At 42.0% G+C, this 72,089-nt stretch overlaps 1 protein-coding gene across 5 annotated transcripts; it reads right to left on the bottom strand.

Moving 5' to 3' along the window:
* Positions 1–11,541: 11,541 nt before the first annotated feature.
* On the bottom strand, positions 11,542–71,130 carry LOC101164988 (phospholipid-transporting ATPase ID). Of its 5 annotated transcripts, XR_002874275.1 has the most exons (30): positions 70,899–71,130; positions 62,943–63,022; positions 62,711–62,769; positions 61,571–61,684; positions 61,384–61,482; positions 61,240–61,301; positions 61,053–61,125; positions 52,873–52,974; positions 52,014–52,084; positions 49,522–49,604; positions 48,728–48,886; positions 44,030–44,118; positions 43,631–43,824; positions 43,336–43,544; positions 43,187–43,230; positions 42,930–43,095; positions 35,180–35,368; positions 34,664–34,779; positions 34,412–34,576; positions 27,761–27,872; positions 22,341–22,446; positions 21,867–22,038; positions 21,571–21,754; positions 21,235–21,458; positions 16,909–16,992; positions 16,725–16,786; positions 16,541–16,626; positions 15,358–15,496; positions 12,870–13,000; positions 11,542–12,792 (listed from the first exon to the last, which is right to left on the bottom strand). XR_002874275.1 is itself a non-coding variant. In XM_023960687.1 (29 exons), the coding sequence occupies exons 2-29, from the start codon at positions 62,989–62,991 to the stop codon at positions 12,532–12,534; spliced, it is 3,702 nt and encodes a 1,233-aa protein (XP_023816455.1). In that variant the 5' UTR covers positions 62,992–63,022; positions 70,899–71,130; the 3' UTR covers positions 11,542–12,531. The 5 variants fall into 5 exon arrangements, 4 of the variants coding, with proteins under 4 accessions (XP_023816455.1, XP_023816456.1, XP_023816457.1 ...); XM_023960687.1 differs by having other exon boundaries at positions 16,541–16,786; XM_023960688.1 differs by having other exon boundaries at positions 16,541–16,786; positions 21,867–22,017.
* Between the last annotated feature and the right edge of the window lie 959 nt (positions 71,131–72,089).

Genomic DNA, 72,089 nt, shown 5'->3' with positions numbered 1-72,089 from the left:
TTACCTCTGAGTCATAGTGACTCGGCGGGCTGCACGTAAATATGTGGGAATAACATCAGCCTTTATTTTGTCGGGACACGACTGGAAACACAAATTGACGTGGTCGTTTTAACTGTTTCTAAGGACTGAGCGGAATTTTGCTTTGAAAAGCTCACAGCCTCCGTGTGAGCTGGAGACATCTTCTCCTGCTGCTCTTATAGAGCTGCGGGGCCGATAGCAGTCTGATGGCTCCCACATGTAACAACGCATCCGCCCCTCATACACAAAACGTACAGTATTAAGTCCGATTGCTCTGCACAGAAACGATTTGCTCCTTCCACCGGCACAATGGGGACGAAGTGCTCCTCCTTGAAGCCGCCCTGGCCAGAGGTGTCGGAGTAGATAGGAAGGGGAGACAAGGAGCGCGCGGGGCGAGCGCGGAGCGCAGAGGCGTCCGCGGAGCAACAGTGTTTGTTGTGAAAGAAAACTTCTGATGCGCGCGTATCGCGCTGAGGCGTGCGCTTTTCAGTCGCCACTGCTTTATTTTACCGGTGTGTTTTTTAACCAGCCCTGTTACTCCCATAACGCTGCCGCGACACAAGCGGAAGGAGAGCTTTTCCCGTTCACCCCTCCATGCACTGCTGATACTTGCTCATTCTTAAACACACACACCATACTGTTGAGCACACAACAGTATGGCGAGCCGGGCGTTGGCCCCGCCTTTAGCCCCTAGGACTCATGGGGAATTGCGGATGTAAATTTCCTCATCATGACTGAGGGATGTAATGTTGATTATATGGTCACTGTTTGTAATTTTATGTATGATAGCTAGATTGTCAATAAGTAAAAAAAAAAAAATGATATAAAAACACCATAACTAAGGAACTTGTGAACAGAATAGAGGTCCATGCTGTTGGGCAGTTGTTGATATACTCAAATGCATGAGCCTGAGGCAAAGCTGACTCCACCCATAGTGTGCTAATGAATCGCACTCACTCTGGGATTCAGGACGTGATCTGTCAGGATAACAATGTCGCCTAACAAATGCGCGGCTTGTACTCTGATGCGGCTTGTGTATGTTTAAAAGTAGTTAAACACGTGAAAATGGGTGGGTGCGGCTTGTAATCGGGTGCGCTTAGTAGTCCGGAATTTACGGTAGTTACATTTATTTTTCATTACATTTAGTTACATATATAAGTTACATGTGGCCCTTTGAGGACAGACACTATGCTGATGTTGCCCTCAGAGAAAATGAGTTTGACACCCCTGGTCTAGTGGGTCTAGATGATCCAACTCCCAATGTTAAAGTGACCAGGATAGCACAAGGGTTACAGTCAAACTTAGAGCCCCCATGTGTTCTCTCTCTGACCGAGTTTGAAGCTTGCTGTCTTGCATTAATCATAGAGGGTAAAGATTTGATCAGATTTGTCTTCATTTATCATTAAATGGTTAATCGTTGTCATATTGGGGTAAAGGTTTTTGTTGAAAGCGTCAGAAGAGAGGAGGAAAGAGCAAAAAGGGAGGAAGAGCGACAGGAGAATCTGATAAGCCTACTTGAGTTGAAAATATTGTTCAAAAAATGTAACGTAGTCGTTTTTGCAATTTGTTTAATAATTGCATGTACAAAAACGAATTATTTACATGTATTATTTAAATCTGAGCCATTTTTAACATTCTCAAAAGAAGTTTCATTTAAATTTCAAATGTACATATTTACAATTTCGTTATATATGTTGACATTTAGTATTATAGATGTTAACAATAATAGTGGTCTTCTAGAGTCAGTTGTGTCACAGTTGGAGCTGAAACGAAACCAAAAATTTGTCCTCGCAGACGGATGCCACTTTGCTCGTCCTGCTGGTTCCTGGTGTCGTCCTGCTGTGGCTCAGGGATACCCTGAGATGTGCCACACACCAGCCAGAAAAGGAACACCAGGGCATCAGTCTCCTGTGCTGCTCCACCTGATGCCCGATGGTCCTGCGGCTCAACCGAAAATCCAGTCCTTATGTCGGACTGTCCGTCAGCGTAAAGGGCCAGGACAGACACCTTTATGTTGGGATAGCAGTAGAGACGCGGAAGACCCTGTAAAATGGAACATTAATTGTTTAATATAGGAAATTAGATCTAACTTTTTGAATGTTTCTATTTATTCTGATGTCTTACATTTTAGTTTATCAAGTATTTTTGAATGCTGGAAAATCTCATGTTTTTTTTTCATTCATTTCATTTTTCATTGGGTTTTTGGATTTTCATATTCATTCAAAAAAATGAAAGTATTTTTGTTTAAAACAATTGATATGGGTTGACTGAATAAAAAATACAAAACTTTGAACTCGCAAGTGTTTCATGTAATTAGACTGTACAACTCATAACCCAGTGTTGAAAAAGAATGTTAAACTCTTACCCAGATTGTGTAACCTTGAGCACAATTAGTAACAATTGCTTAAGTTTAACTAAAAAAACAACAACTTTAAGTTTAACTCACAAGTTGTTCATGTCTGGTCAGGGCATCCAGAGGAAATTTTCTGAGACATCTGCTTCTCCATGCCGCCCCGTGATGATGCATATCTGCTCGTTTTCGGTTTGATCTCACGAAAAACGGTTGAATTATTGCCAACAGGAACATGGACAGATTCATATTCAGCCATTTTCAGTAAGGTGGAAGAGAAAACTACAGAAAAAATGCCTCCTCCGTAAAAGTAAAAAAGTAAAAAATAAACATTGCCATGGACTAATAACTTGGCGGTTTATTTCTGAACAAATACATTAAATCTAAACCAATGTGTTTGTGATTTTATTATTCATGAATCAGCCACGTTTTCCATGATCAGAACCCAGCAGACTTATAAATAGTCTTCGTAAAATGTTCATATTTATTAGGTTTCTATTTTGGAAAATGTGTGTCATAATCCGCGTTAAATAGAAGTAGTTCGCCTTCGGACCAGGTGGTGGCAGTAATATTGGCACTATATTGGGTTTATAGTTAGGGATTAGGGTAGGAATTCGGACACAGCCGCAGTGTTCAATTTCTCCCTTGTAGCGATCAGGGTTCCAAGGTTCTTTTACGGTTGTTCGTGTTCAGACTCCAGTTGGGTGGCTCACCATCACCATACTTCCGTTCTCTGCTGTGTGTGGGAACTTGACACTCGCGACTGTGGTAAATCACACAAAGAAAAAAACCTGACCTGTCATGCAAGTGCAATACAAAATAAAAAATATAAATATATACATACAGTTCAGTCACAGCCCTTAAATTTGGTCACGCTAACACATACTGCACATTGTGGAATGCGGCTAGTTCACACGAGGGTTAGCTTGCTAACGGCACCTCGTGGCTCATAAGCTCAGTTCATAGTCACTCAAGAAACTAAAGTCAAAATGTCATTTTTACTGCAATTATCTTACAAATAAAAAACAGTATCAAAATAATATAATAATAATAAATCACAATTTCATAATGAACAAAATGAAAAGAAAATATCGATTATATAATAATCAATTATCTGACTCACCAAATCATTTGTCAATTTAAACAAATATTTTGTTGTCTAGGTAAAAAGATAACCGTTTTGTCCAAGGAAACAGATAAAAGAACGGGGACAACTCGCTCACGCTCTCTTTCAGCAGTCTCTGAGGTCCAGATCACACAACTCACGTATCCCTCTGCGCAAGTTCTGGCTTCCCAACCTACAGCGCCCTCTGCCCTCTGAAAAAACTTCTCTTTCTAACAAGTTCTAGTAACCTGGGTTACGCATGTATTTCTAAAATTAAGTGAGAATAGTGACTTTCTTTACACCATTTCTTTTTTTTGCTGTGCAAGTGAATTCAACAATCTGCACGTGCTAGCATAAAATCATTCATGAGCCACAGCCAGTGCTGCTTACTGGTGCAATACAGCCTAAATTATATTGTAATTAAAAGAATTTTCTATGGGCTTCTCAAAGTCCTCAAGAGACTGTCATTTGTCAGGCCCTTGTGTCAAACTCTTCACTTATGCAAGACACAATGTTAGTGTCTGCTTGTTTTGGGTGTGTGTATGTGCTCATGTTATAGCTCCTGCAGAAGTCCAGGGGGGTATTCCGGGAAGCATGTTTAAACTAGCCTGACTTTAAGCCTGAACTCCGGCTGAAATCCGCCTGAACTTGCTTATTCGGGGTATGTCGGTTCCAAAAGACCGGATATGAGTTGGCGTAATTACGCTCAACTTGATAACCCTGGGTTAATGCACGTGCAAGGCATTTACATAAAGACATTCTCAATGGATCGCCGATTTCCGGAGTCACCATGGAAACGCGTGGTGAAAAGGAGCGCTATACTTTAGTGAGATGGAGTTGGACATTTTAATGACGGCGTATGAAGATTATAGGACCATCAAAAAAGTAACACTGCTGCATCAGCAAAAAGAGTTTCTGCGGGTAGAAAAAGAACAGACGAATTAAACGCACGAGTTTCTGATCTTATTTCCATTTTCCTTGTGACTCATATATATGTATATATATATATATATATATATATATATATATATATATATATATATATATATATATATATATATATATTTCCTACGTCTATAAAACTCAATAATTGTTTATACAACTCAAATTCACATATTTATCTAACTAAATGTCATATTTCCATCTTAATTAATTATAATTCTTGAACTCTCATATGTTTAAGTTTGAGCCGGCAGATATACTCATTTGTGTAACAATAAAAAGAACAAAACGACATGTATAGATTACATAATTTGAAATAGGAATTTTTCAACATTGTCATCACATTGTGGACTAGTAGAGGTACTATATAAACTCATCATCCTCTCCCTCCCTCTCACTCATGGTGCAGAGGCTTTAGCATAGTAGGACAAAATAACACGGCAAAACACAGTAAAACAGCTAAACAACTAAACTCATTTGGTCAAAAACCCACACTTACACCCAAACCCGTCCAGACAGGCAAAGGGAATGGTATCCCAGAATCCCTTGCGGTGCCGCGCTAACAGCAGCACCAAAGTTACACCTACTTAATTGAATTAATTTGAATGAAAAGAAAACAGTTGTCTGAAAACTACGTGTTATTTTTAAGCTGACTCAAAAAATTATTTATCTTAGCTGAAGCAAATAATTAAGTTAGATCAAAGTAAAAAGTTTATTTTTCCAACATCCTATAGAAAATGTATGTTTTTAGATCTTATTCTTTATTATATTGCAGTTTTGTCTTTAGTGTAAAGTGAACTCCTTTTGAACTCATCAGGACTTATTCTCCAGTGACCTTCAGTTATGCTTTATAGTTGTAGCAGCAACTAGGACTTCTTTGTGCAAATCTAGGAGTTTCCAGAGACGCAATAAATATGTCATGGACTACATTTCTACTATCTGGGTTGAACATCTTATCCTTGGGAAAGTGTTCAGATTCGTGTTCTCATGTGGAGGATGAAGCTGACCTCTGATCTCGTGCCGGTGATGGAGTATTCGTTTGGCTGGTATGATTTATTTTGGACCAGATGAGGACTCTTTTGATCGTTGGATTGTGTGCGCCGGAGAAATGCCCCCACCCCTGGAAAGGCGGAGCGGATCTGGAGTTGGCAACCTTCATCTGTTGGCCGGTGGAAGCACGAGGGATACCGGCTGACGAATCAGAGTGTTCCGGGGCGGAGATCCAGCGGCCATGATGTTTCCAGAAGGAGGAGTGTCAACACATGTTTAAAAGACTGTTTTGGACGGACTTTACAGTTCTCAGGAAAACCTGCAAGTAATTTGCATGTAACTTATGCGTCTGTAGGTCTTTTGACTTTGTGTATTTTTAATCCGGTTGAATCCTTGGTTTGCTTTACCACTCTCGACTCCAGAACACGCACGGATGGAAAGATCTAAAAGCGGAAGATTTCTTTATATAATATATAATATATTTAAAATATATATAATCTTTTTAATCCATATGTGGTCTTATCACCCTCTCACGGTGGAAAAAGTATTATCTGAGCTACTTCATCCACTAAATCATTTTCAAATGGACACGCCATGCTGCTTCACCTCTCTGAAAACAAACTAACTTTCAACTAAACCTGCTCCGGACCAGGTTATGTTCAGAGCATGAGTTTCCATGGCAACTTGACATACCCCAAAACATCCCTCCATTTCTGGAACCGAAAGCTGAGGTTATCAACTTCCTTAGCCTCAAACTTACCGTGGGAGCTAGCATAACCTGCTTTGTGGTATACTCCCCAGCTCCTACACAGCTGCTGACTCCGCCCCCTCTGCAGTGGATTGAGGCTGCTTCCAATCGCCTGGCTTGGAGGGAAGCTTTAAAAGCTCCCAGGATCCTCTGCTCCAGTGGCGGCTGGATTCCTGAGTGGGAATTCGTTCTTCAGCCTGCCCCTGCCTGGCCTTTGCTTGTGAAAGTCTCTGGTTTTTCCCCTTAGTTGATTCTGGTTTTGTCCTTTTGTTGTATTTACTCTTGTGGTCTTTTTATTTGCATTTTAAATAATTTGGGGTCTTGTATTTCTGTCTTGGTTGTCTTGCTATAAAGTCTGAGAATCTAAGTTATACCGTTGTTTATTCCCCTCTTTGGTGTCTTGCCGATTATTTTCCTTTAGTCCCATTTGATTTTTATGTGTCACAGAATAAACGGCTGTGTGGCCAACCTTAACCCTGCCTGGTTATCTTAATTTTCTTTATGTTGCACATTTCTCCCTCCTCTCTGAAGAGGGACGTAACATACAACTATCATCATCAGAAAGGGGGGAACAAGGGCGGAGGTACTCAGCTCAGCACCAACGGCCACGCTCATGTAGAAGAGATTTTGGAAACAGTGACTTCAGATAAACATGAAATATGGCTTTTTAAGACACTCAGGTTGTGAAATTTTGGTTAAAAGCTTTATCATAATTAAAACCCCACTAGGAACTTTTTGTTTTTAATTGTCATGGGGGGACTTTAAACCGTTGATCTATATTTTCACGTTTATTGTTTTGTTGGTGTGATTTGCACTTCTAGGCCACCAAATAAACTTCCAAGACCTGGTATAAAAAAATCAAATGCTTAACCTTTTAACCAGTTTACTAATCTTGTCTACAGACCTTTAGGCAATACTGGAACTTCACATTTCAACCCCCACTTCAGTCTGACACCAAAGCTGGTCCCCCATATCAGAATCTTGTTGCCTGGCAGAGGCAGCAGCATGTTATCTGTCCAAGCTGGACTGTCTTGAATGAGATTCTCCTCTTGAAGTTTAGCTGGTTGTGTCCTGTTACATAGGTCAGTCAGTGAAACCAGGCTATTCCTTTTCACCTGAAATCCGGCCTTGTGGGGGTTATGTAATCCTATCAGGAGCTCCCAGTTGCTGCTGCCGTGTTTGTCAGTATTTAGGATTTCCTTTCTATTAGTTTCTGACTTTTTTTATTGCTTTTTTTTCTTTTTGTCATCTTTTAGTCTCTTCCTGTGACATTACGCAAACATGGATTTAGAGACCATAACATTTCCTAGATTTCTTAACCTTAACCCTTGTGCTATCTTAGATGGCCCCACCCTTACTTTGACGTGTTATTCCTGCCATGACAAAGGTGGATAAAGGTGGAAAGATTTCATGTAATCCATGGACACCAGTCATTGAAGAAAAAAGGTTCAGAGCACTGTCTAGTGGGTCCAGATGCCTCAACTCCCAATGTTAAAGTGCCTAGGATAGCACAAGGGTTACAAAGATGTAAATGTGGGACATCTTGTTTTTAAGATAGTTTTAAGAGGAAAAATGGTGAGACCGCTATACATACATTATCATTAGCCTATGTTACTCATGGAGGCTATTTATACAACAGGACAGTCCCCGTTCCTGTTTCATACTGTGGGATCATGGCTGACCTTTACAAACAACTCAAGAGCGCTGATATTGCTCTCGTGTGAAAAAGGCAGTGAGTAATGTGGGGTAGGAGCTTAGTTTGACTTTTGAGATCAGATCCTGTGATAAATCTTGGTGTCAAAATCGATTCTACCCTAACATTTGATCATCATGTACGTCACCTCTCCAAAGTCTCTTTTTTCCATCTGAAAAACATTGCAAAGCTCCGCCCCTCATGCAGTCTGATGCAGAAAAACTAATCCATGCTTTTATCTCCTCCAGACTAGATTACTGCAATGCTCTCCTTGTTGGGATTCCTGGCAGGAGCCTGGAAAAGCTCCAGCACATCCAAAACTGCGCTGCTAGGGTCCTGACAAGGAGACGCAAATTTTACCACATCACTCCTGTCCTTCAGTCACTTCACTGGTTACCCATTCGTTCCAGAATTCAATACAAACTCTGTCTCCTCCCCTACCAATGTGTCCATGGAACTGCCCCTGCCTACCTCAGTGAGCTCCTTTTCCCGCAAGCCACCTCACGACTCCTCCGTTCCAATTTCACATACTGCCTTCATCAGCCAAGGACCAGGCTAACCACTATGGGAGACAGAGCCTTTCAGGCTGCTGCCCCTCGACTCTGGAACAATCTTCCACAATCCCTCAGAGCCCCACAAAGCCTTGGCACATTTAAAAAAGGCTTAAAAGGCTTCCTTTTTAATAATGCTTTTTAGTACTTTCATTGTTGTTTTATTTTTGTCTTACTTTGTTCTTATTGTAAACCACTTTTTTTTTTTTTTTTTTTTTTTTTTACTTGTCCTGTCCAACAGCTAGGCAGGCAGATGAGAGCTGAGGGCCTCTTGTGTTGGACATATTTTACTTTAACAAGAGGGGTTATTAATCTTCAGACAAACCAAAGGTGTGACTAAAAACCCCTTTTGTAATTGAGGCCAAACTTTATTCATTTCAACCATGATTGAAAATCTTTGGTGTTGGACCGGACGGAAAAGGAAAGAAGGGAAGAAGAGGGAGGGATGTCAGAAGGGGGGGGGGGGGGGTGATAGTGAGATGGGGGGGGTGGGGTAAGACCATGAAGCAGCATAGAGCAGACAGGTTTACTGGTTGTTTATCATTACGGTACAGTTCAAATGTAGTACAAAAAGGGCGGGGCCTGTTCACACACACTCGAATATTATCAACACACCTGCTAGCTGCAAAAGATGTTCACATATCAACATGTACACAAAACAGATAGTGTTCACAAACGCATACCTATGCCTTTAAACCAACTAGTGTGAAATCTTTCATTCATTCAATCATGCAAACTATAAGTGCAAAGGTGAGCTAACACCTGTGCTCAGGTGAGTGTTTATGTTCTTCTAAAATGGATGGTGGAATGTGAAAAGAAGGAGGAGGAGCGCCCAGCCACCCCCACACCCAGACCCCCGCCGCAGCAGCAGCGGCAGCCGGAATTCCCCCAAATCCACACGGGAACAGGCAGGGAACAACCGCCCCCCGGGCGACCAAGACCGCCACCCAGGCCAGGGCCAGCAGGACCGCCGCGAGGCCCCCAGAGCCAGAGAGCAGGGAGGCGCGGAGGGAAAGAGAGCGCCGCCCCAGCCCAGCCAGGAAAGCAGCCCCCCCGCCGCGCCGGAAGAGCCCAACGCAGGGCCCCACCGGAGAAGGACGCCCACAGCCCCAGACGAGCACCCCACCACCACCCAGGAGTTCCGGGCATCCCCCCGCCCCAACCCCAGGTACGAGCCAGGACCCCCCAAGGGAGTCACGCTCCGCACTCCAGGCCACCACCCACCCGGCCCACGGTTGGTCCAGGGAGGAGCAAGGCAGGGGCCCGCCGCCCCCGCCCAGGAGGGGGGAACCCCGGGGAAAAAAGGGTGGCCCACAAGGGGTGTTATAAATATGGCCCGACCAGGCTCGGCCATGTTGGAAGTTTGGCAGGGCCCAGCGCTCAGGGGCAAGGACCAGGACCCACCCCCCAGGGACACGAACACCCCCGGCTCAGGTGTAATATGAACCCCCCCACCGTGCAGAGAGAGCACCGCAGGGCCCAGGGAGCCGGCACCCAAGGGACACGGCCGCCATCGCCAAGGGGCCCGCACCCCCCACCAGGGAAGGGGTAGGGGACAGATGGATCCAGGTCCCACCTTCCTTGCAAAATGTGTGTGCGTGTATGTGTGTTTGAGAGGGTGTGTGTGTGCATGTGTGTGTGTTTATGTTGGAATGTATATATTGAAAGGGGAGGGGTGTGTGTACTACGGGGGGTGCAGTTAAAATTGGCGAGTAGGGCACTAAGGGGACATCTCCTTATTACTCACAGTGATGTCCCCTCACCCTCCCCACCAAGGGGCCCTAAATGTCTAAGGTGCGGTTAAAATTGGCGGGTAGGGTGCCAGGAGGACATCTGCTGCTTGCTTGCAGTGATGTCCAAGCACCCCCCCTACCAAGGACCCTACATGTCTAAGGTGCAAATAAAACCGAAAGAGGGGGGGCCCACTCCATACGGCAACCATAAGAGGAGGGCCACTGCCAAGTAGCCCCCCCCCCAAGGTGCATCGCAGGCTAGACCCCCCACCCCCTCACCCTAATATGAGGTTATATGAGGAAGGGAGTAAGTTGGGGACAGCTGGTAGACTATCCCCCGGTGGTCAAACAGCTGTCCCCCAGCCCCCCCCCCCCCCAGCAAAGGGGCCAGGGCCACCCAGCCCAGGGGCCCCACCCCCGGAGGCGCCGACACCCCAGGCCCAGCACCACCCACCCCACACAGAGAGAGAGGAGCCAGAAAGCGTCGCCCCCCCCCCCGGAGCAAGCCCAGGCCCCCCACCCCCAGACGCCGGCCCCAGAGGCCACTTTTATTTCTGCCTCCATTGTAGTGCTTTGAGATTTTATCTAAAATGTAAAGCGCATTCTAAATAAAATTTATTATTATTATTATCATTAAATCAGTAAAATCACAGACACGTTTTGGTGTTAAAATACAAATCAGCACTTCTTTACTTTTATACTTGGCTCAACTCTAAGTCCTAGTGGAGCCGCAAAGACAGAAGTGACAGATAAGAACCCTCGGGTTACAAGCAAACGGGTACGATAGAATACAGAGGGGATTTTGTAGCCATGATTTTTTCTTGCAACTCTAACAGAAATTTGTTAATGTTAATATAAAAAAAACTTTAAAAAAAAAGGGGCATTAGGGCTTTTTTTAGTACTGGGCAAAAATAGGCAGATGCTCAAGCACCCCTAGGGCCTATGTGTGCACGTGCCTGGTAGCAGAAATACACCTGCCTGGAAATGCCTTCAGTCAGTGTCCTTGTACAAGGCTGGGTACGGACCTATGCATGAGCAGGGATGCTGCTAGCTTTCCTGGGGCCAATTAACAAACACTTACAGGGGTCCCAATGTTCAGCATTTTGTCTAATAAAAACATATAACATGCCATAGATGGCTCAGGCCAAACAAGATCTGCATCAGATGCTGGGGAACCAGAGCACCCTGATGGAAAGTGAGCTACTGGAACAAGACGGAAATGAACTAGATGTAAGAACAAGGTTGTGTTACAAAGCATGAAAAAAACTGTTTTTTCATGACTTTTTATGTTTAACATTAAAGGGCTTTTAAGTTTTGCAATAATCTGATGCACTCACATCAGATTTACGAAAGTCCATGGCTCTGAGACTTTCGTAAATACTGTAAATGTTAACAAAAAAGACAAAACAAATTACAACTTTGATTACTTTATTTTTTATAAAAGGCTCTCATTTGAATAAACTTAGAAAGCTATATTTTTTACCATAAAGATTAAGTTTTCAAACGAACAAAACTCTCCAATTCTATACACAAACATTTTTTTCTAAATTTTCCAGCTGAACTATCAACATGTTATCTACTAATAGCTTTAGTAATGCTAGATCAGTAAAGATTCTTTTGACTCTTGTTTATTTCATCATGTCCAGTTTTAAAAACACACAGGGCATTAGTGCTGCATTCGAGAACACGCTTATTGTGGGTTCTTGAACGCACTTTTAACTGATGGACTGTCACTGTAGTAGGAAGAGGCTTGATGTGAAATGCTCAAGGCTTTTTCTTTCACATCTCTATTCTAAAATATATGAAAGACTTGGGGTCTTATAATTCTGGAACAAACCACAAATATTAATTTCTTCACCTTGATCAGTTTTCAAATGATTGGCACTTCCATATTAAAAAAGACACCATCCATATGTCACTACCACATCCGAGTCTCTGATTGGTCAAAGTTTGACTTGGTTCAACTCTCAGCGTGCGTTCAATTTATGTAGAGCCCAAAAATGGTAACGAAAATGTAACGACGCATAAACACCAGGTTTTAAATGCCGAAGCCTGAAAAAGCGCGTTCCGTGGCCACCCATACCTAGAGCCCAAAAAAAGTCTTAAAACTTCTTAAAGCTGTGTGAATGTGACAAAGAAGCCAAAAATTATCATATGTGCGAGTTTACATAGACTTTTTACTGGAATCGGTTGCTTAAATGCTAGTTTCTGAGGCTGGTGTGAAAGTAGCATAATGTAAATTTATAGATTGATTGTTTGCAACTCAATTTTATTTAAAAATTGGTATAAAAAGAAGGTTACCAGCAGTGATTCTAACTGCATTACCTAAACATACACTTATAATGAAAAACACCATGTTAAATTGTTATAGCTGTAATCTTTGATTACATTTTGGTCTTAACTAACAACTTTGTGGCTCTTCTGGCTCCTCAGTAATTGTACGAAACAGCTGTGGCTGATTTTCTGCAAGGGGATGGTCTTTTTGGCCAAAAAGGAGAGGTCGTCTTGGGGTTTTCTTGTCCAGGAACTTTTGGGAAGTCACCAGATCACCATAGCCTTGGGAATGGGAGAAGGCATAGCTTGAGCGTTTGCTGACACGCCTGGTAGCTGGGGGGCGTAGGGAAATTGCTGGTATTTCATCCCTTCGCATCTTGTATCTCACCTTAAAGAAAGAAGAAGGACATGAGTTAAGAAAAATGCCTAAAAATTCATCGTGGTTTGTGCCAGGTGCTTTCTTGCCTTGTCATTGATTGTTGGAGAAGTTTGTATGAAAATAAATCGTAGAGCCACAATGGGAAGAATGCACAAAAGACATGTGAGGAATATGATCAGCCATGTGTTTGGCTGGTTCAAAGAGTTCCTTCCTGTGCCTGAAACAAAAACACTTTTATTGATATCTTATAAAAAAGAAAGTGCTGTATAAACTCATAATAAAAAATCGTCTATATTCTATTCTTGCATTTTAAATAAATACAAATTTAAAAATTATACATTATAAAATGATAGATACAGACAAAGGCCCGGCAACATCTGTGTATGATGATTTAGTATTTAAACCGGAGCAATTGCTGTGGATACACAGGACAGGCAAATCCTGATTCTTTGAAAAATATCTAGTGAAGTTTTTAACAGCATAAAACACCTTTTAAAGTCCCCCTCCAATAATTTTTTATTTTTTTGAAAAGTGTTCACAGTGTTCTGATTATGAGTATGCCATTTTTGGTCCAAAAAAAAAAACAAGTGTTTTCTAGGGGTGTATTCAGACTGGGAAAACCGTTTTTTCATGACTTAGTCCACTTAACCCTTGTGCTATCTTAGGTGACCCCACCCTTACATTGATGTGTTCTCCCTACCATGACAAAGGTGAATAAAGGTGGAAAGATTTCATGTAATCCATGGACACCAGTGAGCTTCACAAATCATTGGAGAAAAAAGGTTCAGCACACTGTCTAGTCCGTCTAGATGACCCCACTCCCAATGTTAAAGTACCTGGGTTTGCACAATGGTTAATCTGGTCTGGATTGAGTCCTGAACCTTGTGTCAGATCTGTATTCAGACTGCAGTCAACTGACCTTTCCTGATTCAAACCAAAGCTAGTAAACAAAACCATGTGAATAAAAATGTTTACATTGGTCAGGAATTACAAGGGCAAAGCAGAGCAACTAGAAACAGAAATTATGGAAGTCCTGTGCTTTCCAGTCTTTCTCCGGGTTGTTCATTGAAACTTTATATTTTGTTGACCAATTTTAAACGACTGTATCAACGCCAGGCACAACACTTTTTACTGCTATTTTGGTCCGGTCGTGCCATGCTGTAAGGCAGTTACTGGTAATAAGACGTCTAAGAAGGTGCAGTAATAAGTGTTTATGACATATAAATTGTGAGGTAAACAGCGGGAAGCAATGTGCATCACGTTAAAAGTTGTTTAGATGAGCCTGCATTCATCCAATCAAATTTCAATAAGTTGGTGTGTCTCATCGGTGTGGTGCTATGGCATTGCTTTGAGGATCTACAAGGCAGCTTTTAGGATTATGTCACAGAAAAGCATGTAAAAACCATTTTCAGCTGTGTTAAACTAAAAGTAACAAGTAAGGAGTTGGACTCTTTTTCTCTTTGATAATACGACAATCGTTGCTATAGATTTGTCCACGGCTCATCTATTGCTACATTCTGACTGTGTTTAGATCACGTGATCACCGGCTACGGTGGCCATTTCGGTCCAGTTGTTCTGCTCTGGGAACGGATTGTATTTCAGAGTGAACCAAAGCTCAGTCTGATAGGAAACTAACAGAGACCACCTCAAAAGATTGGTCTGAGAGCAGTTCCTGTTCCCGGACCAGGGTTTGCTTGGGTGTATTCAGACTGAAATTTGTTTCGGATTATCACGGGATACGAACTCTGGTACACTTTAAGTGAGCCAAACATGTCCAGTCAGAATACTCCTTAGAACATCATTTCTGCAGAGCGGCAGGAGTAAATTAGAAAATTGTGGCCATGACCGTTGGCATTTGTGCAGAGCAACCACCCTTTCCCTTTCCCATTGCTGAGAGGTTTTTGTTTACAAGCTCTCCCGCTACCTTACCGCCCCTCACAACCCCAACCTAACATTACCAGTGCAACAAAAATGGCGAGCAATATTGAACCTATCCATCCGTACAGTTCTAAGCCATGTGCCAACTCATATGAGGAAAACCAAGAAAGTAGGGAGCTTGTGGCACCTCATTGTAGCTTCTACATCACAGCTACAAGCTTTTTTAAACAGTGTTTGATCTGCTTCTGATTCACAAAGATTTGAATAAAGACATAATCAGAAATGCTTTTTTCAGCTTTATTTTTTTTATACATATGTCCTCTAATCATGAGAAAAATGCCACATGTTAAAAACACCAAAAACTATTTTTATCGGAGTGGGTTTTCTAAATGGATGATGAAGTACACGCTGTGGGTGAATTGAAGAACAGAAGTGGGTAAAATAAGCGTCACTGGAACATTAAAAAAACGAACTTTGTGTAAGAGTAAAATTAATAACAAAAAAAAAATCAAAGTGCACACTATTTTATTTAAATGCTTAAAAATAAAAACATTAACATGATTTGAAACATGTTTTCATGGGTTTTTCTGTGAATAAAACAGTATTTCTATGTCTGTAGTTCCACAGCATTTGTAGTTGTAATTGTTATAATCTCACATCACTCAATTGAGCAGCATACTGTTAGCCAAAACTCACCAAGGAACTGAAACATGGTGGGAAAGATGAAAAACAACCCGTTACTATTCATGGTGAATGTTAGAGCAAAGTAGGCTGCCATGCTGCCCCACAAAAAAAAGTGATTTATCCCTGTCCAGTACCAGGTGTCCAGAAAGATCTGAAAAACATTAGGATGGATAGTTTATAACAGGATGCTGCAACTTGAGGCTCCTGAGCCATGCGAGGCTCTTTTGTCACTTCATTGTGGCTCTTTGGCTTTAAAGAAAAAACAGTTTTGTCAGTTATTTGAACCAAAATGTATTTTATTTTGAAAGAATCTGTTATGTCCTTTTGTCTAAAGTAAAATAAATTAGAATTGTTATATATAGAAAAAAAAAATAATAGCTAAAAGTTAATTATTATAAATATTTAAAAGCTACAAATGAATGGCTTGGTAGTAAACAGTGAAGTGGGACTTTGCGGCTCTTATTGGGTTTTGGTTAGTAAGAAACTGGACCAAGTGGTTCTTTTGGTGTTAAAGGTTGCAGACCCCTGGTTTAATGCCTGTCCAAGTGTGAATTATCAGAACTTAATTAACGCTGTAGGAGCCTGAACCGTCTGACGCAAATAATGTCAATATCAATAAATGTAGGTTATATCATGGTCACTTACAAAAGAAATACATTTTCAATTATTCTTAAGTACTCTTTTCTTGTTATTTTTTTGGTTTACATCATTTTTTAACAAAAAGTTGACTATTTAATATTAGGTGCTGCGCGTTGTCACAGTAACATGACAACGCACCATTGCATGGTGCGTTGTCCTTTGCTGCTGCTCTCAGCTGCAGCAGCAAAGGAGAGCAATGTATATGCTGATCGTCACAATGTCACTGCTTGTTTAGTCCAGTTGATGAAGCAAACATTTGTTTCAAAGAAGCAAGCGTAATGGTACAGAACATTTGGGCTTTGTGACTAGAACTTGTTTTTAGGTGTACGTTATCACTGTGAATAATAACTTTTTAAACCACATCCAGCAGCCGATTCAAATCAAGTACTTACTTGGACCATGGTATAAACCAATACCTACTCAAAATACATGCTCATGCATATAATCTATTTATAATTTATATTATATATGGTGTAAAATCAGGTCAAATTATCATAGGAGTTTTTGATTCTTGTGTAAGTGTAAACACTTTGTGGATGTGAACTGAATTTCTCACCTGTGCATTCACCACAATGATAAGACAGGTCTGCAGCAAAATAGCAAAAGACTGATAATCTGCAATCTCTCTGCCATCCTGTCTGACTGTGTCGTGCAAGGCCGCATATGGGATAAAGAACAGGATGAGGGAGTTGTAGCAGCTTTGCATAATACAGAGCAAAAAAGATGTTCTGTTGAAATACATGTTCCGCTGGCCTGGAGTGTAGAGTTTGGGATAATAGAAGCTCCAGTGACTGTTAACATCCTGCACAAAAGGTGGTGAAGAGAGAAAAATTACAAAACAAGGACATGAAAGGAGAAACAGTTTTAGGTCAAGAGAAGTTTTTGACTGTGGATATTTTGAAGAGTTTTCCTCATTTTGCATACCTGATCAAAGAGGCTCAAGGCAAGTACAGGGAGGGCTGTGTAGACCAGGTTGTAGCAAGTACTGAACCAGTCATCATACACAGGCTACAAAAAAAATGTCAGTTGAATTGATGTCAACCATAATTAAATATTCAAAGCATTTATGGAGAAAAACCTGATGTAATTCATGCTTTATTTGTTCTTCTCTATCTGGCACTTGAACGGATGATGAACATGTTTCTTGGGAATCACTTTTTTATTATATATAAATGTATGAATGAATTCTGAAAAGATTTGACAGCAACCAGAGCACTTCCAGTTTAGAATGCCAGAAAATAGTTAGAATAATGGAAGATATTTTTTTGTTGTTGCTGGTCAGCTTTTAAACATAAAAACCAACAGCAACTCAGTATATTTAGATATTGGAGCCAGATGTGCTTGATCTTGATCTTTCTAGCTACAGTTATTCTAAGCTCAACAGAATACTGCTTTCGACAATTTGTAGATTGACCCCATTTTTTGGAGTATAAGTTGCATTTTGTATTTTTTTGCATAGTTTGGCCTACTTATACTCAGAAGCGACCTATATCGGATTTTTTTAAACATATATAGTCTCAAATAACCATTATTTTTCCACAACTACCAGAGCAGGGGTCACCAACCTTTTTGAGACTGAGGGCTATTTCATGGACACTAAGTGGTATGAAAGGCGCCACAGGACCTGTTTACTAAAAACCTCCTAGCCCCCCCCCCCCCCCCCCCCCCCCACGCACACACACAAACAAAATTTGAGGACGTCCTTGTGTGTGCCCTATTTTTATTTGCTCATTTTACACATAAAAACATGCATGAATTTTCTAGACTCGTATTACAGGGGGGGTCAAACTCTGTTGCAGAGGGGGCCTGAATCCAAAACACACTTTAGGTTTTGGGCCGAAAAAGATAAACATTTATTGAACACACTAAAGCTAAACTTTTAAACCTTTAAAATTGTAACTTAACTTTAACTTTTTAAACATAAATGTGAATAAAAATAGACAAATATTATACCAGAATAATAATTATATTCTGTCAAAATTATGCAAATATGAACAAACAAAGCCAGGAAATATTAATAATTAGAAATAATAAATCAAATTATTCTGTTTTCTTTGCTCTTTTGTCATTTTCTGATAGCTCAACTCCTGACATTATTTTTAGCATTACGTTCATTTCTGCTTGGTGTGTAATGTTCTGTGTGTGTGTCTTTGGTCTTGTGTGTGTCTCTGGTCCTGTGTGTGTGTCTTTGTGAAACGTATCAGAGGGATTTGATTATTTAAAAACCTGTTATTGTGTAAATCATGTTTAGGTCTCATAAAACATTAAAAACTAAATCACAGAACTCATCACTGGGATTACTCCAGTGATGAAAAAATATTTGGCATTTTTATAATTTTGTGCAACACCAACAGTAAAAATCCTCAATACTTTCATAAACAAATGATCGCTTGTCTATTTATGGTCTGAAAGGGTGCAGCTGTTTTCCAGCCTGCATTACCTGCTGTCTTTATTTATACGTTACTATCACTAACTAAACATTCATTCATTCATTCATTCATCTTCTTAGTTTATTCCCTTTCGGGGTCACGGGGTTGCCAGAGCCTATCCCGGCCACTTGGGCGTAGGCAAGGGATACCCTGGACTGGTTGCCAGTCTGTCGCAGGGTGGAATATCCTCAATCACACATCCATTCACTCTCACACTCACACCTATGGACAATTTAGAGTTGCCAATCAACCTATGTAGCATGTTTTTGGACGGTGGGAGGAAGCCGGAGATCCCGGAGAAAACCCACGCATGCACGGGGAGAACATGCAAACTCCACACAGAAAGGTCCCCCATTGATGTTGTGTTTTTTTTTACATGTCCCCCAGCCGGGACTTGAACTGAGGGCCTTCTTGCTGTGAGGCAAGAGCGCTAACCACTGCGCCACCGTGCAACCCAACTAAACAACTAAACAACCGTAAAAAATAAATGTTTATGGAAAATACAGACAAGTATTAAAAATGTCTTCAATAGTTAGTAAATTATGACATTATTAGGATGAGCTGAGTAATTTAAGCCACCCGATGATCCAGGTGTTGCGCAATGGTCTCCGTGCTCCGTTTTACCTCGCAACCTGCACTCACTACCCCTCCCCTTTTCCTCCTCACCCACATGCGCCTCTTTCTCAAAGGCGGGAGCGCCGATTCTCAAGTTTCAGGCCGTTCCATACTCTGCCATGTATTTCATGATAGCAGAACTAAAGTGCATCAATTACTAATGGCAAGCACTGAATCGCCACCCTCTACTATCCAGGTAAGTACCGTTGCGCCGAGTCTTAATTCACTATCCTTTTACTTAGTAGCAGCTCCACTGGACATGTCCAAACCTGCTACCCGTGCCCCATGCAACGCACAACCCCGGACTGTTGAGAACAACACTCACATAAGTTAGAGGACAATCATATCTGTCCGTTTATTTTGAACACACCCACCGCCAGCCAAACAGCATTAGCATCACTTCTGCTCACAGCTTACTTATGGTGAGCGATTTAACACAACCAAGATTCCCCACTTCGAATGAGTCTTAAAAGCTGAACCCCCAGATCGCCACTATATATTGATTTGAGCACTGCTACTTTTGGAGCATTCCCGTTAAATGATATTTACCCTTCCAATCATTTTTTTACATTCTCGCTTTAACTGGGATAGTGATCTTTGTATCTTTCGTGGAAATTATGTAGAAACTGTGGAACATCTTTTCTTTGAATGTTTTCATGTATAAGAGTTGGTCTTCTTTTCATAATTGGCTCAAATCCAAAAATATCATCACCCAAAAATATCATCAGCAACCCTTTAAATTGGAATACAATTAAAATTCGATTACAATTAATTGACACAAATCTGGACTTTCTGATTAATGCACTGATTGTAATCTCAAAGCATTTTATTCATACTTGTAAATTCTTAAAGGTGAAACCTCACATTAATGGATTACTCAACCGTCTCAGCCTATTCTCTAAATCTTTACATTACATGAATCATAAGAATGCACAGACATTGTGTAATTTATTTGATCTATTTAAACTTTTGTAAGAGGCCCTTATTCTTATTGATTATTTTTTTTAAGTTATATTTGTTTTTTTGTCTACCTTTATCTCAGAATTGATATTGTTGTCATTGACAGACATGCCGTGATTGTTGAATATTTGCTTCAATTAAAAAAAAAAAGATTTGGGTGCATTCCCTGCGGGCGCCACAAGGGGTGCTCGCGGGCGCATGGGCGCCCTGCACTAGAGGGAACTGGTGGTGTGGGTATCAGTATTTGCTACCAATTGGAATCAGCGAGAGTAATTCATCAAACTGAGTCACAGAGACATAGAAGTACCGCGGAAAGTGCCGTAATTCAGAGGCTGCTCCTGCAGTACAAGGTAAAAGATCACCTTAAAAAAAGACTCAATCCAGACATGGAGACATGGAGACATGATTAACGATTATTTTGTAGAGCTCTTAAAAAAAAAAAAAAAAAAATCTGATCTATTGTCATCTGTGCATTCCGTGCAATGTAAAATGAGATATACAGTCAATGCTTCCATGTACTGATGAGGCTAAAAATTTGACAGTTGCTTCTCCCACGAGCAACAGGAGCGTCTAGTTTATGAACATGTTTTTTAAAATAACCATTGAGCATCGAATTTGATGTGCGTCAAAAGACGACATGAATTTGATGTGTGAATCACGTTTAGTTTGAACACAGCATTAAGTTGGGCTTGGCAGATTTGTTCAGAACCCTTACACTTTTCTCCCAAAGTGTTGTTATATGTAGATTTTTTCTCGTTTAATGTGTTTTTTTTTTTGCTCCTACAACTTCAACTCTGGTGCGGCTTATACGACTGAAAATACAGTACTTCAAATGTCTTCCATAAAGGCTATAATGGCTTGGCTTCTGTTAATCAGGTGTGGAACATGATACTCCATTTTTTTAGGTTTTTAGCCAGAAAGTGTGCAAACATTGGATCTGAATCCAACAAAAAAAAAAGCTGTAAAATTAAAATGCTTGCAGTTTACATGTCTATGAAGACTCTCATTCATCCAGGTTGATTCCATCATAGTAGTAGGTTTAGTAGCTGTCATCTGGACTTAGTTTTTAAGTTAGAAGACGTTTCACCTCTTATCCAAGAGGCTTTGTCAATTCAAGTCTTCTAACTTAAAAACAGAGTCCAGATGACAGCCCCTAAACCTACTACTGTGTTGCAGTTTACAATAAAACATTTACAAAGGATTTGGAGTATCTAGGAAGTCATTGTTTTTGGTGCATCCCACATACCTGTGCAGAGAAGCCACAAAAGAATGCATACCAGAAATGCACAAAGGTGAAGGTGAAGTTCTTGAGAAAAAAGTATCTGAGGAACTTGCACATCCGCAGGTAAGACCAACGACCATGCACCAGCAGGAGGCGCTGGAGGTAACGGAACTGAGCAAGTGAGAAATCACTGGAGAGAACTGCCTGCATCCCCTCCTGACCACTAATACCCACACCAATGTGAGCAGCTGGAAGAAGACAACAATGAATTAAGCAAAATATGCAAAACAGGTCAGATTTTCTGTTCATGAAAAGCAGCTATTAGTTTGTATATCAGTGGTTTGTGGTCATTAAACCTACTTTTGATCATGCTCACATCATTGGCTCCGTCTCCAATGGAAAGAGTGACTGCCTGCTTGTATTTCTTGACCGCTTTAACCACCTGGGCCTTTTGCAGAGGAGTAACCCTGCAGCAAATCACCGTCTGACACATGCATGCTGTCCTCAGCAGCTCCAGCTCCAAATCCTCCTCCAACGCAAAGGCCTGAAAATTCCGTCCAGTAAATTATATATTTTTTTCTTTTAAAACACTAGACAATAAGCAATACAATAATTCATTGTTAATATATTAGCTTCCAACTATCAATATTATATACCAAGCTGGATCCGTTAATAATCAAACCATATTCTCCATCCACTTTGTCATCCTGCAGGTATTTGGTTTTAGTGAGCCAAAAGAGGCCTCCATGAGATTTCTTCATAGAAGGCGTTGTTGCAGCTTGTGGACACATTTTCTGTCTCGCCTCTCTGAAACCAAACAAGAGGAACCTATGAAATATTTAACATATTTAGTCTTGACCACATCCACATAAAAATACTTCAGATTAATTTTGATAAGAAAATTAGATTAAATTCATTTTGTAAATATTCAACCTAAATGTTTTGCTATTACTATAAAAGAAATGTATTTTTTAGGTGATATACAGTAAAGAACTGAAAAACAGTAATTCACAGCCTGACTGTTAATGTGAAAATGAAAGTTTTGTGAAATTAAAGTATCTAGCAGTGGTTACATGATGAAACAGCAATAAAATTACAACTATGAAATCACTCATTTTTGGTTGACTTACTTTAATTCCTTTTGGACTGCTTCAGCAGTATTGCCTGTCACAACAAACACTTCGTTCATATCTTCCCTTAAAATGTTGCAGGCATAGCCGATATTTTCAGCTGTTTCTATTCAAACACAGGATTCATGAGGTTAAAATAATCACTCATATTTGCAAAAAACAACATTTAAATGGCATGAGTCAAAAACCACATACACTCGTTATTTCCAGACACATATGTCATTACCATTTGATCATTTGACAGGAATCTAAATATTTTATGGGGAGGATTCTGCAGAAAGAGTCACATTTCCATCCATGGCATACATTGTACAGTATAAAAAAACGAATCATTTATTACAAATATTACTTCCTTATCATACAAGACACTGGATAAATGTAGAAATTACACATAGACCTACATATCTTTAAACATTAAAAAAAAAATTAAACTAATAATAATAATGGATTGGATTTATCTGTGCTTTCCAGACGCTCCAAGTGCTTACAACGGCCCATTATTCATTCACATATGGTGAATGATGTAGCCACAGCTGCCCTGGGCCAGACTGACAGAGGCATGGTGCCAGTAATAATAATAAAAATAATAATAATAATAAGGGATTAGATTTATCTGCGCTTTTCCAGATGCTCAAAGCACTTACAATGTGTCCATTATTCATTCACTCCTCATTCATACTTTGTGATGACAGAGGCGTGGCTGCCAGTTTGCGCCTACTCTGACCACCATCGGGACATTCATTCACATTCACACACAGTGAAGCCACACTGGAGGCAAGGAGGGTGAAGTGTCTTGCCTTCACATTCACACACAGTGAAGCCACACTGGAGGCAAGGAGGGTGAAGTGTCTTGCCTAAGGAAACAAGGATAGTTTACTGGGGAGAGCGGGAATCGAAACCGCCGACCCTTCGATCATTGGACGCCTGAGCCACTGCCAAAAAGCAGCTAATACACTGTTACATATCTTTCTTAGCTGTTCCCACAATCAAATGCTACACTTTACCACTTTGCATCATGAACATAATCTTTCTTAAATCTATTTTTTTTATAATTTAGTGTGACTCAATCCTGTGTTTAAACTTGTAAATCTAAAGTTTTACAAAAAATCATATTTTGGTTTAAAATTTCCCAGGTTTTCCATCATTGCTGTTACCTAAAATAAAACAATTTAAAAACAGCATAATGATAAAACTTGGATTTAGGAGAAGGATAGATGGAAAGATAATAACTTTTTTTCAAGGTAAAACTAGGCAAGCTTTGGGTTTATTATGCACTGTATTATCGTGGAGCCAAGGGCAAATAGAATGATGAGTAGGAGTTACGTCTGCAATCTGAAGACTATTACTCAAAACAAAGAAACTACAGTGCAACTTCTGTTTTAAAATGTCTAAATAGTTGATAGAGTAAAAGTAGTACTGAAATAACAAATGATAATGAAGACATTGCTGTGCAAAAACAAACATATTTTCATTGCTATCATAAACTTGTTTGTTTATTAAGTTAGCTTAGCTAACTAATTTGCAGCTGAATCAAATAAACCCATATTACACGTCAGGATATTCACTAGTTGCTACTACTAAACATTTGTTCACTAAACAGGAACATGTTCAACTACCTAAACTACTACAACTACTTCTACTACTTGAGGAGACTGGTTGTCACATGCAGTTCTCACAAAGTGTCATGGTGGCCTCTGTCAGTGCTCCTCCCCTCCCCTCTCTCTGTGCACATGAAGATTGGAACCAGCTGTGGACACTCTGCTCATCACCTCTCTGCCTTCATAAGGAGATCCAGCCCAGCATTCATCGCCAGTCCGTTGCATACCTCGGTGCATGTCTGAATCTCAAGCTAAGTTCTGATTCATGTCCTGGCCTTTTACTTACCTTGCTTATCGATCCGCCTTCAGGTTTCCCATTCCACGAGTGTCCTCCTGGGAGATCTTTGTCACACTCCGCTCCAGCCTTGCCTCACGTCACGCCTCGCTCGCCACAGGCCCCAAGACATCAGGCAGTCCACGGTGATCCTTTCCGCACATCTCGCTCCGCTCCAGCCGCGCCACGCTCTCAGCCTAGCTCTCAAGACGCTACGAGCTGCTGCTACGCCGACGCACCTCCAGAGCTCCAAGCTAGCAAGAAGTAATAAACGACCTGAACTGTTTATTTCCTGCTTGGAAATTAAAGACTCTTTGCTTATCGCTACTCGCCTGAGTTTCCTTCCAGGTTTTCAGCGTTTGGATCTGCCTCGTCCAACTTACCATGACAGAACGGACTGGCCAAAACACAGACCCAGCTGACCCGGAAGGGCTCCGATTAGCCGTCACTCAACAGGGATTAGCCTTGGGACGGCAAGCCTGTCTCAGATGGCCACGGCGCAACAGGATCTTTTCCGCCGACTGGATGGCATCACTCAGACTTTAATAGAACTAACGGGCCAAGCTTCAGCAAATACCGTCGCCACAGCGTCCATTCCTCCCTCCGCCGGCTTCAGCACTTCCGGGTCAAACGCCGAAAACTTTTGCCTTCAACTAGAGACATTTCATGGTGATGTTGAAAGTGTGTGGGGGTTTTCTTCTCCAGTGTCAGTTTATTTATCAGCAAGCACCCCGTTACTATCAAGCTGACCACAGCAAAATAACATTAATAGTAAATTCCTTACGCAATAAGGCTCTACAGTTGGCTCAGGCTTATCTTGCTGCTAACCCCATTTACCAAGTTTCATTTGATAGATTCATCAGAGAATTCCGCCTGGTGTTCGACCAACCACGGAAGGAAGAGGAGGCCTCACGTCAGCTTCTCCGTTTAAAACAACATAACCGCTCTGTAAGTGACCACCTTATTGATTTCTGCATCCTGGCGGTGGAGGCTGGCTGGCCGGACGTCGCCTTAAAGGGGATTTTTTACCAGTCGTTAAATGAAACCATTAAGGACCATCTGTGTTCCCAACCAGAGACTCATACTTTTGAAGAGCTTGTTTCCGCAGCCCTGGGTTCGGACATACACATTCGGAAACAACAGAAAGAGCGTCTTCGTCAAGAGAAGAAAGTACCTCCTGATGCTAACACTCTCACCACTTTCCCGGAATCCTATCAATCACCAGATCGAAAGTCTCATATCAAGGACTCAGATGAACCCATGCAGATCGGACATTCCAAGCTTTCGCCACAGGAACGTCAACGACGTAAGGAGGAGGGAGATTGTTTCTACTGTGGACTTCCAGGACACATCGTAAGCCAATGTTCTTTACGTTTAAAAGCCAAGACCCCCCGCTGGAAGACAGGCCGCGGGCAGGTTCATCTGTTACTTCCTCTGAGAAGAATTTTCTATTTGTCCCTGTAAAGGTATGCTCCGCCAGTGGTTGTCATGATTTCAAGGCTCTAGTTGACTCTGGTGCTGAACAGAGTTTCATTGACTGTGACCTCATTTCCAAGTTAAGTCTTCCCACAGAGACCCTTGAACATCCCATAGAGACTGCCGGCCTAGGGGGTGAACTGCTTTCCCGGATCACACACCGTACCAGGCACGTACCCCTCATCACGTCGGGTAACCACCTTGAACACATTCAATTTTTTGTCACCAGAACCTTGCAAACTCCCATTGTTCTAGGTTTCTCCTGGTTGCGTACCTACAACCCTCAGTTTGACTGGGTAAACTTTTCAACTTGTCTAGGCCAGAGAAACTAGCCATGGAAAAACATATCTAGGAGGCTCTTACGGCTGAACTCATTAGACCATCCTCCTCTCCAGTTGGCGCAGGTTTTTTTTTTTTTGTCGAAAAGAAAGACAAGACCCCAAGACCAAATAACCATTAAGGACAAGTAGTCTCTCCCCCTAATCAGCTCTGCTTTTGATTCGGTTCAGGAAGCGCGCGTATTCACCAAACTCAATCTGTGTAACGCTTATCATTTAGTTCGCATTAAGGAGGGGGATGAGTGAAAGACTGCATTTAAAACTCGATTGGGCCACTTCGAGTATCTAGTCACGCCCTTTGGCCTTACTAACGCCCCCGCAGTCTTCCAACGTCTGGTAAACGAAATCCTCCGCAACTTCCTCAACTATTTTGTGTTTGTATATCTGGATGATATGTATATCTGGATGATTGGTAATTACAGTTCCATAGCTTCCCCCCTCACGCAGCTCACCTCCACCAAAAGACCCGATTTCTGGACCCCGGAGGCTCAGTGTGCATTCGATAGACTCAAAGAACTCTTTATCTCAGCGCCAATCCTCATCCAACCAGACCCCTCCAGTCGATTCATTGTAGAGGTGGACGCTTCAGACACAGGCGTAGGGGCCGTCCTTTCTCAACAGGAGAAGACCTCTAGCAAGTTGAAGCCTTGCACCTTTTTCTCCCGAAAGCTATCCCCCGGCGAGAGAAATTATGACGTGGGTAACCGGGAACTCTTGGCCATAAAACTAGCCCTATAAGAATGGCGTCATTGGCTGGAGGGAGCGCAACACCCGTTTATCGTTTGGACGGACCACAAGAACCTGGCCTACTTAAGACTCATCAGGCAGTCCGCAGTGATCCTCTCCGCACATCTCGCTCCGCTCCAGCCACGCCACGCTTTCAGCCTAACTCTCAAGACGCTACGAGCTGCTGCTACCCCGACGCACCTCCAGAGCTCCAAGCTAGCAAGAAGTAACAAACAACCTGAACTGTTTATTTCCTGCTAGGAAATTAAAGACTCTTTGCTTATCGCTACTCGCCTGAGTTTCCTTCCGGGTTTTCAGCGTCTGGGTCTGTCTCGTCCAACTTATCATGACACAAAGCTTATTTCAGACACACTACTTGGTGCTGTGGTACAGTTTGGATAACATATTAGTCTTTGATAGTTAAATCATTTGAACTTCCAAATTTTTTGAGCAGACACAAAACATTGAGGTGAGGTCACAATTTTTAATTTTCATGGGTCGGAATAAATCTTTATGTTTGTGTTGTTTTTGTGTTGAAAGCGTGTGGATCATTAGAAATTCCTAAAGAAAACAAAATTATAAGCAAAAAGTAGGAGCTTTATTTGAAGGCATCTTTTAGCTACCAATTTAAAGCCATGTAGCAGCTAGCTTACCGTGCTTGTCAAGAAGGATATTGGGGTAGGTTGGGCTGTCACATGTCACCAAACCTTTATTGTATCCTATATACTTGGATTTATCTCAACTGAATGAATCACAGTCTGTACTGTACAGGGTTCCCTGCTTTAGAGTGCTTTACAGTTTCCTACCTCACAGATGATGGTGTTCCAAGATGTTTTAAAATCCCACTTGGCATTGATGGTTGGAGGGTTCAATCCCCCCCAAAATTTTCTAGCACCACTGTTAGTGTGTCTTTAGGCCTTGTTTGGAATCTGTTATTCTTAATTTGTCAAATTAAAAGCTTTCACAATGTTTCACCCAGCTCCCTATGGTTAACAGAATGGCACCAACCTTGTTTGTCTCCAGTCAACACCCAGATTTTAATGTCAGCTTCGGCAAGTTGCTCAATAGTATGTGGAACTCCATCTTGCAACTTGTCTTCCACAGCCGTCGCGCCCAACAGCTGGAAACCATATATGACAGTTTAATAGTTTGAAATTAAATTTTCATTGACAACAGGGTAAGGAATCTGTCAAAGAAAAAATAAAGTTTTCATAAATATTTTGCCGAAAAAATGTGAAAATAACATTTAGTTTGAATTCGTAACAGGGTCACAGGCATATACAAAGAGTCCCGAAACATAGATTGTTGAAATTTCCGCATGCATATTGAAGTTTATTTATTAAACTAAACTGAAATAAAATAGAGCCTTTTATAATGGTATTGATCCCATAACAAATAAATTATGTTGTTACTACAGCTCTGTTGAAAATTTAATGAAACAGATAAAAATGCAGCAATCTCCAGCCGCATTATATCGGTGCCTGGTGACAGCAGCTGATCGTGTAAACAATGCACCAGCAGATAGTTTCAGACCCAGAAGTGGTGGAAAACAGCCCATAAAGCGGTAATAGACCTGCCACTCTACTAATAAGATGTAAAAAGGTCTGTCCAAATTGGTTGACATTTAGAAGATAAAACAAAAGCAGCTAAGCTAACTCTGAGCTAAAGAAGGCTAACTGGCAGCTGACCGTTGCTGGAGGAAAAAAAAGATTCAAATAAATAAATAAAACGTCAGTAGGATCAGAATACCCAACTTTCTATTTAACAGTTGCCACGGTCGGCCAAGAGTTAGCCTACTTTAGCTGCGAGTTTGCTTTCTTGATTTTGCTTTTTCCAACTATTTTCTTAACCCACAATATCTCTTTCTGGGTACACCTGGTGAACACAGGTGTACCTCACCAGGGGCCTGGAGTGAGCATGCCCTGTTAAGGAATAAACTGGTTGGCAAAGTGGGGAGCCGCGGCCCCGCTTCCCTGTCGCTGCCCGCCGCCTGCCGCCGGGCAGATTGGAGAGCGGTAGCAGCAGGAGAGTGGGGCTCCACCGCCTGCTTGGGTTTTTTTCATTTTGTTTCATCATTCTCTTATAATCATCTTTTTTTTCATGAACATGGACTTTTTTTTTCCTAATAAGAGGGATGTCTGCTACTCTTTTTCCCCACCACTTTCGGGTCCAGTGCATTGTTTAGCTGTTCCGGCAGCAAAAATGTGGCAGGACACACATGCTCACTTAGTTGAATCATTGTTCCGGGACTGTCTGTGTATGACTATGACCCTGAGACGTATTTTTGACAGTTTTCTAACAGGGGAAATTTCAAGCAAGAGTCGTATTCAAAACAAAGAAAAATCCTATTCAAAACAGACATGTCAAACATACATCTTATTGTCAGGAGCCGGAGCCAGGGCGGGTTTGGTGGGTGTTTTCTCACTTCCGGTTTTGGGCTTTTATTTTGTTACTTCCTTTCAGGGCTCACTGTTTCACTAGGTAACTTCACCAGTCATCACCGGCACCTGTCTGCTCACCTGTTTGTCATTCCCATTTGTGTATTTAAACCCTGGTCTGTTTGTTTCTTGTCACTGGGTCGTTTTGTAAGTTCGCTTCAGTCATTTCAAGTACTATTGTGATTAAACCTTGTTTGCTTTTGAAGCTCTTTTCGCTGTCCTGCATTTGTGTCCCGACTCAACCTTGACATTACGACCCAGTCACCATGGACACAGCAGACGCGGAGAGCGCACGAGCCCAGAGCAGTGACCGGGATTGGATCATCAGTCAGCAGGAGGAGCAGCTGAACTGCCTTCGACGAGGGATGTTGGAGATGTCGGGGCGCCAGGAGCAGCAGCTGAGCTTAATCGGCAACCGCCTTGATGCCTTGGCTAGACAGATCCAGCAGCCGCTTCCATCTCATCCATCCCCTCCTGTGCCCGCCCCGGTGGTTCCGGTCCAGACGTCTTCCAGTTCGGGGATTCGACTGGCACGTCCTGAGAGATTTTCTGGCGACTCCGGGGACTGTCGAGCGTTCGTCACCCAGTGTGAACTTCACTTCGAGTTGCAGGCTGCTAACTTTCCCACGGACCGCTCCAAAGTGGCGTTCATCATCTCTCACCTCTCCGACAGAGCCGGAGCGTGGGCCACTGCGGAGTGGCAACGTGGGGGGGAGACCTGCTCATCACTCCCTGCCTTTCTAGAGGCATTTTCCCTGGTTTTTCAACATACGAAACCCGGCAGGGAGGCGGCGCGGGCGCTGATGCGGCTGACTCAGGGGGACCGCCGGGTGGCAGAGTATGCCATCGAGTTCCGGACTCTCGCTGCTGAGAGCGGGTGGAACCCCGCAGCGCTCACAGACGCGTTTTTGGAGGGATTATCGGAGGAGTTAAAGGACCATTTGGCTCCTTTGGAGTTGCCCTCTTCTCTGGAGCCGCTCATTGCTTTGGCCATTCGTATTGACAATCGGCTGCAGGACCGTCGGCGAGGTCGCCGCGAGGCGGGTGCCTCGTACAGGGTGTCCCCAGTTGACCATGGTCGTATTACCACTCACTCATCTTCTGTCACCTCCACAGCCGTTCCGGCAGCACCATCGGAGGAGCCCATGCAGCTAGGGCGTGGTCGGTTATCTCCCACTGAACGCAGACGGCGGATGGCGGCGGGTGAGTGTCTTTACTGTGGTCGGCGGGGTCATTTCTGTAAGGATTGCCCAAAAGCCTCTGCTCGTCCTTAAGAGTGGGCACATTGACGAGCGGGGGTCAAGCGCCCACTAGTGTTACATCCACTTCCTGTATTTTGAAGGGGCAAATTTTTTCTGAGGGTAAGGGGTTTTCCATTCAGGCGTTATTAGATTCTGGGTCCGAACGGAACCTTATGGATGCAGAGCTGGCCAGACAGATCGGTCTCAGGACCAGGTCCCTTTCCCATCCATTGAAGGTCATTTCCCTTAATGGTGAGTCAGTTGCTACTGTTAACCAAATTACTGAGCCCGTTCACCTCATTTTGTCTGGAAATCATCACGAGCACACAGAATTCTATCTTTTCGAGTCCTCCCATAATCCTGTAGTGTTAGGTTTTTCTTGGCTCCTTCTCCATAATCCCCATATAGATTGGCCTACTAACCGTATTGTGAGTTGGAGTGATGACTGTCATGGAGTCTGTCTGCGTTCAGCTCGGTATCCAGGGGCTGACTCCGCCGACCCGGTAGGGCAGCCGCCCTCACCTGACCTCTCCAGTGTTCCGCCTAAATACCGCGATCTGAGAGAGGTATTTTCTAAGTCGCGAGCTCTTTCCTTACCCCCACACAGGCCTTACGACTGCGCTATTGAACTGTTGCCTGGAGCCGCCCTTCCCAGGAGTCATCTCTACAGTCTATCTAAACCTGAGAGAGGGGCCATGGACCGGTACATCACTGACTCTCTCCGGGCGGGCCTCATAAGACCCTCCTCATCGCCTGTTGGAGCAGGTTTCTTTTTCGTGGGCAAGAAGGACGGGACGCTGCGTCCTTGTATTGATTTTCGGGGGCTCAACGCCATAACTATTAAAGACAGGTATCCCCTGCCTCTTATGAACTCCGCGTTCGAGTCTCTGCAGATGGCGCGGGTGTTCACCAAGTTGGACCTGCGAAATGCATACCATTTGGTGCGCATAAGGAAAGGCGATGAGTGGAAGACCGCTTTCACCACTCCCCTGGGACATTATGAATACCTAGTAATGCCTTTTGGACTTTCTAATGCTCCGGCGGTATTCCAGAGACTCATAAATGACGTGCTCCGAGATTACATACATCATTTTGTGTTTGTTTACCTTGACGACATTCTTGTTTTCTCCAGGAACCTCAACGAACATAGGCGGCATGTTCGCCTGGTCCTCCAGCGGCTCCTGGAGAACAAGTTGTTTGTCAAGGCTGAAAAATGTGAGTTCCACTCCCCCAGCGTGTCGTTTTTGGGCTTTGTGATTGCTGAGGGGGAGGTTCGTCCGGAACCCGCCAAGATTAGTGCTGTGGTCAACTGGCCTACTCCAGAGTCCCGTAAGCAGTTACAGAGGTTCCTGGGGTTCGCCAATTACTTACGTCGCTTCATCCGTCATTATAGTTCAGTTGCGGCTCCACTTACTGGCTTGACCTCTACCTCATCCCCGTTTCGCTGGACTGAAGCCGCTGAGGCCGCTTTTTGTAAACTTAAACACCTGTTCACTACGGCGCCGGTGCTCGTTCAGCCGGATCCCTCCGTCCAATTTATTGTGGAGGTCGACGCCTCAGACGTGGGGGTTGGTGCGGTATTGTCCCAGCTACATAAGGAGGACAACAAACTGCACCCCTGTGCTTTTTTTTTCCCGCAGGCTTACTCCTGCGGAGATGGGGTATGACGTCGGGGATAAAGAACTTTTGGCCATTAAACTGGCGCTGGAGGAGTGGAGGCATTGGTTAGAGGGGGCGGGTCAGCCTTTTGTGGTCTGGACGGATCATAAAAACTTGTCTTATATCCGGACCGCAAAACGGCTGAACCCAAGACAGGCACGGTGGTCACTTTTCTTTGCTCGTTTTGATTTTGTGGTGTCCTATCGCCCTGGCTCCAAGAACGTGAAACCTGATGCCCTTTCCCGACAGTCGGAGCCCTTGGTTGAGGTTCAGACCCCTCAGACGATAATACCCACCGCTTGTGTTCTGGGTGCTCTCTCCTGGCGGTTAGAGAAGGACATTAAGGACGCCCAGAACCACGAGCCAGACCCTGGGGGGGGTCCTCCTAACAGACTTTATGTCCCAAGGGCCATGAGGAGCCAGGCCCTCCAGTGGGCCCATGCTACACGGTTCACCTGTCATCCCGGAGTGCACAGGACTATCACCTTCTTGCGTCGCAGTTTCTGGTGGCCCGGTTTGGCTAGGGATGCCAAGGAATTTGTTTCGGCCTGTATGATCTGCGCCCAAAATAAGGTCAGCACTCAACCACCACCTGGGTTGTTACATCCCTTACCTGTCCCGAGTCGTCCTTGGTCACATGTAGCGTTGGATTTCGTCACGGGACTGCCTCCGTCCGCTGGCAAGACGGTGGTTATGACGGTGGTGGATCGTTTCTCTAAGGCAGCCCACTTCGTGCCTCTGAGGAAACTGCCGTCTGCCTCTGAAACAGCCAGGCTCATTGTCGTACATGTGTTCAGACTACATGGAATACCAGTGGACATTGTTTCTGACCGTGGGCCACAGTTTGTGTCACAGGTTTGGAAGGCTTTCTGTGCGGCCTTTGGTCCCTCGGCCAGTCTCTCCTCAGGCTTCCATCCCCAGACTAACGGGCAGGCGGAGAGGACTAACCAGGACCTTGAGGTGGCCCTCCGGTGCGTCTGCTCCCGTCACCAGTCGTCATGGAGCACCCTCCTGCCCTGGGTGGAGTATGCCCATAATGCCTTGACGTCATCAGCTTCGGGTATGTCCCCGTTTGAGGGTTCCCTGGGCTACCAACCACCATTATTCCCTGAGCAGGAGAGGGAGGTGGCCGTGCCTTCGGTGCAACACCTTTACCGACGCTGTCGACGCATCTGGAGGGAGGCTCGTGCAGCACTCCTACGCTCGTCTGCAGCAAACAAGAGACTGGCTGATCGGCACCGGCTACCGGCACCCACCTACACGCCGGGTCAGTCGGTTCTCCTGTCCACCTCCAACATCAAGCTGCGGACGGAGTCAAGGAAACTCGCGCCCAAGTTCATCGGGCCATTTGTGGTGGAGAAGGTCATCAACCCTGTGGCAGTCCGCTTGCGTCTGCCACGAACCATGCGAGTGCATCCTGTGTTTCATGTTTCCCAGGTCAAGCCTTACATCACGAGTCCTCTCCAGCCCGCGCCCGCCCAACCACCACCACCCCGCATCATCGACGGTTTGCCCGCTTGGACGATCAAGCGCATTATGGACGTCAGACGTCGAGGTCGGGGCCTTCAATACCTGGTGGATTGGAAGGGTTATGGACCTGAGGAGAGGTCCTGGGAGCCTACGTCAAGGATCTTGGATAAGGGCATGCTTAAGGACTTCCACAAGCGGCACCCTGACAAGCCTGGTGGTGCGCCCAGAGGCGCCCCTTGAGGGAAGGGTATTGTCAGGAGCCGGAGCCAGGGCGGGTTTGGTGGGTGTTTTCTCACTTCCGGTTTTGGGCTTTTATTTTGTTACTTCCTTTCAGGGCTCACTGTTTCACTAGGTAACTTCACCAGTCATCACCGGCACCTGTCTGCTCACCTGTTTGTCATTCCCATTTGTGTATTTAAACCCTGGTCTGTTTGTTTCTTGTCACTGGGTCGTTTTGTAAGTTCGCTTCAGTCATTTCAAGTACTATTGTGATTAAACCTTGTTTGCTTTTGAAGCTCTTTTCGCTGTCCTGCATTTGTGTCCCGACTCAACCTTGACACTTATATCCATAAATCTTGTGTTCATATTTTTTATTTATTTATTTTTGTATTTGTGTATACGTTTCTTGTTGACAATTATCCTATCCCATAATGGACGCTCATTTAAAGGAACATTTTGTAAATATTTTGAAAGTGAGAAAAAAGTATAATTAATGAGTAAAGAAGTCAAGGAATGGGACTAAAATTAGGAGATATGAGAGTAGCTATTGGCATACAAATAACGGAGCATTTAAGGCGTGATTTCATTAAAAGATTTTGTGAATTAGAGACACATTTAACTGGTGAACTAACAGTCATGTCTTTTTCAATCTCTTCATAAAGTTCATCCAGTCTCTCCTCTCTTTCCTCCATGGCGATGCTGGCCTCATGGTGTCTCTTTCTCCACTCCTCTAAGTAGCTCTCATCCAAATCCTTGTAGGCTAGAACCAGTGTGCGGAGGCCGTCCCCTGCATATTCCTGTTTTAATTGTAATAAAAAAAACTTTTTAGTGTTAGCCAGTATGTTGAAATTGCATGAATATAAACATCTAGTTGCATGTCTCACATTGAGATGTTTCATAGTAGCTTCCATTAGTTTGTCACTGGAGGGGTGCAGCCTCTCAAAGACAACAATGTCTGCTCCTTTGCAGAATAGGGTAATCTTGCCTTCAGGGCTGCGCACTTTTTGTTAGTTAAAAAGGTTAGTAAAAGGGCCAATTAGTGACATCATGCATGCACAAAGGTAGATACCGGTATGCTCACATCCTTAATTTAGTCAAAATTTTACAACTGCTTGTAGTTAAAAGTTAATAAATCTCAGTTATTGAGGATTTGAATTCATGCAAGGACGCACCGGCGAGTTCTAGGGATTCGTTTGCATATACAGTCATTGTTTGCACTTCATCTCAATGAAGCACAAAATTCCAAGGAAAACTCAAACACTTTGTCAATTGAAACACTTTAAAGGATGAAAAACCATGCTTGCTAAGTTTATTTTGCAGTGAAATATAGCATTAAAAACTTGGTTTATTTTTCTGCATCAATGTTTTATTTAAGTTTTTCTGTTATTAGTTGTTCTCACCTATAATGGACATCCTCTTACGCACATTGCTGAAGTCCAGGACAGCTACAAGCTCATACACGACGTTTCTCCCCATCTCCATGACTGTGATGGTCTCTGGTGTGCGACAGTGGAACACAAAACCAAAATTCCTCGCTGCAGTTACCAGAGCGCTCTCATCAGGAGACTGAGCCTGGTAGTTAAGCTCCCCTGCCAAAGGAGAAAAAATACTATTAGTTTTATTTCCCTAAGCCAACCAAATGTCTTAGCCATGGAAGTTTCTGCTTCTTATACTACGTTCACACACTCAGCAACGCGCTTTAAATTGACCACTTCCAATGTAAAGTCGATGCAAATGTACATAAATGTGCATTTTGGTCTTTCGTGTTCAAAACTCTCGTGGTCACGCCTCACTATGCAAGTTTTTACGTTTCTCCTTACCTCACCACTTGCGGGGGCATTTAGAGATGTAGAGGTGTCCGAACTTGTTTCTTTTTTAAAGGGGTGTGCTCTGGATCACAAACTATTTTGTTTAAATTTAAGTAATGACTTTTTGTTTTTGCCTGACTAGATAAAACCGATGTTATGTATTTTCTAAGCACTGGCAGCTACGCTCTAACGTAGCTTACTGGCGACTGTTCAGGGCGTCATTTAGGGGTGTGTCCCTGAATTTGAACACTATTTAATTACTCCTTGTGCTATCCTAGGCACTTTAACATTGGGAGTTGGGTCATCTAGACCCACTAGACAGTGCGCTAAACCTTTTTTCTTCAATGATTTGTGAACCTCACTGGTGTCCATGGATTACATGAAATCTTTCCACCTTTATCCACCTTTGTTATGGTAGGGAAAACACATCAATGTAAGGGTGGGGTCATCTAAGATAGCACAAGGGTTACACAAATTTCCCATAACTCTCCGCTTGGAGGGCTAAATGTAGGGCTAAGAAGAAGCTTGAGGAGTAGGGGAAGAATTCCCCCCAAGTCTCATCCAACTTTAAGTGGTGGACATGGTCTAGTATTGGGTGAACACCATGGGCCAGTTGTTCAAAAAGTTTAATCTGGATCAAAATTATCCGGATTTGGAAATCACATTTTCTCCTATGCAGGATCAGGTAATCCGTCTTACTTTTATGCCGGTTTTTCAAAGCAACATTGGACTGGATCACCCTGATCAAGGTACACAGTTTTCAAGATTACCAAATCCAGATTACCTGTGCTCTAAATGGGACAACATATCACAACACGGGCTACCAGCTGTGTAAAGAACAGGTAGAAGAGCCAACATGGGGTCACTGTGAGAGTTTGTTATTTTGAGACAAAACACAAAAATAACAAACATCCACTTCCATTCATAATTTCTTTTATGACCCCACATCTGAGTCACAAAAAATAAAAAAACAAATATACATTAACAAATACATTGTGGATATTTTGAAAACGTCTTAAATAAAATGGCTAAATGTCCAATAGTTAACAAAATAAAGAATGTTCAGGGAGTTGTTTTATCTGAGGAGGAGAGACGAGCATTTCCAAGCTCTGCTTTTAGGAGGTGGATCTGCAGTTTAGCTTTTGGTTTGCTGCAGTTTGGTCAGCTTTATTTTTTCCTCTGCCAGGAGTATCTGTGCTTCTGCTCTTTCAGTCTCTCGTTTTAGAAGTAATTCATAGGCATCATCATTATTTTCCGGCAAATGATGCTTCAAGCGTCTTTTCTGAGCTCCTGTGACTGCTGGCTCTACCAGTGAGGGTCCAGGTTGAATTTCAATAATAGGGCTGAGATCCAGAATGAATGTTTCCTCTGCATTAGGAGGAACAGGCTCACTTTCCTCTACCTCTACAAGCCTACCCACTCCTACCATGGCTGATGACTCCTTTTCTTGCAGCATCCACACCAGCGCAGGCACGCTTCAACACTGCTCATTGCAAAACAAAATGTGCAGTTGAGTGTTTAAATGGAGTTCTACAGAGGCGCTTTGCATGCCTTAACTACTTGCGAGTGGAACCACAGGGAGCATGCAACATAATTCTAACATGTATCGTCCTGCACAACATTGCTACCAGGCGCAATGTCCCTCTCTGTGATGACGTTTATGATGCACCTGAGCCATTTGAAGAACAAGACCAACCTCTGGCATTCTGTCAGAATGAGGGACTGAGTGGACGTATAGTTAGGGATGCAATTGTTGGACATTATTTTTGACAGGCTCATCTTTGATGATTTTTTCTTTAAAATTAATATACGGTGATGAATTGAATATATTATTTTTTTTGTTATTGAAATCTGTTTTGGGGATTATTTCATAGTTTTTACTTTACTGAATAGCTTAATTGGTAGCCTATGTCTACTATATCTACTTTATCACTGTTACAACGGTTACACAAGTCAAGTGCAAAATATGAATAAAAGTATAAACACTAAATGTAACAAATGTATCATTTGACCAATTTTAAAGTTTTTCTACATTTTCCTCCTGGAATCCACCTTTAAATCCTACCCCCTGTTGGGATCAGGATAATCCAGTTTTTTTGGATCAAAGTTATCCAAATCCTACTGACAAGTTTTGAACAACACAAACTGAAGGTTTGTTCCAGATTAGAACTAGGATTGGATTCTGTGATCTAATCTGATTTCAGATTCCTCCTTTCCCTTTTGAACAACCCATTTTCAAGATTTGATCCAATCCGATCACCAAAATCCCATCAGCTTACCTTTGAACAACTGGCCCCATATGCTCAAAGTGCTATCAAGAACCTGCTTTCAGTCAGTTTTTCAATCAGTTCTTGAAGACAAATGACATGCCCCGTGTGTACGTACCATTAGATGTTGTTTCTGAAAAAATGTCCCAGAACGAAACTGTTAGGTTTCTTAATATGAAAAGTAAACAAAACAAGGTAATCAACAAAAAAATACATATGCAAAATAATTTTTCAAATTAGGTTTAAAAACTCAATGATCTGCACTTCACTTCTCACGTCCATTCATTTTCTTAACTTGCTATCCCTTTCAGGTTCACCGGGTTGCCAGAGTCTGTCCCAGCCACTGCTGGGCATAGGCGACGTACCTCCTTGACAGGTTGCCAGCCTGTTGCAGGGCACACAATCACGCCCACACACACTCACACATGCACACCTAGGGAACACTTTAGAGTAGGGCTGGGCGATAAATGTATTTTAGCGATTAATTCAAATTTGTTGAGTTTGGATTTTGACTGTTTGAGGTTGTGTACAGGTGATTTTTATATATCGTAATTTCCGGATTATAAGCCGATACTTTTGTCACACGCTTTCAACCCTGCGGCTTGTTCAAGGATGCGGCTGATTTATGCAATTTTTCTAACGACCCATAGGGGCACTCGAGCAGAAAAGGTAAGCGTGAGACAGGGGGAAGACACAAGTTTCATGTAAATTCCCACTTTGAGAATGAATAGCATGAATAGATAGTCACAGAAAATAAAAAAGAAAAGCAGATGGTTCTTGTTGTCAGTCATCTGAGCCATCAGTCATGCAATTGACTGCAATGGAAAACTATCTGTGAACCATACACCTCTTGACTGCATACAGTTTAAAGAGGAGGCTATGGGAGAAGCTATCTGCCTACTCTCATTTCCAGCATCAAGCTCATTTGTTTTGACATTCCCTCTAATGGCCAAACATAATGGACGCCACTTCTGCTCTTAGACCCCTCAGTCATGGTGCAACAAAAAGAAACACCCATGCTCAGCCCTATTTTGGCCGCATCCTACAATCCCTTGCTGCTATCACACACAACGTGCAAGTGAACGCCACTACAATACAATACAGCTTTCAAGTTAAAAGCAATCGTTAAAAGTAGTGTGAAAAAATCCACCATCACCAACGGGTTTGCTGTGTGGACAGCACAAGCTCAGGAGTGAATTTGCCTCTGGATGAGAGTGACAAAATGAAAACAACAGCAAAGGAGAGAATGAGAGAGTGTGTGGTGAAGAATGTCTGACGCTATTCCAATCCGACACTGAGGAGGAAGACTTCCATGGTTTCAGTGCACAGGAGGAAGATGAAAAAAGCTCTCACTGACTTTTATGGGCACGCGCTGCGCAGCGCTTTCCTCTGCGCGCGCGCCTATAAGTTACTGCTGCTCTAGGTTACTGCCGTGTTTACAGGCACTTTTTGGAAAGAAAAGCTCAGGCATATTATTAAAACTTGGAAAACTCTTTCTGTGTACCGTTTTTCTTTGTAAATATATCATTTGTTGAACCTTTCCTGCGATTACTTTTTTTCCTTTTTTCCTCTCCGCCGAAGGCGGTTCTTCTTTCGGTTTTTCACTTCCCTGTTTGGACCCCCAGAGCTTCCAGAGTGGGTTAATAAAGAATCATTCATCATTCTTCTGGGGGAAACCTTCTTTTATTACAGTTCTCTTTCACTCTGTATAACAAACATAAACACACACCCCCAACACACTTTCGCTGCACGCATGTTCTCCCCTCCTTCCACTGCACACACTTCCTCTTCCTTCTTCACACGTGCGCGGTTTCAGCAAATTCACATCCTCAATCTACAACAGAGCGTGGCGACCTGCGGGTTAGCCCTGCCTTCAGCCCCTAAGACTTATAGGAAGTGGGGAATCGTGGGCGTAAAGTTTCTCACCATGACTAAGGTGGCTGTGAGCAGAAGTGACATCCATGGTGTTTGTCTGTTTGTGAGTGTGGTCTAATTAACAGGCTATAGTGCTGGAAAGGAGTATACGCAACCTGCATTTATTTCTCCCTCTATGAGACTGTTGGAGGTGTGCAGCAAACATTATGTTTCAATGTGTGTGCATGCAGCTAATATCCAGGTGCAGCTTGTGTGAGTATGAAATAGTTGACCCTTTAAAAATGTAAGAGGTGCAGCTTGTAATCAGGTGCGTTCTATGGCTTGGAATTTATGGTAGATAACAAGTTCAAACAGGTACCATTAAAACTGGTAACAGGTGCAGGACAAAAGATCTTCTTACAGAAGAAGTTACAGGTCTATGAGAGCCAAAAATCCGGCTTGTTTTTAGGTGACCAAATACTTATTTTCCACCATGATTTACAAATAAGGTCTTTAAAAATCAGACAATGTGATTTTCTGGATTTTTTCCCCTCATTTTGTCTCTCATAGTTGAAGTATACTACTACTGTGCCTTGCGAAAGTGAGGCCCCCTTGAACTTTTTGACCTTTTGCCACATTTCAGGCTTCAAATATAAAGATACAAAACTGTAACTTTTTGTGAAGATTCAACAAGTGGGACACAATTATGAAGTGGAACGAAATTCATTGGATATTTCAAACTTTTCAAACAAATAAAAAACTGAAATATTGGGCGTGCAAAATTATTCAGCCCTTTTACTTCCAGTGCAGCAAACTCTCTCCAGATGTTCAGTGAGGATCTCTGAATGATCCAATGTTTACCTAAATGACTAATGAATAGAGATCTACAGCTGAGGTGGGAGAGTTTGTCCATTGGACAACAGTCAGTCGTATTCTATTGTACTCTATTTTATTTTATATTAATCTTTTTTACCTGTATTTATTTCACTTAATTTTATTATTCATCTTATTTTATTCTAGGATTTTTCTCTTTTGCACTGTCTTGCTAGTGAGAAACAACATCTCGTCTCACCCGTGTACTTCCTTGCAAATACTGTGTGTGTAATGACAATAAAAATCTATCTATCTATCTATCTATCTATCTATCTATCTATCTATCTATCTATCTATCTATCTATCTATCTATCTATCTATCTATCTATCTATCTATCTATCTATCTATCTATCTATCTATCTATCTATCTATCTATCTATCTATCTATCTATCTATCTATCTATCTATCTATCTATCTATCTATCTAATGCACAAATCTGGCCTTTATGGAAGAGCTGCAAGAATGCCATTTCTTAATGATATCCATAAAAATGGTTGTTAAAAGTTTTACACAAGCCACCTGGGAGACACAACAAACATGTTGAAGAAGGTGCTCCGGACAGATAAAACCAATATCGAATTTTTGGCAACAATGCAAAACATAATGTTTGGCATAACAGCAACACAGCTCATCACCTTGAACACACTATCCCCACAGTCAAACATGGTGGTGGCAGCATCATGGTTTAGTCCTGCTTTCCTCGTCAGGGAAAGGGAGGATGGTTAGAATTGATGGGAAAATGGATGGAGCCCATTACAGGACTATTCTGGAAGAAATCCTGATGGAGTCTGCAAAAGACCTAAGACTGGGGCAGAGATTTGCCTTCCAACAAGACAATGATCCAAAACATAAAGCAAAATCTACAATGGTATGGTTCATAAATAAAAATATACAGGTGTTAGAATGGCCAAGTCAAAGTCCAGACCTGAATCAAATTGAGAATCTGTGGAAAGAACTGAAAACTGCTGTTCACAAATGCTCTCCATCCAACATCACTGAACTCGAGCTGTTTTGCAAGGAGGAATGGGCAAAAATTTCAGTCTCTCTATGTGCAAAACTGATAGAAAACATACCCCAAGCACCTTACAGCTGTAATCACAGCAAAAAGCGGTGCTACAAAGTGTTAAGTTTAGGGGCTGAATAATTTTGCACACCCAATTTTTTAGTCTTGTATTTGTTTAAAAAGTTTGAAATTGGTTCCACTTCATGATTGTGTCCCACTTGTTGTTGATTCTTCACCAAAAACTACAGTTTTATATCTTTATGTTTGAAGCCTGAAATGTGGCAAAAGGTTGAAAAGTTTAAAGGGGCCTTACTTTCGCAAGGCACTGTATGATGAAAATTGCAGGCCTTTCTCATCTTTTTAAGGAGTACAACTTGCACAATTGGTGGCTGTCTATATACTTGTTTGCCCCACTGTACGTCAGACTACATTGGACTGCCTGAAATGTAACCCTCCATCATGGGGTGTTTTTAAGCAAGAAAACAGAAACAACTCATTTGTGATTGAAATAAACATTTCATTGACAGTGTGGAAACGGCAAAAGCAGAGAACAAAAATTGATTTGAAATTTATATTACAAGCCCCTCAGAAAAATAACTGTTATTTTTATCTGATATTTTCAATATGACTTCTTCTTTGTTTGCATTCAACAGAATACAATTTTATAAAATAACACCTATGATTTTTCTTTGCAAATTAATGGAAAAATTCTGCCAGTTGACTTTTTAAGCTACCAGCCAACTTGGCTGATGAGTCAAAAATAATACTTGGTCACTGCGGTTGTGACTTCAAACTTGGAGCATCAAATCACGCACAGCAAAATCAGTTTCAAGGCTGTTGCTACAAATATTGTTCTGCCAACTCTGTTCTGGTATTTTTATTTATGAGAGCTCAAGCCTTAGGTAGCTCACAAAACATCTGCTGTATTGTTCTACATTAACTTTTACAGCTTGAATTTAGTTACACTTTGTGTTTGAGACAGTTTCCAAAGGAGATGTTAAAATAAAATAGTTTTTGTTAAATATAGTTAATCATTTGTAATTCTTGTTAAGGAAAGCAAAAACAGGAAGAAAGAAAAATCAATTAAAATAGAATAATCGATTTTGTTCTTTGGCCATATCACCCGGCCCTACTTTAGAGTAAAAAATTCACCTATGAAGCATGTTTTTGGACTGTGGGAGGAAACCGGAGTGCCTAGAGAAAAGCCACGCATGCACAGGGAGAACACACAAACTCCACACAGAAAACTCCCAATCAGGATTTTTACTGTGAGGTGAGAGCGCTAACCACTGTTCCACCGTACAATCAAATATTTTTAAATAATGTTTTTTGTAGGGTCTCACCTTCCTTTTTTTCTTCTGGCATGACAGTGTGACACAAAGCCAGCAAGCGGAAGAAAGCGTGAGCCTCTGAGTTTCCTTCCCTGACTGTCTCCACCAGACTGTGATCGTGAAAAATGAACTTTGGATCTGCAAGCTTATTCCAGCTGAAGTCCACTCTCTCCATTTTCTTTAGGGAAAATTAGGGAAAAGAAGACAGCATTAATATTGTTTACGGTAAAACGAATCATAAAAGTTTTGTGGACATATAAGGCTTTTACCTCTAATATTTTCACCTTATGTCCAGAAAAGTCATACAGCTCCCCTGAACCAAAGAAATGATGACATCATGCCCTTCTTTAGAACTAAGTACATATAATTTTGTTATATTCATACAGTTTTATTTTTACATTTGAATCCAGTTGCTCACCATAGGGTTTTCCATTAATGGAGCATTTGTTGAAGGTCATGATGTTCTGCGTCAGGGTTCCAGTTTTGTCACTGAAGATGTATTTAATCTGGCCGAGCTCCTCATTGAGCGTGGTGGTTCTTGCCTGAGCAGGAGTATCTTTCTTAGGATAATACATCTTTCTGTCCCAGTCTATGAAGAAACTGTTTCCTAGACGGATGATCTCCACGCTGAAAGTCAAGCATGCAAAAAGTGGTCAAACTTTACCAACATAAACTTAAAATACCAGACAGAGACTTTTCTTTGGAAAATGTACCTCACGTAGAGAGAAATGGGCACCACCGTGTTAAGGACTATGATGTAAGACCAAAAGATGAAAAAGGATGAGAGCTCAACACTGATGTCTGGTAAATGAGGAAGAAACACTGTGAACGCAGAGCCCTCATTCGTCTCCCAGATGGAATTAGCGATGGAGAGAATGACACATATTGTCACAAGGAAACCACAGATCTGATGAAACAGATTAAAATTTGTTGTTAACATATTTTTGCAAGTTTTTTATTTTATTTCAGAAAAATTCCCATTGATTTTAAACTGTCAATAACAGCATCAATGATGATTAATGCATCATGCAGATTTCTAATGTGAATGCAGTTGTTGAATTGGCTTGAAGAAGGTTTTTGTGGAGTTTGCATTTGAGTGAACATAAACTCACACATAACACCAGGATATTCATCATACGGTCAATTCTTGTCCGTTTGAATTTTGACTGTCCACTGTTCTGCATGAGTTTAGTGTCTGGACCTGAAGAAATGCAAAGGAATAACTTACATTTATCCACAGCTTTGAAAAAAAAAGTAATAAAAACAGGTATATTATTAAATCCTTTCCAGCATTTTTAACGCATTGAAGATGGGATAAAATGTACTATCTATACAGTACGGGTGCACACAAGAGCATTTGATGAAAAAACTAAAGTTATATTGAGAAATAAAAAGCTATAACTCATTCATTCTATTTGACAAAACAACCATTCTTGATCTGCAAACATTTTTCAACATGTTGCAAATAATTTTTTTATATTTTTTTGTAGTACAAATTATTCAAGTTATAAACTAGCTAACCGGATACTTCAATAAAAGTACATTTACATTAACACAATTCGTTCAACCTGCTTTCAAGTAATACGTTTTCAACAAGCTCACTCCTGATTGCCGAGAATGGTTGCCATAAAAATGAGGACTCGGACTGATTCAGACCAATCACAGACTACTGACAACTTCTGACTCAGACATGATGGCATCTCTATTGCGAATGAATTGACTTCATGTCATTGGAGCCAGAATTGTAGGCCATTTTTAATGGGTGAAAATTTGTTCCATAAACGTTACGACCCCTGGTAGTTGTCTGCTTGTCTTGTGTGTGCGTGTGTGTATGCATATGTGTTCTCATCTCCTGTAGAAGTCCAGCTCCTGCACAGCTGCTGACTCCACCCCTCTGCAGAGCTGATTGAGGCTGCTACCTATCGCCTGGCTTGGAGGGAAGCTTAAAAGCTCCGAGGATCGGAGCTTTCCTGAGTGGGAATTTGTTCTTCAGCCTGCCCCTGCTGTCTGCCTGGCCTTAGCTTGAGAAAGCCTCTGGTTTCCCCCTTAGCTTTGATTCTGGTTTTGTCCTTTTGTTACATTTACTCTTGTGGTCTTTTGTTTGCATTTTGAGTAATTTGGTGCCTTGCTTTAAAGCCTGGGAATTTAAGTTATCCCATTATTTATTGCACCTTTGGTGTTGAGTTGATTATTTCTCTTTTAGTCCCCTATGAGTGTTATTTGTCACTGAATAAACGGCTGTGTGGCCAACTTTAACCCCGCCCGGTTATCATAATTTTCTTTATGTTACACATTTCTCCATCCTCTCTGAAGAGGGACGTAACATAGGTGGGGGCTCGTCCGGGATTATTTAAATTTAAGGGGTTCAAGTGTCAGCTGTCACCAGCTTTTACCTTTGTTTGTGTGACACCTGCAGCGTTGTTGTGCTGACGTTTCCTTTCCTCCTGTTTGTGTGCCAACGCCTGTGTTTCAAAAAGGGGAAAACCATGGCATCCGGCTTTAGTTTGGAGCACTTCATTGCTCACGCAACCTTTGAACAATTGGAAACGTGCCGCAAAAGCGATTTGATGCAAATAGCGAATCACTTCCTCGTCAATTATCCCAAACCCATCCTCAAACAGGATCTGAAGGATCTGCTGGTGAGTAGCTTGGTGGAAATGGGTGTGGTTTGTCTGCCTGTCACTGTCACTGATGTGCCTGTGTTGTCCGCGGACGGCGCCTCTGGGAGAGGTAGCCGCGAGCGTGACGGCGGCGCCCCGCGCGTGGGTGGCCGCGTGCACACGGAGACACTGCCCGTGCTAGGAGCACCTGTCAGAGAGAGCGCTGAGAGGCTCGAACAGGGAAAACCGCCCTTCAGCCTCCCTCGATATGATCCGTTCTCTCCAGGCAGCGGTGGGTCACGGGATGAGGCCCGTCTGAAAGTTCGGCTCGCCCGTCTGCAGCTTGAAGCGCAGGAAAAGGCGCAGACCCGCCAGATGCAGCTGGAGATCAAACGAATGGAGATCGAGGCCGAGACAGCTGTCAGAATCAGACAGCTGGATTTGGAGGCAAAAGCTCACATTCCTGTAAACTCCGATGACGGCACAAACCCTACTTTCCCCGGTTTACCCACTACCTCACTTGACCTCAGTAAATTGATTTGTCTCGTTCCCGCTTTCAGGGAAGCGGAGATGGATTCCTATTTCGCATCTTTTGAAAGAATCGCTGGTACTCTGAAGTGTCCCCGTGAAATGTGGCCTTTGTTGCTCCACTGTAAATTGAGTGGAAAGGCCCAAGAGGTTGTAGCGTCGCTCCCTCTTGAGGATTCATTAAATTATGATTTGGTTAAAACAGCTGTTTTGCAGGCATATGAACTCGTGCCTGAAGCTTATCGCCAAAGGTTCAGACAGCAGATAAAAAGTCCGTCGCAAACTCATGTGGAGTTTGCCCGCGAAAAGAGCATTCTCTTTGATAAATGGTGTTTGGCATCCAAAGCTGATGATTTTGTTTCTCTTCGGGAACTTATATTGTTGGAGGAGTTCAAACGAAGTTTGCCCGAGAGTCTAGTTGTTTATTTAAATGAGCAAAAAGTGAACTCTGTGACGTCAGCAGAGGTGCTGGCTGATGAATATGTGTTAACTCACAAAACATCCTTCCTCGTGCCAAACAACCACCCGAGAGCTGCTGCTGTACCTCAGCCGACTCGCAACAAACCACGTGCATCCAGAGAAACATGCGAGTGTTTTTATTGTCACAAAACTGGACATGTCATCGCTGACTGCGTTCTCCTCCAAACGAGATCTGAAAATGCCCAACAGAGTCCTTCTAGTCCAAAAGGGGTTGGAATCATCTTAAAGTCAGGTAAAAGGAAGAAACACTCAGCCTCCTGCTTTAAACCTTTTGTCTTTGAAGGTCTTATCTCGCTGAGCGGCAAACGCACGGATGAGCGCTCAGTGCGCATTTTGAGGGACACAGGTGGTTCCCAGTTCGTTATTTTGGATAATGCATTATCATTTTCAGATTCATCCTCCTGTGGATATACCTGCCTTCTTCGTGGGATTGGCATGGAGTATTCTCCTCGCCCCGTTCACCTCGTGCATCTAAAATCTGAATTAATTTCAGGTATTTTTCCCATGGCAGTTTGTCCGGAACTGCCCATACAAGGTGTTACAGTTTTGCTGGGAAATGATGTGGCTGGCGAAAAGATTGTGCCACATCTCGAGGTACCCCCGAAAACCACCTTAGCGCCGAAACGTCAGCGCCGAACAGCCATGCACAGGCCATACCCAGCCTGCGCCATTACGCGCGCGCAGCCGCGAGATGACTTGTCTGACGGTTTATCTATGCATTTTCTTTCAGGAACTAACCGTGTCACGACGTCGTGTAAATCTGACAGTTTTTCTCAAAGACAGGAGACCATGAGAAAAGGTCACACGTCTGATTTGGAGCACTCTGGGAAGTCCGCGCCCCCCGTATGCGCACAGCGACGTGCCACACGGAGAGCTGATCCACTTTTACGCACGGCTTGTTTTTGTTGGATGTCCTGCATGTGACCCAGTGGAAGGGGCACTAGTTTTTAGACCGGGAAAATTAGGCAGCATTCACACCTCGCAACGTTCCACTCAGGCCTTAGGCATGAGTTCCAGCCCGGAACTCCTAACCAGCGCCTCCGGCGCTCGGTTTTGCTGGAGAGGAGAACCGGTTAGGTGATGACATGTCCAGTTTGGATTCACGTTCTCCCTCAGAGTAAGTTGTGCATCACACACTTAATTTCGTTTTGGTTGGTTTGCTTGCAAATCTTTATATTTAAAGGTTTGCAGCTTAAGGGGAGGGGTGTTACGACCCCTGGTAGTTGTCTGCTTGTCTTGTGTGTGCGTGTGTGTATGCATATGTGTTCTCAGCTCCTGTAGAAGTCCAGCTCCTGCACAGCTGCTGACTCCGCCCCTCTGCAGAGCTGATTGAGGCTGCTACCTATCGCCTGGCTTGGAGGGAAGCTTAAAAGCTCCGAGGATCCTCTGCTCCAGGGGCGGCTGCATTCCTGAGTGGGAATTTGTTCTTCAGTCTGCCCCTGCTGTCTGCCTGGCCTTAGCTTGAGAAAGCCTCTGGTTTCCCCCTTAGCTTTGATTCTGGTTTTGTCCTTTTGTTACATTTACTCTTGTGGTCTTTTGTTTGCATTTTGAGTAATTTGGTGCCTTGCTTTAAAGCCTGAGAATTTAAGTTATCCCATTATTTGTTGCACCTTTGCTGTTGAGTTGATTATTTCTCTTTTAGTCCCCTATGAGTGTTATTTGTCACTGAATAAACGGCTGTGTGGCCAACTTTAACCCCGCCCGGTTATCATAATTTTCTTTATGTTACACATTTCTCCCTCCTCTCTGAAGAGGGACGTAACAATAAACTTTTTTTCTTTTGGATTTTTTTTTTTAAACAAATAGCCACTTTGACTCCTGGGGTCAACATCTGCTCTGGAATAAAGCCAAGAATACAAAGTTGGTAAACAAGAATTTTACAACTTTGTGTTGGGTTTTATTTGAACACTACACTTTGAAGCCAACAAGTTAGCGATATTCCTGAAAAAATAGCTACTATTTTGAGTGGGAATTTTTCAGTCAATTGCATTAATTCAGTTTCTCTAACATGTGAAGGAAGTGTCTCAGCCCTTTTCTTTTTGAAAGTTCTGTTAACTTTAATTCTTAGAAGATTTCAAGGGGCATCTTATTGAGCATGTGTGTTATTGTTGCCAAACTATCAGTGTTAGCCAACTTAGAAGAACCTCATTTAGTACAGTTTGATAGTTTTCAGTTCACAGAAGCAACAAAAAAAGAGTTTACCGCCAAATATGACCAGGCCAAAGCACCATTCTGTGTTCCTCAGGGTACATCCTCTCAACAGCACTTTGTCATTGTCCAATCCATGAGTTTGTCCTTTCACAGTCAGGGTTCCTTTGAACTTGTCTAAACGGTTGTTGGGGTGTTCACATCTCACTTCACCTGAGAAGCAATAGTGTGTAGTGCAAGGATGACAAACCAAAGTATTACATTCAAGATGTCAACAACCTGTTATTCCAGTTTCTTATGAAGAATACACAACATATTTAGAGAAACCTTTGTCAAAGTTTGACTCAATCATGCAACTATTATTTAACTACTGTGACTGCTACTGAGATTTTAAGGAATAAGCTTTATTATTACAGACTCAAGGTCCATTTGCAACAATAAACACAAAGCAAATAAAAGACTTTGGAATAAAATAAAAACATTTATACAAGTATAAAAACAATAACGTAAAAGTATAAAAACAATCACATACAGGTATAAACACAACACTATAAAATAACCAAGAATCATAAACTAAAAAAAAAAAAAAGATTAAAACTACTGCTGACTAAAAAAGGTAAAACCAAAACTTCCAAATAGGGGACTGGGTATCTAAATCTCTGTACCTTAAATTGGTGAGAGTGAAATAAGCAGTGTCAATATGTTTACTGTCAGCATACTCAAACAGCAAATATACTGCAAACAGGATCCTTCTGTTTTGCCAAATCATCTCTAGAGCTCATCACTGTTTGGAGGTGTGATGAGGGCAATGTTGACTTTTCTCCATGGCTGATGTTTTAAACTCTCACCTGTAAATGTAGAATATGCTTCAATGTCGTTTCCCAACTCTCCGGTCACAGTAAGAGCCTGTTTCACTTTCAGATTGGTTTCACTGATGAACAAACAGCAAGGCAAAAGTAATTTAATTTGAAAGGCAAAATTTGAACACACAGGCAATTCTTTTCATAGCTGAAAAGTTTTTAAAAAAATTTTAATTAAGTAAATTTTAATTAAGAAAAATTATAAAACGATATAATATGAAACAAAATGAAAATATTAGTATGGTTTGTCAGAGTTGGTTCCATCTGTGCACACAGTGGAACCAGCAGAATTTCTAAAAGCAACGTCATCCCATTTGGTTCTGTCTTTGATAATGTTGATTGTTTTTTAGGTGACGATCCAATTCATCAAATAAGATCAAGGATTCACACGATTCCTACCATTTGATATATCATGTTTGAATGATTGTTATATCTATGTCTTTTTCTGAATTTATAAAAATTAAAAGCATTTGTATTTTATTACAATCACTTGTACTTTTATTTAAAATACATCCAAAATCCAAAAAACATAATAGGTAAAACATAAAGCTTTTATAAAATTCATTTTCAAACTCCCAGACTTTAGATGAAGATTTTACAGACCCATTCCAGTACGGCTTCTCCACCATGCTTGCAGGCAGTCATAAATTGTCGAGGATTTTTCAAACAAAACTGTTTTTTTTTAAACATACTCAACATAAACTGAATTTCATTCTCAACTTAGATCATCAGTCTGTTGCAGGGCCCACTTGATGGGTTTACTTCGAAAATGAGAACTTTTGCTGACACTTTACTTTGAAGATTTATTTACTTTCAGTAACAGTGATGCATACGTTTAGTTTATATACCTAAAGTCCAAAATTATTCTGCAATTTCGATCGATAATGGCATTGCCTGAAGTGTATACTTTATTTATAAATATCCATAAACTGTGATCTCAGAACCATTCATATTAAAAAAAATTGATCAGATTACAAATCTCTTCGCATTTGGATATTCATTATAGCCCTAGTCCTCACGCTAGGTTCTATTATACCATGGTCCGGGTGAATACTCGATTCTGATTGGCTGCTGAGTGTGCATGAAAACCTGATAACCGCACGGTGAAAAAAGAAGTTCCGGTCACCTAGCTTAAATGTTTTGTATCACTGCGCCGGCTTCTTTAAAACAATCTTTTGTTTCATCATTTGGACAAAAACAAGCGGTAAGAGGTGAACTTTCTCTCTGAACTGATGCTTCATTCAACCCATCAGAAAGATCAGCACATATTTATCGCCGAATCTTGACTGCAGCGGTGGTGCGGCACGACGCTGACTATTTGATACGCCGCATCACGTAACAAATAGTCCGCTTTTGTGATAAAAGCGATCCAAATCGGAAAAAAACAAGAATTAAGGACTAAAAACTGGTTAATATGTATTGCTTTTGTAAGTGACCATGGTATAAACCGGTTATTGACCTTTGAAGTGTGCGTTATTACTTTTTAACGAACGCCGCGGAAGCAACCGTCCTCTGCTTCGTGTTGGACGGTTCAGGCTTACACGGCGTGCGTTAAAAAGTAATAACGCACACTTCGTCTGCCATTAACCCTTACATAACAGATCGCCTACTGATGATTTTAGACCTATACTGGGTTTCTGCATTACAGGTAGATATTAGACTTATTTGGATCCACACCATTCAAACCTTTTTAAACTAGCAGGGTTTTAAAATACATTTTAACGTTAGCCTAAGAACTTGAGAAAGGGAGGATTTGGTCAGTTCTCTTGTATGGCAGGAGCAGTCTAAATAACTTGTAGCTTTTCCGGTCTTTTTTTAATCTTAGAAAAGCAAACAGAAGATTTGAAGAGTAGTCTGCAGGAGATGAAATCATAAACCAGCTTCTTCAAATTTTCTCTATAAACAAGATATGACTCTTATGTAGATGTTTTTTTTGTTTTTGTTTTAATTTAACTGTGACACCAACATTTAACCAAGAATTTGACTTACAGTCTTTGATTCATCAAATCTAGCTCTTTATATTTGTTTTTTTTAAATTAATTTTTATGAACATACATGGTCTGAGCCAGAGGAAGCAGATACAAATTAAACAACAGAGCTATTGGAATTGACCCCTGAGGCACTCCTAGATTTAAGATGACCAACTAGTCCATATCTTTTTTTTGCTTGTCCTGTCCAACAGCTGAGCAAACAGATGAGCGCTGAAAGCCTCTTGTGTTAGACAATTTTCTGTTACAACAGGGGTTATGAATCTTTTGAAGCTCCAGGTGTAACTAACCCCTTTTAAAATGTAGGCAACTAGTCCATATCTGATAACCTCACTTGCTTTTTCCAGTCTGTCAAGGTAAAAAAAAAATTGGTTGAAAAAGTTCAACCAGGACTAAAATTGACTTTTGACATGGTAATGTTCTGTATCAGTAATGCAATTTAAGAGGCGATAAAGAGGCAACAAAATAAGATTAGTAGTTCTTTTAACTCACCCATCTAATTCAGCTGTTTCCACATAGACCAAATTCAGAGGCTCACTGCTGGACAGCAGCAGAAGATCTGCCTGAAATGTCAGCACAGAAAGTCAGAATGCTAAGGAAGAGGTGAATAACATCTGTTATTTGTAGGTTTTTGATTTTTTGTTACTTGTAAGGTTGTAAGATTAATCTACTTAATCGTTGGACCACGTGTGTGGCAGCAAGTAATTTTAGTTCTTCTATTTGCGTTTTTTTAATCTTTTCTTCCACCTTATTTGTGTTTTTTGTTTTTTATATAAATCAATATGGAGTTCTGCAACAAAGGACGTAAACTTAATTACTTTTGCATTTTGTTTTATTTATTTATTTATTTAACTTTTTGAGCTGGCCTCGGGGGGATCCTTCAGGATGCAGTTCCCTTGGTTACTCTTGAGATCAGCTGTTAGCTCTTAGCCAAGCCGAGTTTCTCCTCGCTGGAAGGCCAGTGGTTCTAGCCGAGAGAGGGAGAAATTGACGAGGCCACAGAGAGGGAGTTAAATGCCGGGAGAGAGGACAGAGTTCTTATTATGGGAAGCGTCCGCTCTCAAACAAGCTGGACGAGCTAACGGTGCTAACGATTTTGCAGCGTGTATACTGGGAGACCAGCCTGCTGTGCTTCACCGAGACGTTGCTCAACCAGGACACAACACACTCCCTGGTCTCTGTAAACAGATTTACACTGGTGTGGAGCATGGCGCGGAGCGGAAAGAAGAAAGGTCGTGGACTTGCAGTGTCCGTGAACGAAAGGTGGTGTAACCCGAACCACATCGCTATTAAAGAACAACACTGTAGTAGGGACATTGAACTGGTGGCAGTTAGCGTTCGGCCGTACTACCTTCCACGGGAGTTCATCCATGTACTGGCAATCTCCGTTTACATTCCTCCATCGGCCAACACCACTGTTGCTTGTGACTGCGTGCACAGCACCGTGTTCCACCTGCAGACACACCCGCAGGCCCTGATTCTGATCTCTGGGGACTTTAACCATGCCTGCACCCCCCCTGCCACCTTCTCGAACTTCACCCAGTATGTAAACTGTCAACAAATAAAGCTTTGGACCTTCTACATTCTAATGACAAGAATGCATACACTTCTGCCCCCCTCCCCCCTTTAGGACGCTCTGACCACAACCTGGTTTATCTCTCCCTTGCTTACACTCCAGTGTTAAAACAGCAGACCCCACAGGTTGAAACGGTGAAGATCTAGGCTGAAGAGGCAACAGAGCAACTAAAGGACTGTTTCAACACCACAGACTGGGACATTCTCTGCAGTCCACATGGGGAGGACATTGGCAGTCTCACACACTGCATCACAGACTATGTACATTTTTGTGTGGAAAACACAGTGCCAATAAAGACAATGGGGTGTTTCTCGAACGATAAGCCGTGGGTCCCTCCTGAGCTGAAGGCCCTACTAAATGAGAAGAAGAGGGCTTTTCTCTCTGGGGACAAGGAGGAACTGCGCAGAGTTCAGAGGGACCTTAAATACAAAATCAGAAGGTAAAAAGACAGCCACTGGAAGAAGTTAAAGCATCACCTGTAACATAACAACGTCTGTGATGTCTGGAGAGGTTTAGAACACATCTCAGGCCACGGTGAGGCCGGAAATGGTCGTGTCAGGTGACAGGTGACCAAGTCTGGGAAAATAAACTGAATCTGTTCTTTAACAGATTTGATTTTGCCCAGCCCCCAGTCTTCATCCACACAGCCCTCTCTTTCCACCTTTCCAGTCCAGGCGTCTCCTCCCAGCCGCAGCTATTCACACCTCAGCACCAAGCAGTCCACTCTGCCCTCCAACCGCAACAAACGCACCCCCCCAAAAACCCACAGCTTCAGACCAGCCACTGCCCACCCCCCTCTGCATCACTCAGAACTAAGTTAGGAGGTTAGGAGGGAGTTAAGGAGGACAAATGCACTGGACCCGCTGCAGTTTGCATATTGACCAGGCATCAGGGTGGATGACGTCATCATCTACCTGCAGCATCTGGGCCTGTCTCACCTGGAGTCCCCTGGGAGCGCTGTGAGGGTCATGTTTTTTATTTCTCCAGTGCTTTCAACACCATCCATTCATCATTCACTGTTGATATCTGTAGGTGGCAGGCGTGGACCAACATCTGGCTGCTTGGACTGTTAATTACCTCACAGAAAGGCCACAGTTTGAGGGGTAGCGTGATTGTGTGTCTGATGTGGTATTCTGCATCACGTGGGCACCTCAAGGGACTGTGCTCTCCCCATTCCGGTTCACACTGTACACATCAGACTTTAAATACAACTCCCACCACTGTCACTTACAAAGGTTCTCAGATGACAGTGCCATTGTTGGCTGTGTATGAGGGGGAGATGAGCAGGAGTACAGGGGTGTCAGCTCTGACTTTGTGGGCTGGTGTGAAAATAACCACTTGCTAAACACCAGCAAGACAAAGGAGCTGGTCTTTTGGGTGTGTGCAGATAGCTGCAAAGGGCTTTTTATGACACTGTGGTGGTCCAGTATGGAGTTGTGTGGTGGGCAGGGGGCAGTACAGACAGAGACAGGCAGAGACTTAAACTGGTCCTGGGTTGTACACTGGAGTCCATCGAGGAGGTGGCGGACAGGAAGATTTTGGCTAAGCTTACATCCATCATGGATAACCCCTCTCAAGCCCTGCACCAAGCTGCAGAGGCACTGACCAGCTCCTTCAGCACGAGACTGTTACACCCACAGTGCAAGAAGAAGCGCTACCGCAGGTCATTCCTCCCCACAGCCATCAGACTATGCAATACAGTACTAAGGTGACACACTATGTACCTACACTGTGTATTTCATTTGTTTTTGCTGTTGTTGTTTCTGTCATTTTTATTGTTCTTACCACATGTAAGAACAAGGTAAGTACAAATAAAGTACCTTGACCGTTAGGTCTGCACCCGCTGCATGTTTCATGGTATTTACCATGAATTTACCACAGAAACTACCCCTTAAGTACAATGAAACTGTACTGTAAAAGAAAGTCAGCCCTATTTCCACTCAACTACATGGTACTTTCATTACTAATTACCGGGTATGTTCACTTGAATATTACTAGGTACTTACCCCTTAAGTACAATGAAACTGTACTGTAAAAGAAAGTCAGCCCTATTTCCACTCTATTACATGGTACTTGCAGTAGTAAATGCTGGATTTGTACACGTATTACCTTTCTGTGCAGTGTACATACACACTTGGGCTTCTGACCTCACGAAATGAGACAATGCTAACTTGTTGGTAAGGGTAAAGTAACTGCATTGTAAAAACATGTTCTGGCCTGATTACTTCGTGAGACAAGTTTAAAGAGAAAAAAGACAGCAGTGAAAACAACAATCTTTAATATGATACATGTCTTCAGCATACAAAGTGTCATCACAATGAAATATGTCCATCCATCCATCCATCTTCCTCCGCTTATCCGGGACCGGGTCGCGGGGGCAGCAGACTGAGCAGAGATGCCCAGACTTCCCTCACCCCAGCCACTTCCTCCAGCTCCTCTGGGGGGACCCCGAGGCGTTCCCAGGCCAGCCGAGAGACGTAGCGTGTCCTGGGTATTCCTCGGGGCCTCCGCCCAGTGGGACATGCCCGGAACACCTCTCCAGGGAGGCGTCCAGGGGGCATCCGGACTAGATGCCCGAGCCACCTCAGCTGGCTCCTTTCGATGTGGAGGAGAAGCGGTTCTACTCCGAGCTCCCCGCGGGTGGCCGAGCTTCTCACCCAATCTCTAAGGGAGCGCCCAGCCACCCTACGGAGGAAGCTCATTTCAGCCGCTTGAATTCGGGACCTCGTTCTTTCGGTCATGACCCATAGCTCATGACCATAGGTGAGTACTGGAACGTAGATCGACCGGTAAATTGAGAGCTTTGCTTTTCGGCTCAGCTCTCTCTTCACCACGACGGACCGATAGAGCGACCGCATAACTACGGACGCCGCTCCGATCCGCCTGTCAATCTCACGCTCCGATCTTCCCTCACTCGTGAACAAGACCCCGAGGTATTTAAACTCCTCCACCTGGGGCAAGGACACTCCACCCACCGAGAGATGGCAAGCTACCTTTCTCCGGTCAATGAAATATGTTTTAAGTACAAAACAAAGGAGCATTCCAAAAAACACATTATTGGCCTGAGGGTCGTGCTTTTTGTCCGTCAAAATTCCTTCAGCAGAGTTTAGTGATGGTACAGGACTTATTCAGGGTTTGTAACTGCAAGAAAATTCACAATAAAAGCTCAAATGAAAATAAAAAGCATAACGACTTTGATGAAATACAAAATAAATGTTACTTATTTAATCATTTCTGTAATGAGTTTGATAAATCTCTGTGTATTCTATATCGCTTTGACTGTAATGCTTGAAATTAATCAATTATCCTCATTTATAAACATGATAATAAATTATTCAAAACTTAACTTTTTTTAAATATTGTTCTAAAAATGAACTTGTTTTAATATATAACGTCAGGAAAATATGCAAAACAACAAGGCTAAATATTTACTTTTAATACTAAAAACACCCCGACTGTGTGTTTTTGTTAAGTAGGTCGGGGCGAGTAATGTTGCAAATTCCCAGCGCACTTGAATGCAGCACAACTACCCCCAAAGTAAACATGCATTAATCCAGAGAGCCTCGAGGCGCGCGCAACAGTTTGAATTTCTCTTCATCTGGCAGGTAAGCCAGTGTTTTTGTTTTTTTAAATATTGGATAAATCAGTGTTTTTCAACCAGTGTGCCGCGGCACACTAGTGTGCCGTGGGAGATGGTCAAGTGCGCCGTGGAGAAATTGCCCTCATTCACTGATCTAAAAACATTTTCCATCTCCAGGATTTCAGCTCTGTGTTCATCCAAACAGGCCCTGATAAAACACTGAGTAGTTAGGAATATAAAAGATCTTAAAATGACTTTTTCTTTGTGTTTATTTAATTCTATTAAAGACATTTTGATAAGAATCACGGTACCGCGATTTAGCTGCAGCTATAACTGTGAAGGAAAAGTCCCGCCCCTTTAACTGTCTCCGCCAATCATTCTTGAAGGCTTAATCACATGTCATCAGTCTGACCAATCAGAACCCTCCTACCCCCCTTTCTCTACCCTCCTACCCCCCCTTCTCTCTAACGTCCCTCTCTCTTCTTCCCCTCTTTCCTTTTCCGTCCGGTCCAACACCAAAGATTTTCAAACATGATTGAAATTAATAAAGTTTGGCCTCAATTACAAAAGGGGTTTATTCAGACATACCTTTGGTTTGTCTGGAGATTAATAACCCCTCTTGTTAAAGTAAAATATGTCCAACACAAGAGGCCCTCAGCACTCATCTGTCTGCCCAGCTGTTGGACAGGACAAGTAAAAAAAAAAAAAAAAAAAAAAAAGAAGTGGTTAAAGTCTTCACTTCCTTGTTCTTAATTCTGCTGATAAAGTCGCTCAGTTCTAACAAAAATACCAGCTAAAGCTCGTCTTTAGCTTGTGGTTCATCTCTTAGAAAAAAACAGCCGCAACTTCCTGCTTTTTCTGCCACAATTATCACAAAAATCCACTTGAGAAATGCTTAAATTTTCAAAGTTTGTAATGAAAATCTACAAACATTGTTGTTACTTACCAGGAGAGAGGCACCTGTAAAACAAGCACGTAGCCTAAATGACAAAGTCTGTTGTTCTGTGCTTGTTTGACTGAGCTCACGTCTTTCTAGGAAAATCAAAGAAAGGCGTTTATTTAAAATAATGATGACGTACTTCCGTCTTTTTACCGCTTTAGATCTGCTATGGTGAAGAAGACATCCCAGACGAATCCGTGAAGCCACAGGAGAGTAAGCAAAAGTAAGTTAATTCCTCCAAGTGGACATATTATTTACATTAATGAAGAGTTTAACTGCATTTTCTTTTCTTTCTCCGTTTTTATTTTATTTTTATCTATTTATTTATTTTCAAATATGATAGAGACAACAATACCACCCAAAAGTGAATGTAACTGTTTGAAAATTAAAACATATTTTTGTGAATAACTGCGTTGATTTTGAAATTGCCTATTTATTTCTTTTTTCTTTTTCTTTTACACTGCCATGTTTTTCATGCTAATGCAAATTGTAGGTGCGAATAATATTTATAAAGAAGAAATTAATACAGCAATTGGCAATTAAAAGATTACTTTTTTCATTCTTTGTCTAAACAAATTAGATTTTTTTTATGGCAGTTTTGATTTTTTTTTTCTTTGATTTCTTTTTTGTTCTTGTTTATATAACTAAAATTTAAAGTTGTGAATAATCTATCATGTTTATAAATGAGGATAATTGATTAATTTCAAGCATTACAGCCAAAGCGATAAAGAATACACAGAGATTTATCAAACTCATTACAGAAATGATTGAATAAGTAAAATTTATTTTGTATTTCATCAAAGTCGTAATGCTTTTTATTTTCATTTGAGCTTTTATTGTGAATTTTCTTGCAGTTATAAACCCTGAAGAAGTCCTGCACTGTTACCAAACTCTGCCGAAAGAATTTTGACGGACAAAAAGCACGACCCTCAGGCTAATAATGTGTTTTTTGGAATGCTCCTTTGTACTGTTTTGTACTTAAAACATATTTCATTGTGATGACACTTTGTATGCTGCAGACATGTATCATATTAAAGATTGTTGTTTTCACTGCTGTCTTGGTTTCCTTTAAATTTGCCTCATGTTACAAGAAGTAGGAATATGTTTTTACAATGCAGTTATTTGACCTTTACCAACAAGTTGGCATTGTCTCATTTGGTGAGGTCAGAAGACCAAGTGTGTATGTACACTGCACAGGAAGGTAATACGTGTACATACCCAGCATTTACTACTGAAAGTACCATGTAGTTGAGTGGAAATAGGGCTGACTTTCTTTTACAGTACAGTTTCATTGTACTTAAGGGGTAAGTACCAAGTAATATTCAAGTGAACATACCCAGTATTTAGTAATGAAAGTACCATGTACTTGAGTGGAAATAGGGCTGACTTTCTTTTACAGTACAGTTTCAGTGTACTTAAGGGGTAGTTTCTGTGGTAAATTCATTGTAAATACCATGAAACATGCAGCGAGTGCAGAACTAAAGGTCAAGGTACTTTATTTGTACTTACCTTGTTCTTACATGTGGTAAGTACCATAAAAGACATCTTTGCACAACATGTAAATACCCAGTAAGAATATTATAAATACCCAGTTTGTACCACATAGGTATGAACCAAATAGTACCATATAAATACACAGTAAGTACCATGTAAGTACAGAGTAGACACAAAAAGTACCATGAAAGTACCCAGTAAAGTTCCATAGAAAGTTCCATGTAAACACACTGTAAGTACCCAGTAAATTCCATAAAAAGTACCATGTAAGTACCCTGAAAGCACCCAGTAGTTACACAATAAGTACCATGTAAATACCACTTAAGTACACTGTAAGTACTGTACTGTAAAAGAAAGCGTTACCAAATATTCTTCTGTTCCTTTATACTGTTGCACTGTGTAACCTTTGCGCTGTCCTAGGCACTTTAACATTGGGAGTTGGGTCATCTAGACCAGTGTTTTTCAACCAGTGTGCCGAGGCACACTAGTGTGCCGTGGGAGATGGTCAAGTGTGCCGTGGAAAATTGCCCTCATTAACTGATCTAAAAGCATTTCCCATCTCCAGGAAATCAGCTCTTTGTTCATCCAAACAGGTCCTGATAAAACACTGAGTAGTTAGGAATATAAACGATCATAAAATCCTTTTTTCTTTGTGTTTATTTGATTCTATTAAAGACATTTTGATAAGAATGACGGTAACGTGAAATAGCTGCAGCTATAACTGTGTAAGGAAAAGTCCCGCAGCTTTTACTGTCTCCACGACTCCACCAATCATTCTTGAAGGCTTAATCACATGTCATCAGTCTGACCAATCAGAAGTGGTTAAAGTCTCCACTTCCTTGTTCCAATTTAGCTCATAACTCAGTCAGTTCCGACAAAAACACCAGCTAAAGCTCGTCTTTAGCGGTGTAGCTTTCCACAGAATCCGGTATCAGACCGTGGAACAAGTGAACAAAACCATGAAGCTCAGAGACGCAAGTCTTTCTGCCGTTTTCTCGCAGTTTTCACACTACATCTCCCATGATGCATTGGCTTAAAGGGACAGCGTCTTGAAAACACAACGAACATACAGTTTGTATGTAACTTAACTTTTATTACATCTTTTAGAAAAACATCTGCAACTTCCTGCTTTTTCTGCCACAATTATCACAAAAATGCACGTCAGATTGCCGGGGGGGGGGGGGGGGGGGGGGCTGTATATCAAAACAGACTATGAGTTTCTGCTTTTTTTTTTTTTTTGGGATGCTGGTGTGCCGCGGGATTTTTGTCAAGGTTAAAGTGTGCCGTGGCTCAATAAAGGTTGAAAAACACTGATCTAGACCGACTAGACAGTGCTCTGACCAATTTTTCTTCAATGATTTGTGATCTTCACTGGTGTCCATGGATTACATGAAATCTTTCCACCTTTATCCACCTTTGTCATGGTAGGAATAACACAACAAAGTAAGGGTGGGGTCATCTAAGATAGCACAAGGGTTTTAATGTCACTATACTGCTGCAGATAAAAGAATTTCCGCATTGTGGAATCAAAGTCTTATCTTATCTAAACACAAATTGTTTCATAAAGTTTCATAAGCTCTATTAAACTAAAATGTGAATGGATGTACCATTTATTCTTGCTTACTTGCTTGTTTGTACACATATTCAATTTGCTCTTGATTGTCTTGCAAGAAATACAAGGAATTTGAAAACTTCACTTGCACTGTTCTGTTTCCAGGTATTTATCTCTGAGTCCCGCTGATGGAATTTTTGGCTAAAGATGTCCTGCATTAATTTTAGAACAGTGACTCGGATCAAATTGGAGCATTCAAAATGAACCAATATCAACTATGAATTGTATCAGCTACCACAAATAATGATATGAAGAGAATCATTTTTAAAAATGATTTTTATTTGAAGAGAAAGCATTTTTCATTTTAATTTTTGATGGTCTGTACTTACTGGGACAAAATGATTATTCTGCAGTTTAAGTATGTCTCCAACTTGGACATTCTTCCATCTTTCCTCTTTCAATCTAAAGAGCAAAACACGTACGGTCAATAAAATCACTGTACTGCCCACACAATACTTTGCATTAATTTGTTTGTTTATTTGATCAGCTTTTGACAATTTTTATGAAGCAACTCACTTTCCATCAACGAGGACTTCCACAGTGCGATTATTCACCTGCCTGTCAGATTTATGTCTGTTCTAATCAGATGATAGGAAAAAGAATGTCATCTGTTATGTCAATTCTTGTACTCTCATTTTGATTAAGTAAGCTTCATCTTACTATGTCATCATTGGCATCTTTGACTCCTGTTATTGACAGCACAATCACCAATGGTACAGCGGTGGTGAACCAGGGAAGAGAGGAAATTTCTGGTATTAGCTGCCAACAAACACATGTAGAAGCTCAAGTCGTTAAATCATCACAAAAACATTAATATTGCTTTGAATAATAAATGAAATGCATCTACCTGAAGAATAAGAAGCAACAGAAAGTAAACATTAGCAAGCCTGGTGAACTGCACATACAGATTAAGAGGCAGGAAGGTGATGATGTTATATTTGGATGTCTTGATTTCATTTTTCTAAGGAAAAGAAGAGGAACATAACGTTGACATCGAAAGAAAAAACAAACATATAAACTGGGATTCACATTGGGGGGGAGGTGCCACTTAGCAGTGGTCACCCTCCCATGGTTGCCATAAGGAAACGGGACCCTCCCTTCTAGGTTTTAATTGTACCTTAGACATGTGGGACCCTTGGTAGGGGGGGGGGGGTTGCTTGGACATCACTGCCAGCTAGCAAATGTCCTCTCAGTGCCCTGCCTGCCAATTTTTGCTGCGCCCTTTAGTAAACACACCCTTTACCCCACAAGAATGTACACTCCAACACACAAAGCCCATACGCACACACACACATGCTCACAAACACACATACATTATACAAGGAAGGAGGGACCTCTGGTCTTCTGGGGGTTCTCTCCTGGGGCGGGGGCCCCCTGTTGGGCCCACTATCCTGTGGCGGTCCTGCTGGCCCCGGCCTGGGTGGCGGATGTGATTACCCCGCAGCCGTTTTTTCTCTATTTGCTATACTGTGCTGGTGTTGGGGAGGGGGGAGGGATATGTTGCCTCCAATAAATCTAAACATCTAAACCTGACAGTAATGATTATAAACATCACACATCTTGCTGCTTTATGATGCTTTATGATTTAACCTCCCCTTATAATCACCCTCCTATCACCCCCTCTCCAACATCCCTCTCTCTTCATCCCTCCTTTTCTTTTCCATCCAGTCCAACTGTTACAAATATGATTTAACAAATAAAGTTTAGTAAAAATTACAAAAGGGATTATTCAAATATACATCTGGTGTGTCTGAAGAGTCATAACCCAACAGTAAAATATGTTCAACACAGGACTCCTTCAGCCCTCATCTGCTTGCTCAGCTGTTGGACAGGACAAGTTAAAATAAAAAAATAAATAATTGAATGAATAAATAAATACAAAAATACATAACTATATACATAAATAAATAGAAGATAAAACAAGCATCATGTTCTGTAACCACCATCAGAGTGATGACAGAAATTATGTAATAAGGCATTAACTTACAGCATAGTGAAATGACAGGTTAAAAGATCTGTCATTTGCCCGCAAGAGACGCTCCTTCTCTGAAAAAAATATGCAACAAAAAGGAAGGCATGTTTCAAAAGAGAATGTGAATGACATCCTTCCTGCAAAGCGCAATACATGTTTTGTTTATAACATTATCGGTTTACATGATGACACACAATATCAGCTGCTAAAGTCTCAATATGAGGGGTTTTTTTTCAGAAGAACTCACCTTCTTTGTTCCCCCTTAGGCTGTTCCAATAGTACATTAGTGGTTTCATCTTTAACAGAAGTTCTTTGTATTTTCAACACCTGAAACATGTTTGTTTGAAGGAGATAATGAGAACATTTAAATTTTTCCTTACTTATTGTAAGAAAAAAACTTTTATATTTACTAAAACTCTGTTACTTCAAACATTTCTTGCCCTACATTTTTTTGCTTAAAGAACAACTTTAATGAAAATGGTGTTTTTAAAAACTTCAAACTTTATTAATTTGTTTGCCTTTCATTTTGTTTAAAAACACAAAGCACTTTACATAAAAGCAGATAAAATAGTCATATTATATGAAAATTATTTAAAACAGAAAACACAGGACAATCACACACAGATGGGACCCCTCCCTCACCAGATCCCTCCCTCCACCCACCCAGTTTCCCCCAGTAGAACCCTGAACAAAAACGGAGAAGTGCAGCATAAAGAAAAGGTCTGGCTTGGTACTGCTGTGAGGAAATGATACAATGGGGATCCATTTATTCCAAGGCCCAGCCCGACAACGGGGGTCATTACCACAGCGCCCGCCCAACACAGAGCAGCCCAGGGCCCACTCCATGGCTATTAGACCACTGAGGGGACTTCAGCCGGCCCAATAAGAACGAGCACTACAGCAACAGCACCCCCTGCAGGCGGAGTGCTCCAGTACAATGGATCCCCAAGAGGAAACACTGGATTATGAAACATAAAAATAAAAATGATGATAAAATACCAATAACACAAATAATATAGGCTATATCAATATTAATAATTGAAAATAAATAAATAAAATACGTAAAATGATTAAAATGTAACCTTAAATATCATAAATATAATAACAATAAAAAAGGTAGTATATTAAAAACTTAAAAATCATGATAATAGTCCTTATAAAATTAAAAAATCAATAATGCAAGAAATGTATTAAGTAGAGAAAATAGATAAATCAATAAATCGATAATGACTAAAATAATTGAGCATTTTCCAAAGTCATGTAAAAGCCAGATTTAACCCTTGTGCTATCTTAGATGACCCCACCCTTGCATTGACATGTTATTCCTACCATGACAAAGGGGGATAAAGGTGGAAAGATTTCATGTAATCCATGGAGACCAGTGAAGATCACAAATCACTGAAGAAAAAAGGTTCAGAGCACTGTCTAGTGCAGGGGTGCTCACACTTTTTTGGCATGTGAGCTACTTTCGAATCGACAATGTCTTGAAGATTTACCTATAAAAATATATATATATATATATATATATATATATATATATATATATATATATATATATATATATATATATATATATATATATATATATATATAAATATATATATATATATATTTTAGTTCAGGGCAATTAACATCACCCACCGCCTACCTCACAACATGAGAGACAATGAACCACATGTCATGCCGGCTGAGCGAGGCAGCAACTGACCTGAAAGACAAGATCATGTCTACAATGAACACTAGGCAACCCCGTCACCAGCTACAACGGTTAAGTGATGTACCACCTGAAAGTGTAACTGTGAATGAAGCATTGAGGGCAATTCCTACCACAACCATCACAGAAACCAATGAACTGGTTTACACTTCAGCAGCAGTGATCCTTGAGATGCTTGGCTATAAGAGCAACCATGGAAGAAAACAGTACCCACCATGGAAGCACCGGTTAGAGGCCAAAATCAAGGCAACTCGGAAGGATGTGAGTAAGCTGACAGAGGCTCAAAGAGGTACAATGAGAAAGCAAGTACCTAAGAGATACAGCCAGATGTCCATACCTGAAGCACTGGAAACTGCCAAACAAAGGCTCCTAGCCTTGAGCCGCCGCCTAAAGAGATACACAAGAGACAATGAAGCCAGACGAATAAACAGGCTCTTCGCAACTCAACCTGCAAAAGTGTACGCTCAGTGGCAGGGTCAAAACAGCCGAGCAGACCCACCAAGGCTAGAAACTGAACAGTACTGGAAAAGTATATGGGAGAAAGAGACAGCACATAACAGCAATGCCCAGTGGCTGGTCTCTCTGAGAAAAGAACATAGCAACCTCCCTGAACAGAATCCAGTAACCATCACAGTGGCAGACATCCAAGAAAGAGTCTCAGGTATGAAGAACTGGACAGCACCGGGCCCTGACATGATACATGCCTACTGGCTAAAGAAGCGTACCGCACGCTCCACGAGCGCCTGGCAGCACAAATGAACCAGCTGCTAAGAGATGGGACTCACCCCGAATGGCTAACAGAAGGGCGAACAATCCTGATCCAGAAGGATCCCTCAAAGGGTGCAATCCCATCCAACTACCGGCCAATAACCTGTCTCTCCACAACATGGAAGCTCATGTCAGGCATCATTGCAACCAAGATAAATAGGCACATGGATCAATTCATGAGTAACACACAGAAGGGCATTGGTAGAGACTCCAGAGGAGCCAAACACCAACTCCTGGTCGACAGAACAGTCGCCCAAGACTGCAAGTCACGACACACCAACCTGTGCACAGCCTGGATTGATTACAAGAAGGCCTATGACTCAATGCCACACACATGGATCACTGAATGCTTGGAGCTGTACAACATCAACAGGACTCTAAGAGACTTCATAGGAAACTCAATGAAGCTGTGTAAAACCACCCTTGAAGCCAATGGGAAGCCACTTGCACAAGTGTCCATCAAATGTGGGATAAACCAAGGTGATGCTCTGTCCCCACTGCTGTTCTGCATAGGTCTGAACCCCCCCAGCCAAATAATCAACAATACTAGCTATGGATACCGACTCAGAAATGGGGCCAACATCAGTCACCTCCTATACATGGATGACATCAAGCTATATGCCAAGAGCGAGCGTGACATTGACTCCCTGATCCACACCACCAGGATCTACAGTATTGACATTGGGATGTCATTCGGGCTCGAGAAATGCAGCTGGATGGTGACAAAGAGAGGCAAGGTAGTCCACACAGGAGGGGTCTCACTCTCAGAAGGAACAATAGCAGACATCGAGGACAGTTACAATTACCTTGGAATTCCACAGGCAAATGGCAACCTGGAGCAGGCAACAAGGAAAGCTGCAACAGCTAAATACCTCCAACGAGTAAGGCAAGTCCTGAGAAGCCAGCTCAATGGCAAAAATAAGACCCGGGCAATAAACAGCTACGCACTGCCCGTTATCAGATACCCTGCAGGAAAAAATAAGATGGCCAAAGGAAGAGATACAGACCACGGATGTTAAAACACGAAAGCTCCTCACCATGCATGGAGGGTTCCATCCCAAATCCAGCACCCTGAGACTGTATGCTAGCCGCAAGGAAGGAGGCCGAGGACTAGTGAGCGTAGAAGCCACTATCCAGGATGAAACATCCAAGATCCATGAATACATCAAGCTCAAGGCCCCAACTGACAGTGTGCTCAGTGAATGTCTCAGGCAATGGAGAGCAGAGGATACAGTGCTGGAGGACAGATCCTCATGGGAGGACAAACCCCTGCATGGGATGTACCACCGGACCATAACTGAAGTGGCTGATATCAAGAAGTCCTACCAATGGCTAGAAAGGGCTGGCCTACAGGACAGCACCGAAGCGCTCATCCTGGCAGCCCAGGAACAAGCCCTGAGCACCAGAGCAATAGAGGCTCAGATCTACCACACCAGACAAGACCCAAGGTGTAGGCTGTGCAAAGGAGCGCCTGAAACAATCCAGCACATAACTGCAGGGTGTAAGATGCTGGCAGGGAAAGCATACATGGAGCGCCACAATCAAGTGGCTGGAATAATATACAGGAACATGTGTGCAGAATATGAACTGGAAACCCCAAGGTCAAAATGGGAAACACCTCCGAAGGTGGTAGAGAATGAGAAGGCAAAGATCCTGTGGGACTTCCAGATCCAGACTGCTAGGATGGTAATGGCGAACCAACCAGACATTGTAGTGGTGGATAAAGAACAGAAAAGCCGTTGTGGTGGATGTGGCAGTGCCAAGCGATGGGAACATCAGGAAGAAGGAACATGAGAAACTGGAGAAATACCAGGGACTCAGAGAAGAACTGGAGAAAGCATGGAAAGTGAAGGTGACAGTGGTGCCAGTGGTAATTGGAGCACTCGGGGCAGTAACCCCCAAGCTGGAGGAGTGGCTACAACAGATACCTGGAAAGACCTCAGACCTCTCAGTCCAGAAAAGCGCAGTGCTAGGAACAGCTAAGATACTGCGCAGGACCCTCAAGCTCCCAGGCCTCTGGTAGAGGACCCGAGCTTGGAGGTGAAACCACCCGCGGAGGGTGAGAGGGGCGTTTATATATATATATATATATATATATATATATATATATATATATATATATATATATATATATATAAAATATTATTAGTAAATGTTTGTTAGTTATGTTTATTAGAAACATTATTATTTATGTACTGATGATTAAAAACTACACAGTAAGATTACACAAAGATACTTTTGTATTAACAGATGAGGCGTTTTATTACAAAGACAGAAAGCAGCAACCATCGTATGTCATGCTCTGCTGTAAACCCTGCAATGGGGGAGCATCATGGCGTTTCAAAGGTGCTGCTGGCTCCGTACGAAACGCGCGCCTCGGACAGCTTCCTTATGAGCTCGTATTTATCGGGCGAGAACTGCAGAGCTGATAGCAGGAGGACACATGCGGGGCAGCTTCAATAAACACTTGGTTGTCCGGAGTGATCTTCTGCCGGGGATTTGACGTGCTGCGGGGCAGAGAGCAACTCTCTGATGACAGAGAGTTTGCGCCAGTGTTGTCAGATAGAATCACAGTTTTCCAGCCCAAAAGTCATCTGAAAACCGCCAGACCCAGCCAAAAACCACCCAACACAGCTTTTGTTGATGTTTTTTTCGTACTGGACTGATTTAGCAAAATAAAAGATAAATAAAAGATTTTTCCTAATAAAACATAGTTCAGACTAATAATAAAATGTGTACACTATTGAATATTTCTTCAGCGGGCCGCCTTCTTCCATTCATTTGCTTAACCCGCTCTAACCCCGCTATAACCTGCGTCCGGCCCTTTCATCCTTGTGCTGCGCTAGAGCGCCCTGACTATCGTGTAACCTATAATGACCGTATTTTGCGCTCTCTGTGTAGGACACACTGAGGAGCGCGGGGGAAACAACTCTCAGCTGCGGAGGATGTGAACAGGTGAACAGGTAGAGAGGTGGGGGAGGGGTTTTGGCTTCAAACTCTGTCAGAGAGATGCAAACACGGGCGTCAGATTCAGACGCAGCTTTCCCTGCGGGAGTGGAAGCAGAGACTTTCCCTGGGATGATTTTATGAACTCAAACATGGAAACATGATTACCATGTAGAACTCTTCAAAATAATAAACCTGATCTCTCCACATCCTTCGTTTCTACCATGCATTGACAAACACATCGCTCCATGCAGCGATCAGACCATAACTTCAGCTGGTAGCTCCTCTCACACGCGGCCGCTGTATCATCCTTTAAAGAACACAATGTGCATTTGCAGTGATGTATGTTTCAGAGGATGTCCGCTTGGCCAATCTACATGTCAATCAAGTCCCGTACTTCTCAGTGAGGATTTTGATTGGCTGAAGTACTTTTTTTTTTTTTTAAATCTTTTCTGGCCCCGATATACACTCATGTCCTTGAAGATCGACCGGTCGATCGCGATCGACGGAATGAGCACCCTTGAATAATATATACATGCATAATATATATAATGATGTCAAAACGGGTTCTGGCTCCGGGTGCTTTCTTTTCATTAGGGGCGGTCCCAAATGGCTCCTTGAGTAAAAAAGGTTGCCGACCCCTGGTCTAGATGACCCAACTCCCAATGGTAAAGTGCCTAGGATAGCACAAGGGTCACAAGGTGGGCCTTGAGCCTCTTCTTAAAAACCTCTATAGACTCTGCGGCCCTGAGGTTCTTCGGCAGGCTGTTCCACAGACGAGGACCGTAATGGTGGAATGAGGCCTCACCGTGTGTCTTGGTCCTCACCTTAGGAACAACTAAGAGGACCAGAGGACCTCAGGGTCCGCGAGGGCTCATACTTTAAGATAACATAATTTAAATAAGAAGGCCCAAGACCATTAATACATTATAAACCATTAAAAGAATCTTAAAATCAATCCCTAAACGCATAGGGAGCCAATGCAGCCATTTTAAAATGGGTGTAATGTGTCCCCGCCCCCTGATCCTCATCAGAACTCGTGCTGCTGAGTTCTGTAGACGTAAGTTTGAAAGCGACTTTTTTGGTAAGACAGAGAGCAGGGCATCACAATAATCTAAACGACTAAAAATAAAAGCATGCATTAGCACCTCTGTGCTGGCAAGAGAGAGGAATGGGCAGACTCTGGCAATGTTTTTAAGATTATAAAATCCTTTTTTAACAGCGTTTCTGATGTGAGAAATAAAAATCAGTTCAGAGTCAAAAGGTACACCGAGTTTCTCACACATTGAGACGGTTTAAAATTCATAAGTTTGGGTAAAATTATCTCTCTATTGTTGTCAGGACCAATGATTAAAACTTCAGTTTTGTCCTGGTTGAGCTGCAAGAAGTTTTCTGTCATCCACAACTTTATGTCTAAAATGCATTTTAAAAGAGTGGTTATAGGTTCAAGGTCATCAGGAGACACGGCGATGTAAAACTGTGTAACATCAGCATAGCTGTGAAAGTCAACGGCGTGTCTCCTGATAACATCCCCAAGAGGTAAAAAAATGTATATTAAAAAATATTGGACCCAAAATTGACCCCTGGGGAGCCCAACAACTTATTTCATGTATTCTTGAGGACTGAGTATCCATACTTACAGAAAAATTGTCGATCTGTGAGATAGGAATGAAACCAGTTAAAAGCAATTCCTGAGAGGCCAACCCGACTCCTAAGTCTGTCTAATAAAATCTGGTGGGCTACCGTATCAAAGTAAGTACCATTAAGATCCAGCAGCACAAGAACAGAAAGTTTCTGCGAGTCAGAAGTATTTCTGAGATCATTAAAAGCGTCGTCTCAGTACTGTGATTTGTCCTAAAACCAGACTGACATTTTTTTAAGAACATTATGTTCATTTAAAAAATCATACAATTGAGTAAAAGTAATGTACATTGGATACAGGTCTGTAATTGTCCATAATATTTGGATCCAAGTTACTCTTCTTCAGAAGGTGCCTCAGACAACCGTCTGAAGAGAGCAGTTTACTATGTTTGAAATCTCTGACTCAAAGAATCCATATAATATTTTAAAAAGTGAAGTGGTAATGGGATCTTAAAGGCAGGTTGTAGGGTTTGCTTGGGAAAAAACTTGACCTGCTAGGATTAGTGCTATGTACCGGTTGAAAATCAGGAGCGGAATTAAAAAAAAAAAAAAAAAAAGCTTTTTGTGTCGTAGAAAATACACAGGGTGGGCCACAAGCTTCCTGCTCCACTCTGCAACAGGGAGGGGGGAGGGGGATGATTTACTGTGACTCATTGTCAGATGAAATCAAAAAACAATATTAATTTAAAAAAAAATGACATTGGATGCTCAGAAAATAGTATTCCTTTTAGGGGTTCATGTACTGCAAGTTTAATTTCTCACAGATCAAGAATAGAGTTTTGGTTTATGCAACTCCTTGAGAAATGGCTTATATATATATATTTTAATCAAACACTATGTCAGGTAACATTTACAAATCTCTCCAGTTGGAGTCTTTAGCTGTAAACACATTGGCATTAGCTCTGAAAATTATATCTGCTTGAGATACAACAGTTGGATACGTGCAGATAATTAATGTGCCATAATAATCCCTTTGAACAAAATTAAACATGTAAACATAAATTAGACACTTTTAGATATTTCAGATTATTTATGTTTCTAATTACAACGTTTTAAAGCTCAAAGGCAACTTCGTAAACATTTTAATAAATTGGCTACCAAAATTAGAATAAGCAATCGAAGAAGATAACTTACATTGAACTAGATTTCTTTAGATCCTGAATGCACAACTCTGTGTTTAAGACAAATTTCAGTGTATGTTACTCATCCTTTGCTTCCATTTTGGATTCTGATGATCTGTATTTCCAGGACCTTTTATTATCCAGTCCAGTTGGGTGAAATGTTTTGAAGTGATGAAGGAACCTTAAAAAAGTTTTAGCTTCTTTTAAGAATCTCCCTGCTCCGAACTACTCAGGGAATTGGCAAACATTTCATTGATCTTTGGACTCGGATGGTGAGTCAGCGCAGGCCTGATGGGCTGTAAAACAACAGTAAAGGTGAGGGGACACAGCCAATCACTCTCTACCTCTGAAACTTAACTCACCCTTTGATCGGGCTGAGCTCAAAGTTATCACATTATCACGTTTTCCAACTCCGTCAGTTCATAGTGCAGTTCCTCACCACTCACTACAGCAGGGGTGGGCAATTCCAGGCCTCGAGGGCCGGTGTGTCTGCATGATTTCCAGATAGTCTTGCCCTACTCATGGCTGATTACCTAGTTCAGGTGTGTCCAGCCAACAATCTTGCCCTACTCGTGGCTGATTACCTGGTTCAGGTGTGTCCAGCCAATCAGAACATGCCAGAGCAGGGTATGCTGGAAAACATGCAGGAATGCGGCCCTCAGTGCCCACCTCTGCACTACAGAACCTCAAAAGCCAAGTACACGTGTTGACTTTACAGTATGTTCCAAATTATTATTCAAATTGTGTTTAAGTGTCAAGAAGAAAAAAATCTTTGGTTTTCAATTTAACTCATGGAAGATAGCGTGTCTTGGGGCTCTTTGGATCACTGACATTAATCTCAGACACCTGTGGTAATTAGTTAGCCAGGTGAGTTTAATTAAAAGGAAAAACTATTAAAGAAGGGCGTTCCACATTATTAAGCAGACCAACATTTTCAAAAATATTTTGGAAAGAAAAAGGATTACACATTACACCTTTTTTAAAATCGCTGCATTGGCTCCCTGTGCGCTTCAGGACGGATTTTAAAGTTCTTTTATTGGTTTAAAAAATGTTTTTATGGTCTCCGGCCTTCATATTTATCTGATACAGGCCCTTTGCGTTTGCAGGCAGAGGTGGGAGCTTTGTTACGGAGGAAGCTTCGGGTCGCAGTCATTAGTCGAAAGGGCCCCGAAACACGGCCTGCGACTAATGATGACGTCACACT

Source organism: Oryzias latipes, chromosome 12 (assembly GCF_002234675.1).
Source record: "Oryzias latipes chromosome 12, ASM223467v1".
In the NCBI taxonomy this organism is placed as follows: domain Eukaryota; kingdom Metazoa; phylum Chordata; class Actinopteri; order Beloniformes; family Adrianichthyidae; genus Oryzias; species Oryzias latipes.
This window is presented reverse-complemented; position numbering and strand designations above follow the sequence as displayed.

Coding starts and splice junctions, on each gene's coding strand:
- LOC101164988 (XM_023960687.1), bottom strand. CDS start 62,991: ATGAAACCACTAATGTACTATTGGAACAGCCTAAGGGGGAACAAAGAA. Junction 62,770..62,942: donor CCTAAGGGGGAACAAAGAAG/GTGAGTTCTTCT, acceptor TATTTTTTTCAG/AGAAGGAGCGTCTCTTGCGG. Junction 52,975..61,052: donor AGAATAATCATTTTGTCCCA/GTAAGTACAGAC, acceptor GTGTGTCTGCAG/GTGGAACACGGTGCTGTGCA.